At 39.1% G+C, this 72089-nt stretch overlaps 3 protein-coding genes and 1 pseudogene across 3 annotated transcripts; 3 read left to right on the forward strand and 1 right to left on the reverse strand.

Moving 5' to 3' along the window:
- The first annotated feature begins 6603 nt into the window (after positions 1-6603).
- On the forward strand, positions 6604-10464 carry LOC110737889 (annotated as a pseudogene).
- Positions 10465-26072: 15608 nt separating this feature from the next.
- On the forward strand, positions 26073-41655 carry LOC110737891 (fatty-acid-binding protein 3, chloroplastic-like). Its single transcript, XM_021918241.1, has 6 exons — positions 26073-26304; positions 38318-38450; positions 39313-39414; positions 40648-40803; positions 40897-41111; positions 41205-41655. Exons 1-6 carry the CDS (start codon positions 26218-26220, stop codon positions 41358-41360), a joined length of 849 nt encoding a protein of 282 aa, XP_021773933.1. The 5' UTR covers positions 26073-26217; the 3' UTR covers positions 41361-41655.
- A 383-nt stretch (positions 41656-42038) lies between these two features.
- LOC110737890 (receptor-like serine/threonine-protein kinase At1g78530) lies at positions 42039-44864 on the reverse strand. Its single transcript, XM_021918240.1, has 6 exons — positions 44271-44864; positions 43743-43886; positions 43330-43668; positions 42844-43098; positions 42626-42759; positions 42039-42343 (listed from the first exon to the last, which is right to left on the reverse strand). The coding sequence occupies exons 2-6, from the start codon at positions 43876-43878 to the stop codon at positions 42125-42127; spliced, it is 1083 nt and encodes a 360-aa protein (XP_021773932.1). The 5' UTR covers positions 43879-43886; positions 44271-44864; the 3' UTR covers positions 42039-42124.
- A 23556-nt stretch (positions 44865-68420) lies between these two features.
- Positions 68421-69782, forward strand: LOC110737603 (protein FAR1-RELATED SEQUENCE 5-like). The gene is made up of 3 exons (XM_021917937.1): positions 68421-69486; positions 69606-69618; positions 69719-69782. The coding sequence occupies exons 1-3, from the start codon at positions 68421-68423 to the stop codon at positions 69780-69782; spliced, it is 1143 nt and encodes a 380-aa protein (XP_021773629.1).
- Positions 69783-72089: the final 2307 nt, after the last annotated feature.

Here is a 72089-nt window from a genome sequence, read left to right on the forward strand (position 1 = left end):
ATACACTATGATCTTTCCCTATCTATGCATGTTGAATTAAGTTCGAGTCATGTAATTGACAAGAAGTGTCCCTAGCCAAGTGATGATAAGCACAAAGCATAAGGCAGGCTTCAACGACAAGATTTCATGATTGTTTTCTTATTTATTTATTTCCCTTTCTCTTAATTAGTCTAGCATGGGCACCCTCTATCATTTTCCTTAGATTTAATTCATGAGTTTGTTTTTACCTTTTCCATTTCAATAAAATGAACATTTATTTCCTTGCATATGATCATTGCATTACATAAAAAATATAATAAAAAAAAATCCATGCCAAGCTAAGCACAAGGTATACCAATGATTTGAGGCACCCCTTGTAAACACATCTTATCATCGCCTTTACCCTTTCAATTACATGATCCTGTCTTGATAAACCATTTTGAGCTTTGTCTAACGATTAACCTTTCTTTTTTCAAACCCACATCACCAAACCTTGGGATGGAATGGTGTGCAACTTATGCAATTTTCAAAGCCAAGTATAAAAGCTTGAGTGGTTGTTACCAAAGTTGAAAAAGCAATAAAAGTGTGCAAAGGGGCAAGTGTTACAATGTCTTTGATATGAACATGTCTTATATTGCGTCTCTTATCGAAGGCTAGGCACCGTGCCTAAGAAATATGAATGACAAGTGAGTGATAGACCGCATAATCGGGATTGCCCACACTTATCCAAAGAAGATTTAAAAACAAATGTCAAATGCAAAAACAGAAAAACAAGTTCAAAATTGAGAAACCTCTACCATACAAATATCAAGTTCAAATGCAAGGTTGCACACCTTGAGGGCTTATTTTGGGTCTTGAGCCTTTATCCCTTCTTCTTCAACCTTTAGCCTAACCCCGTTACAACCCTTGAAAGACCTCTTTGAGGTATACACACACTTGTGCGAGGTTCGGTTAGAGCTACGTTTGGCCTGATTCCTAACGTATACGTAGGCAACCTCACATTGGGGTGCGGCTTTAATAAAAATAAATTCTCTCATATTCACGCATGATCATATCAAGGGATCTCCAATGCTCATCCCTATCCATTTAGAGCTAGACTTGGGGGCTTGATCCCTACTTCATTAACCTACCCTGCATAAGAGTCACCATCATTTGGCTCTTCTTAAAATATATTTTTCCTCACCCTTAGCCTTTGCAGCCTAACCTTAGTGTCACTCTCACATACGTCACACATACATAGCCAAATAATCCTTCCCTTAGGAACCCTTTGTCATGAAATCTTGACACAACTCTAAGCACGACTTGTCATCTTCAAATCACTCATTATCATGATCATCATTGCATCACAAAGTTTACGGCACTTAGCCTCCGCGCCTAAGTTACCCATAATACTTTCTTCATCAATGGAAACAGTCCTGGATACTAGAATCCATGCATAATAAGAATTCTTTGACCAACACATACACTTGATTAAGCTCATTCAAATGCATCATTACTTGATCTCTTTTCCTTTTGGGGAAATTCAAAAACTTCATTTTCACCAACACTTTACCTTCATTCATTTTTCACATCTTTCTTTACGGGAGAAAGTCAGAACCCTCCACAAAAATGACGAATTTTTTTTGCTTTTTTGCATTTTCGAGTTGCACAAGCACAATCACCACACAATGCACACACGAGTCATGCACATTGAGTCATGTCGTGTCACCACATCGAATTGAGTTTATACACGAGTTGTACGCACGAATACACATCAAGTCATATCACATTGAGTAGAGTTTGCACATATTGAGTCGATTTGAGTACATCGAGTTACACCAAGCCTTGAGTCAACCTCAAGCCAACCAAATGTCAAGGTCCTTTGGCAATATTTGACTTTTTTGCAGGGTTTAGGAACATTGCCCCCGCTGACAATTTTTCCAAGATTGGATTGTCATCTCCTCTGGCAATATCTCCAAGAATCAATTGTCGTGCATCTTCCTCAATTGGCATTTTTTCCAAGATTGGATTGTCATCTCAACTGGCAATGCTTCCAAGAGTGGATTATTGCGCACTTTTTCAATTGGCAATTTTCTAAGATTGGATTGTCATTTCCATTGGAAATTTTTCCAAGATTGGATCGTCATACGTTCACCAATTTTTCCAACGATATGAACGAAATACTAAACCAAGCCCAAACCGAGTCTAGGTCCACCTTACCTACAACCCAATGATCATGTGAGGGTCCAAATACCATACTCCTAATCCTAAATTAATTAGGACTCTTTTAGAAGTTTCTAGAAAGTTCTAGTTTATCCTTTCCGGAAATATAAAGATGAAAGAATTTGAGATTGAATAAAACTTCTCTTTTTGGTAATCCTTGTTCCATTCGAATTCAAATACGTTCAGAAATGATTTACATAAAAAACCCATTAGAAACCAAACTCCAAATAAAATAGATTATCCTTTTGAAATCATAGCACCACGTCAGGAATGTCGCATCGCGATGGAACCAACGTGTCGCGATACAACTGTCACGCCGGGTCAAAAAGAGTTTTATTTCGATTAGAATTATGATCTTTTATGATCGCTTTGACTCTCTTTTTTCCTTATAAATAGAGGTTGTTTCCCCATTTTCAAATCAGCTAGAACCATCAATCCCAAGCTATAACCACTTAGCTCCAATCATCAACAATCCTCATCAATAATCATCATAATTCTACTTATCATAACCCATATTTCTTAATTCCAATGTTATTAGCTTTAGCCTAAACACATCCTTGATACATCTAAATCATTCACAATACCTCCTTTGTGATATTTGAACACTCCAAACCATACTCGACGTTTCCTTCGACCTCAACGTGAATGGTTGATAGTTCTGAGGGTTTGGTCCCAAATCTATATTTCAATTCATATTTTATTTATTTACTTTATTGATTTAACTTTCTTAAAGTTTCCTAGTGTGTGTATTGTTTTAATAGAAAGAAAGTTGAGGAATCAAAGTAAGTAATTCGTCCTAATTATTCTTTTGATTTTGGAGTAGAAATCATGCTTAGGATGTTATTATAATTTCTAGTATCATGTTTAGGATAATACTTTGATTTGATTATTAGTGACATGCTAGGATTTGTTATTAATCCGTTTAGTATAATGCCTAGGATCTTACTATTGACGATGTTTTGATGATGATATTATGATGATGATTGTTGCGCTAATTTTATATTGTTTGATTATTCAGGATTTATTGTTATTGCCTGATCACACCCCTTTTTGCAGGTTTAAAGGGAATTTGTACTTGAAATCACGCCTAATAAGATAATTAATTATTTGAAATTTCGGCTAATATGAATTTAATTCAAGTGATCACCAATAATAGATTTGATTGTGCATTAATAATTAACCAACATAGATTAAATATGCTCAAGATTAATTTGATGTATGTATGTTGATCCAAAAGCGTACATGAATAACATAAGAATTGAGTAGAGGCCTATTTAGGGCGGGTTCAATCTCATTTAGGTTAGATTCGTACCATCATCCCCGAACATCCAGTCATGGTTCTATACCACTATGGAGTTAGTGATCTCCGTGATCGTGAATGGGGTGTAACCTTCACACCCGTGAATGATTTACAAGTTCCTAAAACTTGTTGGCGACTCTTTTATCTCTAGCTTCTTTTCCTTGGGATGCCTCCATGCTTAAAAGCATGAATCATAGTAGGGCTCTATGAGAGTTGAAAATCTCCCTACAGTCCTCTTGTTCCTTTGGTTTTTGCTTTGGTTTTAGATTTCTTGGTGTGTTAAAAATTAGAGACTCTTTTTATGTACGTCTTTAGGCATGGTATTTGGATGATGGCACTATTATTGGTGATACCTTGCTGATAGGGAAGGTTATGGAGTTGATTATTGAAGATGAGCCTCATCTCGGACTTCACCTCAACATGGAAAAATCAGAAGTTATCTGGCTAACAGAAGACCCTCGTAGCAGGCTTGTAGGTTTCTTTCCCCTTGATATTGCTCGGCCTCTGCATAGAGTTAAATTGCTTGGTGGTCCTGCCAGTTCCGACTCCACATTTAGTGGTGAGCTTGTGATCATGCAGAGGGACCAAGACCATTGCGCTTATGGTTTAGGTTGCTAAGCTTGATGATCCTTAGTGTGAGTTGTTGTTACTTAGAGCATGTAATGGCATTTCAAAGTTCTACTTTTCCTTGCGTATTTGTATTCCAGGTGTTTTTGAGGCGCCTCAACGCTCTTTTGATGCAGCTCTTCAGTTTTCCTTGGAGCGTATTGTTACTGCTTCAGGCCAGGATTCGGCAGTAGCGGCTTGCCACCTTACCTTTTGCTTTTGAAGGGCTTGGTGCTTATTTTGCGATTGTTGTTCAACATTATGCTTTTCTCGCTTCGCGTTTGCAGTCTGTTGGCTTGTAGACTTAGCTTATGTGGCATGCTGGTATTGTTGGTTATGGTCGTGCCTTTGACGATGCTTTGAGTCTATTTAATAGAGTTATAGAGTCTGACATTGAAGTAGAGTTAATTTATGGCCAAACCCTCAAACAGTTCTACCTTTCACGCCTTGGTATAAGTACGGAACTTCGAATAAAGTACGGACTTCTTGGAATGCTTAAGGGATGTGTGATGAAATTAGGATGGTTGAATTATATGTGTAATGTAAGAGGAGGAAGAGAGAATTAATGTTGCTTCCCCAAAACTCGTAAATTAGCCTCGTATTTATAGAGAAAAATGACGAGGCATTGTGAAAGAAAAAGGTACCGCGATGCATAAACTAAACCAATAATTAGGATAAGCACGAAAAATTAAAGCTTCTATAAATACGGATACACCCAATATGTCGAGACTCATTGGCATGGATAAATTGACCAAGGTGCCATGGAACGGTACCAAATGTTATCTTTTTACAAAGAGAAAACGCGTAAAAAGAGAAATTCAGTACCATTGCACGGCACTTAGGACCGTGTGATGGTACTCTTGCTGTGACGCGGTACATTTGACAATTTTTACGTGTTTTAAAAACTTTCATAACTTTTGAAACGTAACTCCGAATAAGGCGTATAATATATCGTTGGAAAAATCTTTAAGTCTACTTTCTAACACAATTAAAATCAGGTCAATTTTTTAAAAAAATTTTAATATATGGCCGTTTTAGTGCAAGGGTGTCGATTTTGAGCCGAGTTTTAGTGTTTTGCTCATATCTTCTTCGTTTTAAATCGGAATTGGGTTTATGATATATCGTTGAAAATATTATTTCAAAACCTATCAAATCAAATAGTATTTGAATCAAAGTTATGGGGCCATAAAATCAGTTTTGCTCGGTTTTTGGATTGTGGTCACGAAAAGAGAAAAACAAGTCATGGTTTGGGAAAATGGGCTAGGAATTGGATTGGTTTAGGTAAATTAAATGGAAATGTGTTGGGATAAGGGTATGGTTTTAGATTAAATACTCAACCCGACCAATAATGGCGGTGAAAGGTTGTTCATCATCGGGTTTGGTTTTAGGGAGACATTTTTATTTGTCTACATGTGGCGCTCCGAATCTTCTAAAAAATGCCTCCTTTATTTGTATATACTAGAATGTACCCATGCCAATGCATGAGATATATATATGTTAAGGAAAAAAATTAGTATAACTGGAAGTAATAGATTTTTTTATTTTTTGAAAGGAAGTTATGGTTTTTTTTTTAAGTTAATTATTTGGAGTAGGGGAGTTATTTGGAAGTTGTTTTCCACAAAGAAAAAAAAATATATAGTGCAAGAGAATTAAGAGTTAGGGTTTTGGAGTGTTGTAGTTAAGTGTGCAAAATAACTCTTAAATTATATATAAGATTAGATTGTTCATTAAATTTTAATTTTAATCTGTATTGTAATTTTATTAATAGGCATTAATGAGGCAATTGAATTCATCAAACTACTTCTTGCAAAAGGTCAAATGAAATCACGAGAAAAATACTAAAATACCAATCTCACTTAAAGTCGGCAAGGATTTTTCGTGGCAAACCAAATTATACGTTATATTTTCCTATTGTGGATATAAATGAAGAAGCAGAAGAAGTACGATATCCAAGCTAAAGAACTACTCCCTCCGATTTTTTAGTACAATTTTGTAAATACCTTAACAATTTTAAATTAAAAGTAGGCCCACAATTGATGACAATTAGATAAAGTTGTTGATTTATTTTCCAATATTTCATGTGATAAACAAAAATTGTTTATCACATAGATAAACTTGGGCATCCTCATAAACTATTCACCCACTATTACTTTTTATTATAATTTTTAATTCCCAATGAACCCACACGTATACAAATTTTAACAAATTTAACTCAACAACATAAAACACGGTATTAGACAAAGTGTTCGTTGCATTAAATATTTGAGGAAAAAATGGGAGTAACTTGTAATCAAACTAAGTGTATGGCGTGAAGAGTATGTAGACTCATCAACTCATTGATTAAACAAGACAATCTAACTAATTGTTGATAGCTCTAAGCAAGAAACTTTTTTTTATTGGTTTATTTGCTTGATATTTTGTCACTTAATAAAGATATGGCATCATGCCGACATCTTATGCACTAGTTTAGTTGTCTAGTATTTATTTCCAATTAATGAGGTGTACATGGACAAGCAAGTCGGTTATCCCTTGATTTCCTCATACATCTAATCTATCAATGTTATATAATGTATGATTCTTCTCATAGTTTTCATCAACTCTAAATTAATCTTAGCCAAAAACAAAAATCATTACAAGTTATTTCATCCAAGAAAGATTTTAAGATCTAATGAACACCCAAATTGCCCTCAATGAAACACAAATTCGCTATGATCGAAATGATGAACTCAAAGCGTTCGATGAAGGAAAACTTGGGGTTAAAGGGCTTATAGATGCTGGAATCAAAAAAATTCCTAGCATGTTTCTTAGACCGCTAGAGGATCGTTTAAAAGATTTTGGTATAAGTTGCGAAAATATAAGTGTGCCAATAATAGACTTTTCTTATCTTAGTGAAAATAAAGATCAAACTGCTAAGATTACTAAGAAAATTATTATGGCATCAAAAAAATGGGGATTTTTTCAAGTTATAAACCATGGGATTCCAAAGAAATTGTTAGAAAAGATGATAAACTGGAGTCGAATGTTTCATGAACAAGATGATGAAATTAAGAAAAAAATTTATAGCCGCGATTTTCAATCAAAGCATGTGTACTTTTTTAGCAACCATGACTTGTACCAGTCAAAGGCTGCAAATTGGAGGGACACTTTGTATGTCAACGCTCGAAATACTGGCGGTGAAGTTGATGCTCAAAAGTTGCCTCTTATATGTAGGTATGTTTTTTATGTCTTTCTCACACGAGGTACACTTATTTATCTTCCAAAATTGATTTACAAAATTGGGGTTTTTATGCATAATATATATACTTTGATTCCTCCTTACCCTTATAAATTCTCAATTCACCCATAAGCTTTGTCTCTTATTACAAATCTCTTATTGAAAAAAAAATTATAATTCTCATTTTACCTTAACTTAATTTTAATTTTCTTTTAAACACCAGAACCTGACTACCAAATAATAATATAGAATCAAGTAATAATGAGAACCAAGGCTAAAATAAGAACTAGGAACTAATCTAGGCACTTAGATCTTGTTAATCGCACAATCCATATGCCTCCGTGTCATTAATGGCATTTTCATAATATTTTAACTTTACAAAGTAGTTTACAATTTTTCTTCCCTAAAAAGTAAATGAAAAATTAGTAAAAGTAAATGAAATCAGTCATAAAGTAAATGAAATTGTCTTAAATAAAAAAATAAATAAATAAAAAAAAAATTGGGAATTAGTTTAAAAGGTATGGAATTATTAAAAATGGAATTAATGAGCATGGGGAACACCTTATCCGTCCGATTATAATGATCTAAGACCCTACACGATCTCGTGTGTGTGTTTGTGTGTGTGTGTGTGTGTGTGTATGTGTGTATGCTTATGTATATGTATACCTTTAAACAACCAACCTCCACCCTAATTTTTTATCCTGCTTCTAAACACCTACACCAATGACTTTTAATTGGGGGCAAAGGGAATATAAATTTCCCTAAAATCTAAGCCTATATACATAAGCTATCTACCAATTAATATAAAAAGTGCATTAAGCTTTGGTTTGTAAGCAAATTAGTAATATATGTAGAGATGGAAACGGCTCTTGAATCCGATCCTAATCAGGTGAATCTAGTTCCATTTTATAGGATTAAAATCTTATAATTTTAGACCAACGGATCCAAAATAATTTTCGATGGACAAGGCCTACATCTAGATTTTGCTTATGACATCTAGATTCGATCCATAAACCTGTTTCATAATTTATTAAAACAATTTTCACTTATTTATATTTTTCTTTTAGGAAGGTTTTTTGTTTTGTTTTTTTTTTTTTTTTGTTTTTTTATACGAAGTTTTTAAATTAGTACTTCTTATTTCTTTTAATTGTTAATGAGTACTTTTTTTAATTATATCATCTATTTCATACAGTACACTCTTACCAAAATTTAAAAATTACCGTTGATAAATGATTCACTAATTGACTAATTTGAATCACAATTAATATAAAAAATTTAATTAAGAATTTCTTCATTTATAAATTAAAAAAACTTTATTCTGACTTTCATTTGCGTGAGAATTATCTAATCTATTTTATATAATGTTTAATTTGACTTTCCTAAAAAAAATTAAAATATACTACATTTATTTCATATTATTTGCAACTTTTACCAATTATAGATGTTACTCAATACTTTTAATAAATGTTTACCCTTCTTTTTGGATGTCATTTATCCCTATGTGTCTCCTCATCACATGCATCAATATTTTTCTCTCTCTATTTTATACTCTTATGCAAATTTTGCATTGGAGTCCGAGGCACTCCAAAGTTCCAGGTTATATGTAACAGAAATAGTATATACTTTAAGTTTTTCTTGTATTACTGTTTATGTGTAACTTCTTAATTTCTTTAATTTACATCGTTAATTCTTTTTAGTTGATACTTTTAGGCTTTGGGATCTATTCACATAAGTTATTTTGACTTCATTTTATGATTTTATGAAAAAATGTATTCGTCTATCTCAATCTCTATATTTTAAATATCTATATTTATAAATGTTTAAAACTATATGTTCACAAACTTGGCTTCATAAAATGTTTCAACTATAATGACACAAAAGAATTATTTAGATAAAAATTAGGTTTTTTTTTTTTTGGAAAATTGATGGTGCAAGCATGTAAGTTTAATAAATGAACTTAAAAATATTATTTCTCACTTGATTTTATGTAAAAGAAATATCTAAAAATAATAATTGTTTAACAACAAATAAAGTTACATATGGATTTGATGGAACTTGAATTGAATCTGAAAATTTTGTCAAATCTGCGACATCGAGGGTATATGTAGATCAGAAGAATTCGTTCTAGATACAGACCGGTGACATCCTTCAATATAACAACCTAAGCAACTGATTATTAAGCTAATATAATATGTTAGCAATTGAATTTATTTATTTTTACAATATGTGTAAATAAAGTCACCTATGGATTTTTTCTTATTAAATGCAAAACTTTAATGCAAGTTTACTTGATTTATAAGAGGATACACATAAAGTGTGTACCCTACGAGTCAATTGGTTTTGAATGTATAAATATTTATATAATAATTATTTTTTTGCAGAGATGTGACATTGGAGTACATTAATCACATTCATAAGCTTGGTGATCGCATACTTATGTTAATATCAGTAGGTCTTGGACTTGAACCTGAGTGTCTTGGAAATATGGCAAAATGTACAAAAAGTTGGGCTTTAGCTAACAATTATTACCCACCATGTCCAGAACCAAAATTAACCATGGGAACCGATGCTCATGTTGATACTTCATTTATTACAATACTCTTACAAGACAATATTGGTGGACTCTAGGTTCTTCATGAAAACAAATGGGTTAATATTGAGCCTGTTACCGATGGTTTGATTATTAACTTTGGAAATATACTTCAGGTTTTGTTTTTATACCTTGTAAAATAAATCATCAAACTTTATAGTTCCTAGATTTCTTTGAAAATGTCAAGTATTATATTGTTGTGATACACTATTTATAACTCTTATCTTATATCTTATAGATGATAACAAATGATATGATAAAAGGTGCTTATCATAGAGTGATTACAAATAGTGCTAGACCAAGGCTTTCAATTGCAATATTTTATAATGGTGTTATCTCATTCGAGAAGATACATGGTCCAATAAAGGAGCTAACATCTGAAGAAAACCCACCTATTTATAGGAAATTCTCAACTGAGGAGCTTGTCAAAAACTTTTTCTCTAAATCACTTGAAGAGGTTGGATCCAATCTAGATTACTTCAAATTTCAATATCACGATTGTGGCAACTAATTGAAATAGCAGATGTGTTATTAAATTGTGTTTATAGTTACATAATAAATAATCTTATATGATACCTGTGTAGCAATATATGTTTTCTTTACAATTTCATGAGACACCATTTGTTAATATGTATTTTTTTTTTGTAAGATCATATTTATAGCATGTATATTTTTTTTAATGGAATAAAGAGGGTGATTTCATTAATAGTAATAGTCATTTGGCACTTACAATCATCCCTTAAAAGATCTAAATTCTCAATACAAGTATTAAACACACTAAACTAATGGCATCGCTTTTGAACCAATTAATATTCATATTTCCAACAAAAATGGATTGTAATTGTTATCCATATTTAATACGCTCATAGTAATTTTAATGTTCGTTATCCTCATATAGCTACACTTAACACATACATAAGTATAGGTTTTTGATAACCTAATGATGAGTGACGACCTTTCACCGCCATTTGGTCGAGTTGCGTATCCTAGCCTTTTTCCTTTTAATCCCTAAACCATTTTATTTAAACCCATTTAAGCCCATACCATATTATCAAGCAAAAATTATTTTTGAGCCTCATAATTTTTTTTTTCAAACCTTATATGGTTTAATAGCCCTTGAAATAAGCTTTCCAATGATGGATAAGTCATAAGCCCAGCTATGATTTAAACCGAATGAGATACGAGCAAAATACTAGACTCAGGCCAAAACCGACACCCTTGCACAATTTTGTTTGTATTTTAAAATCTAAAATTGATTTTGACTTAATTCTAATTGGTATAGAAAGCAGAATTCAAGAGCTTCCCAACGATACCTTATTTGACTTATTCTGAGTTTGGATTCAAAAGTTATGGAAATTTTAACAAATTGCGTACAACCTATTTTAACATGCCGCATTCATGCCATGTCAATTTCTGACGCGTCATGTCCATTGAAATGTGAAGTGCCGCTTTACGTCCGTGTAAATTTTTTTTTTCCATTTTTCTCGATTTACTGTGAAAAATCATGAACTTTCGCCTTACCACGCCATTTTTGCCATGTAACGTCAAATACTAATGTGTAACGTTAATTTTCGATGTGACATGTTAATCCTTTGCCTTCTTTTTATCTTTCTCCTGCATCCTTGCCTATAAGGGTTCTAGGCACCGATTAATACGCATAATCAGCCCTATTTTACACTTTTAATTTTCTTCATCATTATTCCTTCAAGAAATTCAAAGAGATATTAGGCGTGAAAGGTTGAAATCTTTGAGGGTTTGACAAATCTAAACTCTATTTAAATTTAATTCTTTAATTTAAATTTATTAAAGTTTTGAAGTTACTAACATTATTTTATTCAAGATTTGTAGACACCTAATTGTGTCTCCTCGACTCAAACTCGATGATGAGGGACCTTTCACCGCCATTTGATTGAGTTGCGTATCAAATCCGTGAATTGCATGAACTCCTACCCCATAATTTATTGTAATCCACCTAATTCAATCCATTTCTCCCAAACATCTATGTAAACCCTTTTCTTAGCCCAAAATAATCCATAAGTCTTAGCCTAATTTTCTCTTTTCTTAACTGTAGTCCAAAACAGAGAATAGCCCTTAACATAAGCTTTTCAACGATATTTCATAAGCCCATTTTGATTTAAAACGAATGAGATATGAGCCAAATACTACACTCGACCCAAAATTGACATCCTTATACTCAAATGTCCATATCTTAAAACATACTAATGATTTTGACCTAATTCAAATTTGGTTAGAAAGTAGACTTCTAGAATCTTTCCAATGATATATTATTTTCCTTACTCCAAGTTTGGGATCAAAATTTATGCCCAAAATAAAAAATGTGTAAACCAATTTTTCCCGGACACGTCATCTCTACTACAAACGGCAAAAGCTGACATAGTAGGGCATTTTCCTTTTTGGGACGCCAGTTTTCCTTCCATTTCTAATCCCTTCCACATTTTGACCTATAATACAAAACAGTTTTAGGTCTTTGATTAGCAACGTTCAAGATCAAAAAATCTTATTCTGGCACTTACACTTTTAATACTCCCAATCATCATTAATCCTTGAAGCAATTCAAGAGACAAACCTTTGCAATACTCGCAGTTATTCTCTTAAACAAAGACATAAAAGTGAAAATTCTGATGAGGGTTTGAGAAATCTTATCTTAGATGTCAATTAGTAGTGCATACAGGTCAGGTTAGCTGTTAATGTAGCAGTTAATAGTATGAGTATTTGGCAAAATTAAAATAGTGATTGAAATGTTAAATTACAATAGAAATCCATACGTAATAAGGCTTGTAAGCTATATAATAATACTAGATCTTCGAATTTTAGTAAAAACTAAAGAATTAACACGAAAATTAAGGGGAAGTACTCTAATCCTTGAAAGAATAATAGAGAGTCACTTTCTAATCGCAACTATGATCACATATCAAACAAGTAACGCTCAGAGGATTAACTCCTACTAATAAAACAAAATACAGACTCTTGAAAAAAAACTTTATTTATATGCACGTACATTTATAGGGTGAAAAACTTACTAAGATAAGATAGGAAACTAATAATTAGGGATGTCAACGCGGCAGGGTGGGGCGGGGCGGGTTTTGGCATTCCCATCCCCATCCCCACCTCACATTTTCATCCCCATCCCCACCCCCATCCCCATGACAGGTTTGAAAATTATCCCCCATCCCCGCCCCGGTGGGTCCAACTCTAAAACCACCTCCACCCCATTCCCACGTGGATATCCATCCCCATCTCAGCCCCACATAATCCCCGCCCCATCCCCGCTAAATTCCCACTTTAAATCCACCACAAATAATATATTTAAATCTATTCCCAAAAAAAAAAAAAAAAAAAAACAACATTTAAACTATAAATCTATACTACAGGCCTATAGCTCACATAAAACAAAATTAGTATTACATACTTAACATAATGAAGTTAAAAAAAAAAGAAAACAGTAACTAATTTTATACACTCCAAACTAATAAATGTAACTCCAAATTGTCCAAAGTCCAAATATTAAAAATACTACAAGTCTACTAATATTAAAATACATAATAAAAAATCCATTAGGCCTTGAATTATTCGGTGCAAACTCCACTTATTCCGAAATCGATATCCCATGTTTCAAATTCTTCCTCTAATTCTCCCACTAATTTAGCAATTCATCTTAGTTAATTAGTCAAATTATTTTTCATCGAAAAAATGGTAAGGGAAGGAATAATTCGGGAAAATAAAAAAAATAAAAAATGAGTTAGAGAGAGTGTCGATAGGAAGAAGTACAGATCGAAGTTTTGATCGGAGCTTTAACCGACGCACAACTCAGCGGCGGAGATTCAGAGGTGGTGATTGATAAGAGCCTGAGAGGAGAGAGGAGAGAGGAGAAAGTGTCGGCTAGGGTTATTTTAACATAAGAATGAGTGTGGGTTTTTTTTTTCTCTAGAAGTCTAGAAACTTCATTAGTTAGTAACTTTTTTTTTTATTTTTTATTTTTTTTTTACTGTTGTAGGGAATTTTTCAAATTCAACCTTGAGCCCCACAGTGATCATGCTTTTAAGCAAGGTGGCGTCCAAAGGAAAGGAAGCTAGAGATAAAAGAGTCACCAACAAGTTTTAGGAATTTGTAAACCGTTCACGGGTGTGAAGGTTACACCCCATTCACGATTACAGAGATCGCTAACTCCACAGTGGTCTGTAACCATGACTGGATATTCGGGGATGATGGTACGAATCCAACCTAAAAGAGATTGAACCCCCTAAATCGGCCTCTAATTATTCTTATGATATTCATGTGCGCTTTCCGATCAGCATACATACATCAAATTAATCCTAAACCTGTTTAATCTACGTTGGTTGATTATTAATGCACAAATAAATCTATCATTGGTGATCACTTGATTAAAATCATATTAAGCCTAAAATCAAAATATTAATTTTCTTATAAGGCGTGATTTCAAGTACAATTTCCCTTTAAACCTGCAAGAAAGGGCGTGATCAAGCAGTAACAATAAATTATGAATAATCAAGCAATGTTTTAATTGACACAACAATCATCATCATAATAAAAATCATCAAATTAGTAAGATCCTAGGCATGATACTAAACGGATTAATAATAAACCCTAGCATGTCACTAATTAAAACCATAATCAAAGCATTAGTCTAAACATGATACTAGGAAGCATGATATTAGAAATATTAATTAACACCCTATCATGATACTAGGAATTAAAATAAACATCCTAACATGATACTAGGAATCAAAATTAACATCCTAACATGATACTAGGAATTAAAATAATAATTAAGTAATCGAACTACTTACTTTGATGCCTCGATCTCTTTCTATCAAAACAATACACACGTTAGTAAACTTCAAAAATATTAAAACAAATAAACCAAATAGATTAAACAAGAATTGAAATATAGATTTGGGACCAAACCCTCAGAACTATCAACCTTTCACGTCGACGTCGAAGTTAACTTCGAGATTGGCTAAGAGTATTCAAAGCTCATGAAGAAGGTATGGTGTTTGATTAGGAAAAGTATAAAGGATGTGTGTTAGGACGTGTTTAGGCTAAAGCTAAGAAAAGAAAGAGAGAGAAAAGCATTAGCTTAGAGAAACGAATAGATGATGATTGTTGGTGATCGATCAAGCTTGTTGATGATTGAAAATGGGGTGAAACAACCTCTATTTATAAGAAAAAAAGAGGGTTGAAACGATCGGGAAATAGTCAGAATCCGATTCGGAGTAAAACAGATTCCATCGCGGCACGATAGCTTTGTCGCGACGCGAAAGTCTTGTCGCGGCGCGATGGTGCTGTCGCTCAGCGATGGTTTTTGAAAGATTGAATCCATACGGAATTCTAATCCCAATCGGATTGGGATAACTGAATATCCGTACGTATTCTATTTTGACCGGGATTAGGATCATTAAAAAAAAATGTTTTATCTGATGTAAAATTCTTAAATCCTTATCTATTAAAAAATAAGATAAATTAGAACCTTTTAGAGGATTCTAGAAGCTAACAATATATCCTAAGGGATTTAGGATCGAAAACAACCTTCCAGAGGATTCTAGAAGCTTGTAAAAAATCCTAATTGGTTTAGAAATGAGGTTAAGGTTAATGGACCCTCCACATAGTCATTGGGTCGCAGGTAAGACTTGGTTCGGGTTCGGTTAAGTATTTTGGCTATAACTTATTCGTTATAAGTCGGATTTGGGCTTATAATATATCGTTGTAAAGCTCTTTTCAAACCCCAACCAAATACACAATAATTGGACCAGAATCATGGACCAAAATAGACTGGTTTGGACGTTTTATAAAGAGGACCCGAAATGAATGATTTTAGTCTAAAACATTTAAGGAAAGGCTAGAAATGGTCAAGCTAAAGGGAATTCACGAGACTTTTCAACTCTTTCACCTTACTCGAGAATCAAAGATGTGAATGGTACTCATCACTGGGTTTGGTTTTTGGGGAGACACAACAGGTGTCTAGAGCTATATAAATTTTTATGTACATATGGGTTGGGTATAATGCGGGTATGGGTCGGGTATGGGGTGGTTCAGGCGGGGCGGGGCGGATATAGCTTAAAATCCACCCACGCCCCATCACCCATGGCGGGTATGGATTTTAGCCCCATCCAACTACACAATAATTGGACCAGAATCATGGATCAAAATAAACTGGTTTGGACGTTTTATAAAGAGTACACGAAATGAATGATTTTGGTCTAAAACATTTAAGGAAAGGCTAGAAATGGTCAAGATAAAGGGAATTCACGAGACTCTTCAACTCTTTCACCTAACTCGATAATTAAAGACGTGAAAGGTGCTCATCACTAGGTTTGGTTTTTGGGGAGACACAATCAAGTGTCTACAGCTATATAAATTTTTATGTACACATGGGTTGGGTATAATGTGAGTATTGGTCGGGTATAGGGTGGGTTAGGCGGGGCGGGGCGGGTATAGCTTAAAATCCACCCCCGCCCCATCACCAATGGCGAGTATGGATTTTAGACCCATCCCCGCCCCGCGACCCGCCAAAGCGAAACCCATCCACACCCCATCGGGGCAAGGATAAGGCGGGTCTCCTACTAGAGCCGCCCCACTAACATCCCTACTAATAATCATAACACTAAGATAAGATAGAAAACTAAGAATCCTAATCTTAATTTATCCACTAATCATATTTGTAACCAACTACTAATTTCATCCTAACATAACTAAATAAAAAAAATAACTATCCTAATAATCTAAACCCTTAAAGCCTGAAATAAAAAAAAATGAAAAAAAAACACCCATGAAAGGTAAAAATCCATAGGCAAAAATCACAATAATTAATAATAATTGTAGGATAGTGTAGTTTCTAAGAAACTCCATGCATCTTCAAGATTTTTAAGAAAATCATAACATTCTTCACAAATTAAACAATTATATATTCCATGAATCTTTGGACGATTTCTTTTCAATCAACTAACACGATTAACGTTTGAGAAAAGCTACAAATTAAAAACGCTACCTCTACCACTAACCACTACATAAAATGTTATTATACTAAACACTCTTATTTCTTTCCTACCTATTAGTGTTTTGATTTGGTTCTAACGCTAATCGCTACCTAAAACACTGCCTGTGAAATAGATCCTGAGCTTAGGTGGCAAAGAAAAGAGGCAATTAGGAAAAGAAATGCAAAATCATAGCAGCTGACAACGAAAAAGGGTAATTTCGTAAATTTACTATGAGAAGAGCAAATTCGTAAATGTACCTTTTTATTACTATAGTAAATTCCCCTTCCACTTGGTTTCAAAAAAAAATAAAAATCCATTTCCACTTTTTATGACTCAATAGATTTTATTTTGTTATTCATTTTCCCTATTTATTTTCATTCTATAGCTATTTCTTTGTTTTATTTTCTCTTGTTATTCTTTATTTTTATCAGCTTGTATTATAAATACCTTCTATGAGTTTTGTTTCGGGGATTTTTGGAACCCGAATGGGGATTATGGATTTCCTCGGGAGACAGATTCGATATGCAGCAATCGTACAGCCTGAACACCAACAAAACAACGAATCCATGCCCGCCATGGGTAATACTCAGTTGTCTAATCGATTCTTTTGTTATATTTCATATTTTATTTCATTATATATGCAAAATAAGAAGATAATAAATATGTTGTAGTTGTATTTTATCTATGTTATTTTTAATACATTTTTTTTTCTTTTATTGATTAAATGTAGTGAAATTACCGTGTATGGCACGGGAGCTAATCTAGTTGATTATTAGTTCTAAGTTCTAACCAAAGTGTACGTATGCATTGATGAATGTTGTTAAGAAAATTAGATTTGACAACAACTTTAGATGTTGTCATAAAAGGACAACAAGTTTAGGAGAGAACTGACCCGATCTTAAATTGATTTGAACAAATCACGTTTAGATTTCGATTTGTGTGGATATAGTATAATAATTTAGCATCAGTTATATTAAAAATAAACTCAACCTGACCCGATCGAGCTCACCAAACTCGTCCTAGTTACCTGAATTGACATCTTTAGGCAAAACAATATAAGTTCACTTAGGAACTTCTTCTATGTAAAATGTCGGAATTGAAATTAATACTATGTATCCGTAGGTTTGGAAACAAATTTCTCATATGCGCTTCACATGGTATCTAATTCTAATTGTGAGTTATTAAGTGTTGGTCCTAAAATTAAACTTGTTTCGGGGTATTTTAAACCTCTATTATAGACAAATGAAAGGCCAATAAGCGGCCCAACTATAAGCCGCCACGTGGCATCCAACTCAGCTATAACAGGCCAATACGAGCATGACAGGTGTCTTAAGAGAGACATCAAATAATGAAGGGCTCAAAGCCTATTAAAGGAAGAATACCAAGTATAAAGCATACCCTAAGACACGTGTCTATCACGTATAGGGCAGCCAATCGTCCTAGGTTATGAAATGATATGTCCATTTTATATAGTGATTTTCCCATGTCCCTTGGTCATATTTAGGAGTATTTTTGGCTCTATGGAGCTATTTTTATTACTAATATGCGTTTTCTAGTGTTTTCATTGCTTTGGTATTGTTTTAAAGGAAATTATAGATTTGGAGCATTTTCCCGAACTTATTTGAGCCACTATGAGCATTGGATTAGGATCGCGCACATATGACCACATTCCGTATCCCAAGACCGCGTTAGAGAAATCAAACCGGTGATTAAAGGGCTCGGCGAAGAAGAAGAGACCGAGGTAACGGACCGAGTCACAAAGACCCAAAGAGGAATCCCGATTGGGCCAAGGAGCCCAATCGAAAAGTTCTTGTTGCCTGGATGCTCGCCCGACCGGGGGCAGCCCTCGCCCTGAGGCGCGCCCGGCCGGGCGAGGAAGGAAGAATAGTAGCAGCCCTCGCCTTGAAGCGCGCCAGACCGAGCGAGCGAGCTAGAGTTTCTCAGCCGAAGCCGGACCTGGCCGGGCGAGATAGCGCCCGACCGAGCGCGTGTTTGTGAGGAGTTTTAATGATGATTTTCTACTTTGTTTTAATTTAGGATTTCTTAGCTTAGTATAAATACGCTATTGTTAAGCGAGACAATTACGTCATTCATTAGTTAATTTCCATATTTTAATTTTAAGCTTTTGATTAATACTCTTGTTCTCTCAACTCCTTTGGTTTATGCAATTCAATATTTCCGTTTATTTTGGTAACGATTTCTTTCCCTTTTATTTTCAGTAATTTAATTGTTTGATTTATCATGTCTAGTTTTATTGCTTTGTTAGTTTAAATTTCAATATGTGTGAGTAGTTTAATTTTAAAGTTCGTGGGGATCCATAAATAATATGAAGGGGTAATCTATTATTGTTGATTGGTATGCCTTGAGTGCTACGAGCCGATACCAATCAGACCCAGGAGAGGCGCATTGGACTACGGCCAAGAATATCCTAAAGTACCTAAAAAGGAACAAGGATAAATTTCTAGTCTATGGTGGGAGTAAGGATTTGGTTATTAAAGGTTATATCGACGCAAGCTTTTAGACTGACAGAGACGACTTCAAGTCACAATCAGGGTACGTCTTCTGTCTAAATGGAGGAGCGTTCATTTGGAAGAGTGCTAAGCAAAGCACGATTGCAGATTCTACAACCGATGCCGAATACTTGGCAGCTTCAGAAGTAGCTAAGGATCGGAAGCGGCCTCTAGCTAGGCATTCCGATCACATGACCTCACTGAATAATTAGCTTTCCTAATTAATTCCGAACCCTCTATCGGAATAATACACTTGTTCGAAGGACACCAATCCTTTCAATCTCCCACTTGTCCTTCCGGAGAAGTGTGCTGATTGTGTCTACCCTGTTTCCTATGTCACTGAATGTCTCTTCATGAACTATAAGGTAAGATTCATTGTCATCCTTATTATTTCCAGAAGTGTTTCTTGATTTCAGAGTTCGACTTTTAATAAGTAGATGATTTCTAAATTCATCTGAGCACGACCATGCATTTCAACAGCCTCGCTCTTTGAGAGGCCTTGTAAACAACAAAGACATGTTCCCTACTGTTAATAAGGGGACATTCCCAGTCTTTCATTGTTAGCTTCCCTTACTAAGAGGCCCTAGCCGCCCAAGTGTTGCTTTTATAATTCCCTTGTACGGTAGACGTTTGACAGCATCAAAACGGACTAGTACTCAAACAAGAGAACTAACAATACTCATGGTTGAGGAAAGAGATTCTGATAGCCATAATGAGTAAAATACTTATGATGATTGTTACATCTCTTAAACTATTCTCATAGGTCAATCCGGTATTAGTTCCAAACCAATACTTGTGCAAATGATTTATGACATTCTTGTCCTTGTAGCATAAGAAACGGTGCTATAAATCATACTACACACTAATCTCGCGTGGTCATTAGTCGTCCAACTTTCAAATGACCTCGATTAGAGACAATTTCGATATGATATTCAACGTTCATTTAATAGGTGTTTCTTTATCCAAGACATTGTCTTGATACCCTATTTGAATATTCTCAAATTGAATGGACTAAACCATGACTAAATAGAAATGGAATACTAATTTGCGAAAAATTAAAATTACTCTATAAATGAATGGTTTAACTTAGTGTTTTACATTAAGATCTCCACAACTTAATTAAAAAACACAAACAGGGAAATTAATGCCGATCTCCGACACTCTTAATTCCCATAGCCTCAACGTGCTTGTTGTGTTTCACTTGAGGCAAAGGTTTAGTGAGTGGATCGGCTACATTGTCGTCCGTTCCAATCTTGCAAATTCCAATTTCACCCTCGGATTTTCATTCCCTTATCATGTGAAATCGGCTCATGACATGTTTGACTTTCTGATGCTCCCTTGGCTCTCTAGCCTGAGCAGTAACCCCACAATTATCACAATAGAGGTCTATTGGTCCCTATATTGCGGGGGAAACACCAAGTTCACCAACAAACTTACGAATCCAAATTGCCTTCTTAGCTGCTTCTAAAGCTACCAAGTATTCGACATCAGTTGTAGAATCTGCAGTCGTGCTTTGCTTAGCACTCTTCCAACTGAACGCTCCACCATTTAGACAGAAGACGTACCCTGATTGTGACTTGAAGTCGTCTCTGTCAGTCTGGAAGCTTGCATCGGTATAACCATTAATAACAAATTCCTTACTCCCACCATAGACCAGAAATTTTTCCTTGTTCCTTTTCAGGTACTTTAAGATATTCTTGGCCGCAGTCAAATGCGCCTCTCTTGGGTCTAATTGGTATCCATGGCTCTTATTGGGTCTGATTGCTAAAATATGAAATATGAATCTCCGATTTACTAGATATCTACCTCCGACGATCAAGTTGGTGACCAACAACGGAACTTTATAGGGAGAAAGTAGAGAGAAGTGAGAACAATGGGGTATCTATTGGGATATGGGATATCATGCTTCTAGGGTTTCATGACAAGATCTAGTCGTATCACCTAATCAAAAGAATTACCTAAGTCCTCTAACTAAAGTAGATAGGGAAGTAGGGTCGAATCCACAGGGAAACAATGTCTTTCTATTCCTAAATAATTAATATAATCTAAATTATTAAGTAACCAAGTTGTTTTTATGAGAATTAAACTAAGGAGAATAAAATAAACTAAAGCAAATAAAATTAAGGGAAAATCAATAAATCAAAGCCTAGGGTGTAGGTTCACCAATAAATAATAATCCAGGGTAAAACACAATAATCACCCATGGCGGGTATGGATTTTAGACCCATCCCCGCCCCGCGACACGCTAAAGCTAGATCCATCCCCGCCCCACCAGGGCGGGGATGGGGCGGCTCTCCTACTAGACACGCCCCATTGACATCCCTACTAATAATCATAACACTAAGATAAGATAGAAAACTAAGAATCTTAATTTATCCTCTAATCATATTTGTAACCAACTACTAATTCCATCTTAACATAACTAAATCAAACAAATAACTATCCTAATAATCTAAACCCTTAAAGCCTGAAATAAATAAATAAATAAATAAATATATATATATATATATATATATATATATATATATATAAAATAAAAAAAATAAAAAAAAACCACACACACACCCATGAAAGGTAAAAATCCATAGGCAAAAATCACAATAATTAATAATAATTGTAGGATAGTGTAGGTTTCTAAGAAACTCCATGCATCTTTAAGATTTGCAAGAAAATCACAACATTCTTCACAAATTAAACAATTATATATTCCATGAATCTTTTGGACGATTGCTTTTGCATTAACTAACACGATTAACGTTTTAGAAAAGCTACAAATTAAAAACGCTACCGCTACCTCTACCACTAACCACTACATAAAATGCTATTCTACCAAACACTCTTATTTCTTTCCTACCTACTAGTGTTTTGATTTGATTTTAACGCTAATCGCTACCTAAAACACTGCCTGTGAAATAGGTCCTAAGCTTAGGTGGCAAAGAAAAGAGGCAATTAGGAAAAGAAGTGCAAAATCATAGCAGCTGACAAAGAAAAAGAGCAATTTTGTAAATTTACTATGAGAAGAGCAAATTCGTAAATGTACCTTTCTATTTCTATAGTAAAATCCCTTTCCACTTGGTTTCAAAAAAAAAAAAATCCATTTCCACTTTTTTATGACTTAATAGATTTTATTTTTTTTATTCATTTTCCCTGTTTATTTTCATTCTATATCTATTTCTTTGTTTTATTTTCTCTTGTTATACTTTATTTTTATCAGCTTATATTATAAATACTTTCTATGAGTTTTGTTTCGGGGATTTTTGGAACCCGGTTGAGGAGTATGGATTTCCTCGGGAGACAGATCCGGAATGCAGCAATCGTACAGCCTGAACACCTACAAAACAACGAATCTCTAGCTTATTGGGGATCAGCCTCCGACAATCAAGTTGGTGATCGACAACGGAATTTTAGAGGGAGAAAGTAGAGAGAAGTGAGAATAATGGGGTATCTATTGGGATATGGGAGATCATGCTTCTAGGGTTTCATGACAAGATCTAGTCGTATCACCTAATCAAAAGAATTACCTAAGTCCTCTAACTAAAGTAGATAGGGAAGTAGGGTCGAATCCACAGGGAAACAATGTCTTTCTATTCCTAAATAATTAATATAATCTAAATTATTAAGTAACCATGTTGTTTTTATGAGAATTAAACTAAGGAGAATAAAATAAACTAAAGCAAATAAAATTAAGGGGAAATCAATAAATCGAAGCCTAGGGTGTAGGTTCACCAATAAATAATATTCTAGGGTAAAACACAATAATCAATCACCAATGCATCAATCAATTAGATCATAAAGGGCTTTCGCTACGTATTACAATTACAGAATTAATTTAGCGGTATCAAATCGCATCTCTCGAATCTTGACTTAACCATTTATAAATTAACCTGCCTATTGAAATTAAGCCTATACATCAATTCTCATCTGTCGAATCTCAAATCAATATTGCATAACTCATACAATTAAATCAGGTCTAATCTAATTGCATAGTAGTAAATCAATCAATAGGAAATAAAATATGAAATATAACGAATGAATCGATTAGACAACTGAGTATATTACAATTACATGTTAGACCATATGAGTGTTTAGAAATTTAATGCTAAATTAGTATCAATTTTCTTTTTATTAACTAAATAAGTATTTAAAATTATGCATTACACTTAATGGGCAGGAATATTAGTGGATTGCTAAACATCGCCCGCAAATCTCCACATAAAGCCCACAAATTTATATTGAATTTACCTTATTGCCCTAGACCTAAAAAAAATCTAACCCATACCCACACTCTAATCACCCAAAAATACGGCAATGTCGAGGCAGCAAGGCAAGGAATTGGCGGCCACAGCGGCGAGGGAAGGACGGCTCACGGTGGCAAGGTTTTGTTTTTTAAAAAAAAAAAAAAAATTTAAAAAAAAAAACCAGAAGTGGTGGGGCGCCTAGCCAGGACATCCAGCCCCTGGTGGTGGCGTCTGCTCCGGCCGCCAAAACCAGGGGGCTGGCGTCTGACCTGGACGCCTAGCCACGGTTGTGGCGTTTTCCAGAGGCGCCACCGCCATGGCTGGGCGTCCAGGCCAGACGCCAGCCCCTTGGTTCAGGCGGCCGGAGCAGACGCCACCACCAGGGGCTGGGCGTCTTGGCCAGGCGCCCCACCACTTCCGATTTTTTTTTTTGTCTAATATTTTTTTTTTTTTTTGGAAAATCAGAATTCTTTTGTTAATGTTTAATATTTTTGTTTTATGTGTTAATTTGTTTAATGTGTTAATTAATTTTATGTGTTAATGTTTTTATTTCTAATATATATATATATATTTTTTGAAAATCAGAATTTGTTGTGTTAATGTTTAATTTTTTGTGTTAATGTTTAATTTTTTTGTTTTATGTGTTAATTTTTCATATGTATTAATTTTTTTGTATGTGGTAATTTTTTGTGTTAATAAATAGTGTTTAAATTTTTTACATTATGTGTAATATATTTATTTGTTGAATAACATAATTTTTTTGTGTTAATGTTTAAATTTTTTGTTTTATGTGTTACTTTGTTGTGTTAATTTTTTTTATGTGTTAAGTTTTTATGTGTAATATATTTTGTTTTTGAAAACCGCCTCTTCATATAAATTCAAAATATTTAAAACATAATTTCAGAATAAAACGATTATTTTTTTTTGAACTTATTAACGCATATTTAATTTCAAATTTATCAAAGTTAAAAAACCACAAAAAAAAAAACTTGAAATAAAATTAAAAAAAAATTACAAAAAGTTTAAATAAAATTAAAAATAAAAAATTTAAATAAAATTTAAAAAAAAAGTTTAAATAAAATTACAAAAAAAACAGAAAAAAAATAAAAAAATAAAAAATTACAAAAAGTTAAAATAAAATTACAAAAATAAATAAATAAATAAATAAATTAAAAAAAAATTACAAAAAGTAGGAGTGGCGTCTGGCCAGGAAGCCGCCGCCATGGTGGCGGCGTCCTGACCATGCGCCACAGCCACGGTGGCGGCGTCTTGGCCAGGCGCCACTGCCACAGTTGCGGCGTCCTGGCCAGGCGCCACTGCCACGGTTGCGGCGTCCTGGCCAGGCGCCACTGCCACGGTTGCGGCGTCCTGGCCAGGCGCCACTGCCACGGTTGCGGCGTCCCGGCTAGACGCCACCGCCACGGTAGTGGCGTTCCGGCCAGACGCCACCCCTACGTTTCGTAATTTTTCCCCGGATTATCTCGCTTTCCGGCGACGATGACGGCTCTCCGGTGTCCCTCGGCGATCCACTCCAGCTCCACATTCTTCGTGAGAGTGAATTACGGTTTCGGCAAAAATTAGAAAAAGGGTAAAAGAGTCAAAGTAAAAATAATTGTGGGCTTTATGTAGAGATTTGTGGGCGATGTTTAACAAATCCCGAATATTAACCCCAATCTAATGATATTTAAACAATTTTATTAAAATATGACAACATATGAAAGATACAAATTAAAAAGAATGAAATTATAATTAACCAATTTTTTTACATGATTACATGCAGATAAAGTGTTTATATTATTACGCTATGTTGTTAAACTTCCTTCATTATGTTATGTTATTCGTATTAGAATTAGGCAAGAAAACAATTAAAGTATTAAAATAATAATAATAATAACAATAACCATAACAATAACGACAACGACAGTAACAACGGCGACAACAACAACAGTCGCCGCCGCAGCCACAGTCGCCGGAGCCGCCGCTAACAACAACAACAAATAATAATAATAATAATAATAATAATAATAATAATAATAATAATAATAATAATAATAATAATAATAATAATAATAATAATAATAATTTGTGTGGTACGAATCTACTATTTAATAGATTCATCATATTAAATATTGTTACAAAATTGCCTTATTTAAAATATATTAAACATTTGAATGAATGAAATATGATGTATTAAAGAAATGTTAGTACAAAGTAATATTTATTATGATGTATTATCCTATTATTAAAAGATATGAGAAACGGAGTAATAGCTATATAGGAATATATTTATCATAAAAGATAAGTATAAAAGATTTAGAATAGTATTATGATAGTTATATTATACTAAAATTGTGAAAGAAGTTTTTCCCGGCTTCTTTAGGATAGTTATGTTAAATGATTATGTTAAATAATTTTCGCATAAAAAAGAAGAGGTGTTTTTAGAGGAAAATAAACTACACCATGAATTGACACATGTCAATTCATGGTGTATGTTTTAATATTATGTTATATTGATTGATCGTATTAACAACTAAACAAAATCGGCGAATTGGGATCGGCGAAATGGCGGTGTCAATTGCTTACTCTTCTTCAACCACACTCGTTATCTCTCCTTTACAATTCAAATCCAAAACCTTTCTTTCACAAATTAATTATTGTTTGGGTCCAATTTAGTCCAATTGGGCCTAGGCATTAAATGATCCAATTAAAAGCCCAAGGTCAAGGTTCAACTCTCCAATTGTGCTAAAGTCAAAGGTCAGCCCACAAAGCAAGCCAATTGGGCTAAGGCCCAACCTCCCCATTTATGAAGAGGTATAAAAGCCGTCAATATTCATACATTCATGGAGATTCATTCATTCACAAATTTACATATTCTGAGATATTCAAGCAAAGCCTCAAGCAATTAATTCTCTTGCATAGTGTTCTCTTTTCACACATTGTACTGACTTTAGCATCGGAGGGGCCTTCCTCGGCAACAACCCCGAGGCTAGTTTACGTGTGTTTATTGTGCAGGAAACCTTCGGCCCAACATAACTTGGACCGAATCCAGTCTTCTCCGTTTCAGCGGACCTTCGGCAAGGTCCCATTGTTTTCACCCGAAACAATTTGGCGCCGTCTGTGGGGAAGACTTTCAAAAATCTTTAAGCCAAATTTCTAATCAAGATCATCTTGCAATTATCTTAGTAGCAATGGCTAAGAGCCGCAAGAACAAAGGCCTCCGTCAAGGAACAGGCGAAAAGCCTAAGACTCCTACACCATCACCCTCGCCGGACCGGAACTCTCCCATGGGTGCCAGCTCGGGGGGAGGATTATACAGGGAGGATTCCCTTTCTCCCGTAATTCATAACTCTCATCATAGGCCGAGTCACTCTCGGTCTAGCAGGGGTGAGTCCGATCATAGGACACATTCAGTGCCCCAAAGCCAACCATCGACTGTGCGCTCTCATTCCCATACTCGGCCGAGGACCCCTTTGACGGGGCCCAGCTCGGAGGAGGTGGCAAGAGCGCTGGCAGTGCTCATGGAGGCAATGAGGGCACAAAATATGCCACCACCTCGTGGTCGAACTACTCCGCATACCCGGCATCAACGGAGGAAGCTAGACCATGATGGTGGGAAGCTTCCTTCCTTCCGGGAACTGGAAGAGTGGGAAGAGGATACCTGGAAAACCGAAAAAGAGAGGAAAAAGAACCCTCAATTTTTCAAAGGATCCTCAACCTCCCCACCAGAAACGCATAAGAGCAGCAGCTCAGCTTCTCGGCCAGAATCTACTCACCGAGAACCTGAGACTGTTCGCCGAAGCGTCCTCGACCGACTCGGCGGCAAGGAACCGAGCGTGCGCAGTCGCCTCTCGTTCCCTGCAGCCGAGGCCCAGACTTCCCAGCCAGGGACGAAAACCACTCCTACCTCTCTAAGAGGGCGGAGCGCGGTCCCTTCGGCCAGGAACAAGGGCAAGGCCGTTATGCTTCCCGCCAGTTCACCATTCGAGCAATGGATACTGGAAGAGCGCGTGCCCACGGTTAAAATACCGTCGCACATCACATATGACGGGACCTCGGATCCGAAGGATCACGTGGCCTCGTATGAGACCCATATGCATCTTTGCCCCAGATCCGAAGCGACTTGGTGCAAATATTTCCCAACCACTCTCAAGGGGGTCGCGCAAGCGTGGATCTCCAAGGGAGTAAAGCAGGGCTCCATAACAGGGTGGGATGATCTGTCCTCCAAATTTAGGAGCAAGTTTTCCACGGCAAACCGCCGAGAGAAGACTACTGCAGAACTCATGAGTCTGCAACAGGGGGAAACCGAAAGCCTCCGAGACTATCTGACCCGTTTCAGTAACGAGTCATCCAGCGTCTCTCAGCTGGACCAGGGTCTAGCCGTTTTTGCGATGCAGAATGGCCTTCAGCCCGGAAAGTTCCTAGACTTCATGGTCATGCATACCCCGCAGACCTTGGAGGAGGCTCTGAATGCCTCGGATAAGTTCATCCGAGCCGAAGAATGGAACAAAGCGAAAACCCAACCTCAATTTAGGGGAGGGAAACAAAGACAAATACCCTTGTCTGAAGGCCAAGGCCATAAGGCAAAGGGAAAGTCAAAGGCCTTGGAGCAATCTTCGGCCAGCGACCCAAAGAAGGAAAGATCTGCCTCATACACAGGCAGATACGAGTCCTACACTCCGCTCTCTCTTCCACGCGCCAAAATTTACAGCGTGACGAAGGAGGAGCAGAGTTACCAAAAGCCGAGACCACTCCCAGAGTGGTATCAGCGAAAAAATAAAAATCAGTGGTGCGAGTTCCACGAGTCTTCGGGACACAACACTGAGGAGTGTATCCAACTGAAGGACCAGATAGAGGACATGGTCCGGAAGGGATACTTGAAAAAATACATCGCGGATCACCGCGAGAAAAAAGAATCCGAGAAGTCAGCAAAGGACTCTCGGCAAGACCTCGACTTCCCCCGGAAGAACAGTAAAAAGCCGGAGGGGAAATTCCCTCCGATCAATGTTATCTCGGGAGGAATATATTCTCGGAGGGAACACAAGCGACACCTTAGAGCTTTGACTCACCAGGTGAACAACGCTGACATTCAATCTCCCCAGTCGCCGGTGCCGAACATGACGTTCACAACCGCCGACTGCCGGGGGATAGCGTTCCCTCACGAGGATCCGTTGGTGATCATCGCCACGGTGGCCAACCACGACGTCAGTAAGGTCCTTGTTGACGGTGGCAGCGGAGCAAACATTCTGTTCCGAAGGGCCTACAATCAAATCAAGCTGAAGCCCAAGCACCTTACGCCGGTACCCTACCCGGTATCCGGGTTCAACGGGGCTTCAACTTATCCAGATGGGAAGGTGACACTTCCTGTCACCATTGGCTGCGATGAGGCAGCCAGAAACGTCATGATTGAATTTTTGGTCATTGACGCTCCTTCAGTGTACAACGTGATTTTGGGGAGACCCATAATTCATGAGATCCAAGGGGTCGTCTCAACTTATCATCAGCTGATGATTTATGTCTCAGACGCCGGCTTCCCCGAAAGGATACATGGCAACCAGAAGGACGCCCGAAGGTGCAACTACCTCAAGCCATCCAGTAGTCGCCCAGATGACGACAAGGATGAGGAGAAAGAAAAAGAAAGAGAGCCAAGCACAAAAAAACCGAAAGGCCTAAGTGCTTCGGCCCAAGGATCTGTACCCAGAGGTAAAGGGCCCGAAAGGGAAAAGGCTAGCTCTTCAGCTGAGCCGCAAGACTCAAAGAGCCAGCCGAAGAACAAAAAGACTGGGACACCTGCTGACATTGGCAGCAGGCCAGATTATGAAGAGTCCAGTCCATCAGCAATGGACATGGACCAGCAGACTGAAACAGTTGAGTTGGCCGAAGGAGACATTGAGAAATGTGTAACAATCGGGATGGACCTTGATCCAAACACCCGTTGTGAACTTATTCAGCTCCTTCGGGACAACAGAGATGTGTTTGCTTTCTCGGCAGCTGATATGCCCGGGATAAGTTCAGACCTCATCTCCCATAAGCTTAATGTTGACCCAACGTGTCGACCAGTTAAGCAAAAGAAGCGGAATTATTCCGCTAATAAGAACCGAGACATCGCAGCCGAGGTCAAAAAATTGCTGGAGGCAGGGTTCATCGAACCTTGCCAATATCCAGAATGGCTGGCAAATGTGGTGATGGTTCAGAAGCCCAATGGTACCTAGAGGATGTGCGTTGACTTCACGGACCTAAATAAGGCTTGTCCGAAGGATTTCTATCCCTTGCCGAGGATCGATCAGCTAGTCGATTCGACAAGTGGCCATGCCTTGCTTAGTTTCATGGACGCATTCTCAGGGTATCATCAGATCTTCATGCACCCCGACGATCGAGCAAAGACAGCATTCGTCACGAACGCTGGGGTGTACAATTACAAAATGATGCCCTTCGGATTGAAAAATGCGGGGGCAACCTATCAAAGGCTGGTGGATCAAGTTTTTTCCGATCAAAAGGGCCGAAACATGGAAGTCTATGTCGACGATTCGATCGTCAAGAGCAAAAAACTTGAGGACCATGTAAAGGACCTGGCTGAAACTTTCGCCACCTTGAGAAAGCATCAAATGAAGCTGAATCCGAAGAAGTGTGTCTTCGGCGTGAAGTCAGGGAAATTCCTTGGGTTCATGGTCAGCAAAAGGGGGATTGATGCCAATCCCTCCAAAGTCAAAGCGGCGCTCGACCTTCCTGAGCCGAAAACGAAGCGGGATGTTCAGCGGCTCACCGGAAGAATGGCAGCCCTCTCGAGGTTCATTTCCAGAGCTTCGGATAAGGGGTTACCTTTCTTCAAAGCCCTGAAACTCCCGAAAACAAAAGAGCTTGTTTGGGAGGAAGAGCAAAAAGACGCCTTTAAACAGCTTCGGGAGCATCTGGCTCAACTCCCAACGCTGGCTAGCCCAGCTGAAGGAGAAACTTTGTACCTGTATGTGGCCGTTAGCCCAGCCACCATCAGCGCAGTATTGCTGAAGGAAGAAAGTAAAAGTCGACAACCGATCTACTTCGTCAGTCATACACTGACGGATGCCGAGACTCGCTACCCTCTACTCGAGAAAGTCGCTTTCGCGGTAGTAGTAGCTGCTCGGAAGCTGAGACCCTATTTTGATTGCCATCAGATAGTGGTCTTAACTGATCAGCCGTTGGAAAAAGTTCTCGGCAAGGTTGAAAAATCTGGTAGGCTAGCCAAGTGGGCTTTTGAGCTTACCGAATTCAGCATCAGCTACCGTCCGAGGGCTGCCATTAAGGCTCAAGCTCTAGCGGATTTCTTGGCCGAATGCTCATACCAAGAAGCGCTAGACAATGAAAAGAAAGTCTGGACCGTGTTTACGGATGGATCTTCCACCGAAAACGGTTCGGGGGCAGGAGTAGTGATAACTTCTCCCGAAGGCAAATCCTTTGAGTATGCACTAAAATTTTCTTTTAAGGCCTCGTATAACGAAGCCGAATATGAGGCAGCAATCGTTGGCCTAGAATTGTGCATCTCCCTGGAAGCTGATCATGTCTGCCTGAAACAGACTCTCAGCTAGTTGCATATCAGATCAGTGGCAGCTACGAGGCCAAAGAGCCCTCCATGATAGCTTATCTCGCCAAGATCAAGTCAGTCATTGCAGAGCTGAAAACTTTTGAGGTTCAGCTGATCCCAAGGGGTCAGAATACTCAAGCCGATGCACTCTCCAAACTTGCCAGTTCATCTCTTACCGAGCTGAACAGATCTGTATATGTAGAAGTGCGTCGAGAGAGAAGTGTCGACGAAGCACCTGAAGTGTGCTGCGCTGACCCAGAGCCTAGTTGGATGGACCTCATCCTAGCTTTCAAACTTCGGGGAGAAACTCCCGAAGATAAAGCTTTGGCCTCCAAGATAAAGAGAACCAGCTCTAGGTTCATTGTCTTCAGGGGGGAACTTCTGAAAAAGTCCTTCTCAGCCCCATTGCTGAAATGCGTGGGACCAACAGATGCAGATTATATCCTACGGGAGATTCATCTCGGCATCTGTGGGAACCACATTGGGGGAAGGACCTTAGCCCACAAGGCATTAAGGGCTGGATATTACTGGCCCACCATGATCGCAGATGCTAAGGAGCTGGTTCGGAAATGCGAAAAATGTCAAAAGTACGCTCCAGTTATCCATCAGCCAGCAAGGGATCTTCAGCCGATCCTTAATCCACTCCCGTTTGCCCAATGGGGACTGGATATACTAGGACCATTTCCAGAGGCTGTATACCAGAAAAAATGGCTGATAGTTGGTGTTGACTACTTCAGTAAATGGATCGAGGCCGAAGCAGCCTCGAACATTACAGAGCAAACTGTCAGAAAATTTATCTGGCAGAATATCATCACTCGATTTGGCATCCCGAGGGTATTTGTCTTCGATCATGGGAGGCAATTTGATAACTTACCGCTGAAGCGGTATACAGATCAGTTCGGCATCAAACTGGCATATTCAGCGGTATGCCACCCGCAAAGTAACGGACAAGCCGAAGCTGCAAATAAACAGATCCTAAATGCCCTCAAGAAGAGGGTGGAAGATCAAAAGTCCAAGAGGCTGGAGGAGCTCCCTGGAACCCTTTGGTCCCTTCGGACAACTGAAAAAGAGGCAACGGGCTATTCACCTTTTGAATTGGTGTATGGTGCCGAAGCCGTCCTTCCGGTGGAAATTGGCTCTGAGAGCCTACGAGTGCACCACTTCTCGGCTGAGAATGAGCGACTGATGAGGGAATCTCTCGATTTCCTCGACGAAGTAAGAGACTCAGCCCGAGACAGGATGGCCGCTTATAAGCAGAGAATCAGCAAATTTTATAACCGAAGGGTCCATGCAAGGCCTCTCAAAATTGGAGACCTTGTCCTTCGGAATGCTGCTGCAGTTCAGAAGGGCCGAATCCATGGGAAACTCTCAGCTGCATGGGAAGGACCTTATGAAATCTATGATGAGCTTCAGCCAGGGACATACCGACTTCGGCAGTTGGATGGAACTGAGTTGAAAAATCACTGGAACGCTGATGTACTGAAAAAATATCATGTGTAAACCCATCGGGGCAGAACAATCTTTGTAAGTACATTTTGAACTAATGAAAGGCCTTGGAGCCGCCATTTATATAAATGTTTACAACTTTTTATCCTTTCAAAGTTTTCTTCGTTCTATCTACTCTTTAAGGGTTTTTTATTCAGCCTCGTCTGAAACCTTCGCCTTCGGGTAACTGGGTTTCAGATTGCTGACAAAACTCGTCTTTTTAAAGAACACTGGTCTTTCAGCTGAAGTCAAACTTCAGTAAGACTTGTTCTCCAAAGACATGAGTCCATGGACAATTCTGGGATATTGCCTTAACTGAGCCTTGTATCCCAGAGAGCCATTATCCGAAACATTGCCTTAAGTTGGCCCTGTGTTCCGGGTATCCATTTTTCAAAGATAGACAGAAAATCAAGGATAACAGCCTCGTCTGAAACCTTCGCCTTCGGGTAACTGGGTTTCAGATTGCTGACAAAACTCGTCTTTTTTAAGAACACTGGTCTTTCAGCTGAAGTCAAACTTCAGTAAGACTTGTTCTCCAAAGACATGAGTCCATGGACAATTCTGGGATATTGCCTTAGCTGAGCCTTGTATCCCAGAGAGCCATTATCCGAAACATTGCCTTAAGTTGGCCCTGTGTTTCGGGTATCCATTTTTCAAAGATAGACAGAAAATCAAGGATAACAGCCTCGTCTGAAACCTTCGCCTTCGGGTAACTGGGTTTCAGATTGCTGACAAAACTCGTCTTTTTAAAGAACTATAGTCTTTCAGCTGAAGTCAAGCTTCAGTAAGATTTGTTCTCCAAAGGCGTTATCCGAAGCACTGCCTTCAGTTGGCCCCGTGTTTCGGATACCCATTTTAAAGAAGTGAAGAAATTGTTTATTCAGCTGAAGCCATACTTCAATTTCTGGGGGGCAAGAAGCACTATCACTGCAAGTTCATGTTCGGCAGAATGAAAATGTTTGGCAGAATGAAAGAAACAGTAAAGCATTCAAAAACAAAGCAGTTGAAGAAAAGAGCATCAAATTAATAATTCATACTCAGAAATTGAGCATCAAGTTCAATTAAACTGAATCGGCAGCCGCCCACAAGCGGAAAATAACAGCTGCCGAAATACGTACATAAGCAAAGTTGTAAATAAACAGTTGTACGACAAGGCAAGCTGAAGCAAAAAACGAGGCAAAAAATTCAGAAAGCGGCAAGTCTAAAGTTAAGCGCATGATGAACCGCAAGATTCTGAAGACGACTGCCCGAGTTCCTATGCTTCAGCCCGAGGATCAGACTGATCAGCATTGTTGAGCCCCATGGTGGCCTCAACCCCAGCAGCAGAAGAAGCAGGCTTTGCACTCTGCCGAGCCTCCCTTTCCCTCTGTTCAGCCTCCAACTCCATTCTCTCAGCTTCTTCTTCGGCTTCCTCAGCCTTAAGAATTTCAGCTTCGACTGGAGTTGCATACTTCATATGCGGGTCTTCGGGATTCTGGACCCATTCAGCACATTTGGACCAGTCCAGCTTCGGCTCAGCATGAAGGCAGACTCTTCGGCATACTCTGAACCCGTTTCTGAAACCCATTTCATATTCCTCCTGGGTATAGACACGGACTTTGAGTAGGGCCTCAGCATCAGCCAACTTCTTCTAGGTCTCCTCCAAGTCTTCCTTGGATTTCTTCAGCTCATCGGCGAGCTTGGAGGAGGAACCTTTCAGCTCATTCAGCTCCTGCTGAACTTGGGAAGCCTTCGTCTAAGCCTGGGCCACTTCAACTTTTTTGGCCATCAGTTGATCCTCAGCCTCATGGAGTTTAGCTCTCTGAGCTTCAGCAGCAGCAGCAGCCTCTGAGAGTTGGACATCTTTGGCCTGGAGCAGCTCTTCAGCAGCCATTCGGCTGGCTTCAAGAGCTTCTAGTCGTTGCTGCACTTCAGCTTGTGCAGCAGCTCCTTCCTGAATACGGCTCTCAACGGCAGCCTTGAATTTGGAGACGTCCACTCCCATGTGCTCCCGGAGGAATTTTTCCCCTTCCATCAGTGGGGGAAAAATTTCCTTCTCCATAGCGTCGCAGAAGGTTTTGAGGGCTTCAGCAGCTTTTTTCTCGTACTCCTCACCCTTCTGCTGCTTCTCTTCAGCTTCTGCTTGCTTCAGCTTAGCAAGCTTTAATTCCTCTTCAGCTACCTTCTTGTCGTGCTCAGCAGCGTCTACCCTATCTTGTAGGGTATCTATCAGCTCTACAGTGAGAGTCTGATTGTGGACGAACTGAAAACAGGAAGACAAGTTAAAAAATAAAAAAAAATATAATAAAAATAGAGCTGAATTTTAGAGGAAATAAAGGCAAGGAAAATCACCTGCATCATCAGCAGTTGGTTAGCCCTGGCTGGGTCAGGAACTGATCTGCTGGATTCGCCCATCCCAGCAGTGGCCTTCAGCGACCATATTCTTGCCCTATCTACTTCGGACATGCCAGCAAAATCGCCGAAGTAGGCTGCAGCTCCTTCTCGGTTCTGACCCCATATGAGGTCCCAGATGTGATCTGGGATTGGAATTCGGGGGGCCGAGAAACCCATTTCTCCAGATTGCAGAGTCTGGAAGGAGGGAAAGGATGACGATGGAGCTTGTTTAGCTTTGGATGGCTCAGCATCATCCTTCTCAGAGGAGTCAATTACTATGACCTCCTCTTCTTCAGTGGTGAGGACGAAAGCCTCAACCTCTCTTGCGATGTCTGCCGTGAAACCCTCAGCACTGGGCATCACGGCATCCCTATTTTTGTGCTCAGCAGCACTCTCCTTAATTTCTTCTTGGACCCCTCCCTTAGATTCGGGAGTTCTCTGATCCACCTCCATCTCAGGAGGTGGCGGAGGGGTCTTTGGAGGTGATTGGGGTGGTGGCCGGGGAACCCTCGGCGATCCATTGCCTTCCTCGGGTTCCCTTATTGCAACGCCGATGGTCATCGGCCTTCGCTGAAAGTCATGCGGCCCGATGATGGCCATCCTTCGGCGCCTTTTCTGAAGGGGCTGCTCGTCCATATCTGAGTCTGAAGACTCTTCTTGTATTTGGTCTTCGGGACGAACAGGGGCTTTCCCTTCTCTGTGTCTGTTACTCTCTTCAGACTGTAACAGACAGGGGGGAGGAAGAATGTGAGTAAAAAAAAAAAAAAAAAAAAAAAAAAAAAAGAAAAACAGTTAAGTCCGAAAGCTCACCGAGGTCTTCAGCAAAGCCTCGTCTTCTTCAGCTGCCCTAGCTGCAGCTTCTTCTTCAGCTGCCCTAGCTGCAGCTTCTTCTTCAGCAGCTCTGGAGGACCCTTCTCCTCCTTCGCAAGCTTCGAGAACCCGTGCAACCTCTTCGGCTGTACGGGCAGCTTCAGCTTCTTCGTCCAGCAGCTGAAACCAGGGGTCTCTCTTCTTCCACCAAGGCTTCTGCCTCTGATACAGAGCAACAGCCTCAATTTGGAAGTGGGAAGAGTCTAGATGAACTTCCCTATGCCTCGGTTCAGTGATAGACGGGGCCCGTTCAGTTACAACTCGTTCTCGGTTGACACCAAGACGAGCGTAGTTAATGCCAACGTTGGTCTCGTCCCGCTCTGAAAAAGAAAAGGGGAAAGGTCAGTTCAGATAGGTTGGCACAGCATAAAAAAGCGAAGCGAGAGAAAGATAATTAAAAAGCCTCGGCCCCAGCCGAAGAAGCTTACCATCCTTAAACTTTCGGCTGAGGCCAACAGCTGCTAGCATGTTCTCTTGGAAAACATAATGCGTATCGGGGAGCCAAGTCTCCGGGATATGCTGCATTCGGCCGCTGCCCCCCCGGTTCGGCAGCTTGCCGAAGATATGTTGTTGATCAAGGTTCGGATCCGCCCCGTTATCTGCGGGGGGACCTAGACTTCCCATCTCGGGATCAGGCTCAGCAAGGTACCGGGGAGCGCTGAAGACGCAAGGGTGGCCCGGATCTGTGGGTGCCCTAACCCAAATCCATTGACCTCTCCAGTCCTTGTCTGAAGAGTCGTTCGGCCACCCAGAACCATGGCTTCCGTGCCCACTTTGAATATTTGGCACTAGCCGATGAAGCTTTTTGAAGCAGTGCAGGTTCGGCACATACTTGAAGAACTTGCAGACCCATAAGTATGTCATCACCCTTCGGATGCTGGTGGGAGTTAACTGACATAGGGAGATATTGTAATGGATCAGCAAGTCTCGGACGAATACGTCCAAAGGGAACCTCAGCCCATACTGAAGCTGTCTTGTATACACCCCCACATACCCCGGGGGTGGACGATGGATTCTATCGGATGCCGCGGGCATTCGGCACCAATACCCATCAGCTTCAAAAATGTCGTAATGCAACTCAATTTGCTCGGCAAACCGATATTGTTCGGCATTCTCTACCCACCATGAGTAGGGGCGGTTCTTTATCATGGCCGAAGCTACTTCGGCATTCTCCCACTCTGAAAACCCGGGGAGGATATCCCAAAGGACAGCGGGAACTTCATCGTCCCGTCCAGAAGCGCTCGGCCCCTCCGTTCTCTGAGGAGGAGCCGAAGAAATTGGAGTCGCCCTAATCCCATCAGCAGGGTCAGACTCTGGCCTTTGTCCATTCCAGGTCCCAATCCTGTTCCTAGGATCGGGAATCGGCCTTGCTCTTCTTGGAGCACGGGCCCTACCTCTAACTCCTCTTGCCATTGATTATTTCGAAGAAAAAAGTCGAAAAAAAAAGGGGAAGGAGTTCGAATTCGAAGAAAAATAAACTGAAATCAAAGGAATTTACCTTAATCTGAAGCGAAAGTTGCCGATTTACGAGTTCGTAGTGGCAAGTCTCAGCTTCTAAGCTTAATGCTCGGGGAATTTGCGAAGTTTTGATGCGGGTTCTTGGTTTCTCTCTCGAGAATTCTGGGTTTGTGTTGGTGAATAAGTGAGAAGAGATGACGCGCCTCTGTTTATATCTCCAGGAATGGGATTCGAGGAGTCTGCGTTTCAATTTCTCTTAAATACTCCACTAAGTAACCGTTAAACACATGATCTTGTGATTAAACTGCCCATTATCCGTCCAACTTCCACAATCATCCACCTTAACCGTTGTTATCTCATTAATTACGGTTTAAATTCAAATTTTTGGATTAATTAAATCATTTACTTCCCTCCTTTTCTGAATTAAATCAAACCCGACCCGTCATCCTTCCAAATCGGGTCTGGGGGGCAAGTTGTTTGGGTCCAATTTAGTCCAATTGGGCCTAGGCATTAAATGATCCAATTAAAAGCCCAAGGTCAAGGTTCAACTCTCCAATTGTGCTAAAGTCAAAGGTCAGCCCACAAAGCAAGCCAATTGGGCTAAGGCCCAACCTCCCCATTTATGAAGAGGTATAAAAGCCGTCAATATTCATACATTCATGGAGATTCATTCATTCACAAATTTACATATTCTGAGATATTCAAGCAAAGCCTCAAGCAATTAATTCTCTTGCATAGTGTTCTCTTTTCACACATTGTACTGACTTTAGCATCGGAGGGGTCTTCCTCGGCAACACCCCCGAGGCTAGTTTACGTGTGTTTATTGTGCAGGAAACCTTCGGCCCAACATAACTTGGACCGAATCCAGTCTTCTCCGTTTCAGCGGACCTTCGGCAAGGTCCCATTGTTTTCACCCGAAACAATTATAATTTCATTTCCCCCAAAAAATCCTGCATTTTCTCTAAATTATCAACAAAAGCCCTCCATTTTTCTCTCCGAAATGGCAAGAAATTCAGCACCCATTTCGTTCCCAAGGCTTCTGCTTCATCTTCTGGTATAATTTTTATGCTTAATTGGCTATTTTTTAGCTTAATATTTACTTGAATTTCTTCATAGAAATTAAATAGTACTGATTTTATGCTGTTAGTTGAGTTATGAACAAATGCAGTGTTTCAATTTTAGTGGGTATATATTATATTGTTAATCTAGTTGGTTTATTTTGAAATTCCTTAAATTTTATTTATTGATTAAAAGAGTGATGCTAAAAGAAATATTGCTGAATTGTGAAATTTTTGGTATTTGAAATGTTGTTATTGTTGTGCCAAATTTATTAATTAGTCTTACATAGTAGGTTGTTGATAAAATTATAAACTAATCCTTGGTGAATTTTCATGAACTTCCCTTGTCCTTCCAATTTTTTTTTTTTTTTTTTTTTTTTTTTTTTTTTTTTTTTTTTTTTTTTTTAAGCACTACTCGTTACTCTCTCCCTTTCTTTTTGTTTGTCCAATTTAGAATATTCCATTTGAAGAGAGACAAACTTTGATGATAAGTATTCATCGATATATAAAGAAAGAATAACATATTCACGTGTGATCTTGTTTGATTCGTTTAGATGTGTAATTTCAACATATTAATTAAAAAAAAAAAGAAAAAAAATCAAGTTAGAATGCATGAAGTATGTGCATAAAGTAAAATGAGACAAACAAAAGGGAAGGGAGGGAGTTTATTCTAATCATGAACCTTGATTAATATCTTTGTCAACACAAAGGTGGATGTGGATGGAGAATTTTTAATATGGAAACAAGCAAAGGAAGTAGAGAAAACTACTCCGTATCGTGTTATACAGCTTCTATTGCTCTTCTCACCAAATTGAATTAAGATGCTGACTTGCTCTTATGTTTGAAACCACCATGCAGTTGCGAATGCAGAGTATGCAGAGGAACCTGCAACCCGTGTGAAATTCCCTAAGTCTTTAAATATCCCTGGTTGTTCGACTTCATTGTCTTTGGTTGGAACTGGTATGCTGAGTTTTTAATATTTCATTTGCTATATCAAAATGAACATTACATGATAAATGCTAATTCTTGGAACATCTATTCTTCTCAATTCTCAATCTCTGATTGATTCTGCATTTCAGAGACAAACATGAAGCAATGATGTTAAGGCTGCCTCCTACAAGTACATTGTGAATCTGACATTAACATAACTCATAAGGGTAGTGCGTAGTTTATATCTTATTTTGAAGATGAGCAATGGAAGACCTAGCACCTGTTATAACTTCCTACCAGTAACAATGTGGGTCTGACAAAACATTATGTACATGGCGCGGTGCTTTATCTTTATTCTGATTTAAAAGAAGATCCATAGAAGACCTAGCAGCTCTGTATAATTTCCAACCATATGTTAAATAACTTATTAAGCGAAGTTTAATTTTATAGTTTCTGTAGTAGGTAGATTACATGTTGGATTGCTTGAAGCCTTTAATAATTTCTTATAATCGAAAATCAAATTTTTATTCTTCTAAATTACAAATGTAGTACAAGTATGTCAGCAGACTAAGCTTTAGTTGACCTACTGTAAAACCTGAATCCAACCAGCCCTTGAATCAAGATGCTCATTTGAAAAGGACTATGAATTTAACACATAACTGTTCAATGTTTAATCCCAAATTTCAGAATTTGAAACTGGCCTGATACATTCATCTGCCAGATCCTGGACTTTTGAAGACTGCTGATGCACAACATTGTAGTTGCTAACCCTAACATATACAGGTTGATGTCATCGAGATAATGGTAGAGATCACTAAAAAATCCAGTAACTCACTACTGAAAAATTGGCAACTGAATTCGCAGAACAATAAAGACTAGTAGGCAGCTAAAAGGCAAATCTATTATATCTTTTTAAGCTACTAGCCCTTTGTTCATCACTTGACTTTGCTTAAAATGATTGTGTAGAATATAATGTCATCCTCTCTTGTAGAAATTTTGTTACTCTGTATCAGACATAGCATTTCTCTAGTACAGAGGACTACGGAGTGTGTTTTTTTTCCAGTTCTTTTTCAATGCAAGTTGAGGTTCATCTTTATCTAAAATCAGTTGTCAAGATAATAGAATGAGATCTGTCTGTGCACTTCGGCAGGTTATGAGTTTTATCAACTTTATTAAGTAGCCAATGTAATTAAATACTTTCCTGTTTTTCTTCTAGGTGAGATGATCAACATTGTCAATTCTTTTGTTTGCAATGAAATTCAGGCTACAGGGAAAAAGTTTTTGCAATTATTGGAGTCAAAGTGTATGCAGCAGGACTTTATATAAATCCCTCTATGCCGAATGAATTTAGTCCTTGGAAAGGAAAGTCAAAATCTGAAGTTGAACAGGATCCGGCCTTGTTCCAATCTGTATACCAATGTAATGAAATCAATAAAATGGGTTTGTAGATTGTACACTAATGAGAGGGGGTTGCACAAGGTCCAATTCTAATTTAAATTATCTCTTGTACAGCATCTTTGGAGAAGTCATTGCAAATTGCTTTAGTAAGAGATGTTGATGGAAAAACATTTTGGGATGCTTTGGATGAAGCTGTTTCTCCAAGAATAAAGAAACCGACTCCTGTTGATGAATCAGCTCTTTCAACTTTCCGTAGTATCTTCCAAGCGCTATCTCTTAAAAAAGGCACTTTGATTCTTCTAACTTGGCTTGAGCCATCCAAGATGCTGGTAAGTACATCTGTTGTACTTTGAGAACAGAAGTTTCTCCTCATTTTTTCTGTTGGGGGTTGCTGAAAAGGTTGGGTTTTATTTGTTTAACAGGTGTCTGTGTCACTGAATGGGGTACCTACAAAAGTAGATGCCACAATTGAGTCGATGAATGTCACAAAAGCCCTTTTTGATGTGTTCTTTGGAGAATCTCCAGTTTCTCCTACCTTAAAGTCTTCTGTTGCCGATGGTTTGGCAACCACCTTGTAGTAACTGCACTGTGAAAGGTCTAGCACTCTAGCCAAAATTGTGATTTTAAAATTTCCGAGCAAGGGTTTGCCTCAAGTGAACACCGCATGCTGTTGTGTAAAATCATTATTTTAATATTTGTTCATTAACAGGTTAGTCCAAATTCAGCAATCATCACTGTGCTTTGATAATCTTGTGCTCCTGAAACCCTTGATTTAGAGATTATTAGCTCTCTTGATGTTGGTTATTTTTTGTTTATTGTCTTTATTCAATAGATTTCCAAGCGGATAATTGGTTTATCTTGAATTCCATATCCATTTTCTGTTTATCTCCTTCATTGTAAACATTGGTCTATGGTATAGAAAATAAATAAGCGTGCTTTGATATTAAATGAATTTGATCTTTGTTTACTAATTGATTTCAATTGAGTTCGAGAAGTTATTCACAATATGTGTTTGATCTTATTACCACCTGCTGCTTGGTCTTGTTTCAACTACAATGTGCCGTTTTTACATAATTGTAACCTTGTGGTGGCTACACATTTCTCTGTGACTGGCTACACTTAATGTTTCTTAAAAATCCTTGTATCATTTTTGTCGTGCCTGTTGCTCAAAAACTGTGCTCTGTGGCCATAAAATCCAACTTCTATCCTACTTCATATTATTTATCTTTTTTATGACGAGTTTGAACCTGTACCAAGTGATGATTGGACGTTTATTGTCTACTTCTGCAATTAATTGATACTGGAGACTACAAATGCTCAACACTGATTTCTATTACTTTTATTATACATGAGTATCTGATGAAACATCTGAAACTTTTCTGTCTGGTTTTGCTTTTTCTAGCATTTTGACAACTTCAGCCATATTCGGTCTCTTAAATGGCTCCGACTCTAAGCACATTAATGCAATGCTGAAAACGGAATTTACTTCTTGGATGGAGCAGGACTCCAAGCTACTGTCTAGCACTTGCTCTTCTCTCTTTTCCTGGACAACTGCCTTTACCTGCTCATCAGTTAACAAATTATCGATCAGCTGCTTTTAGCATCAGAAGACTAAAACTTAGCTTTTGTCATGTATATAATCTTCGTTTTTAGCTCTTTATGTTATCTTATCAAGCTTATCACTGTGCGGAGCATTATCACTTAGCACAAATACTGACATGTGTGTGCTATGGAGTTTTTTGTGGCTGTAAAATATGCTTTAGAGTTTTGATGTTATTTTAGCTTTGATTACTTCATATTGGAGTGAATTAAAACCAAAGCAAACTTAGAATTGAAGGCTTACCCAGGTGACCAGCTTTGTTCCCTCCTCAACAAACGCTTCATCCATGGGCTTTTTTCCTGTCAAAAGCTCCAACAACACAACACCGAAGCTATAAACATCTCCTTTTGCTGTTGCTTTCCCTGTATCAAAGTATTCTGTGGAAATGTTTCAATATTTTGATCAACATATGACTCTTTCCAAAATTTAGCAAAAGGAAGTACCCCAAAAGGTTTCAGTACCTGGGGCCAAATAGCCAAAAGTTCCAGCAACAATGGTGGATACATGAGTCTTGTCGGGTTCCATGAAAGTAGCTAGCCCAAAGTCAGAAACCTGAGCCTCGAAATTTTCGTTCAACAAGATGTTGCTCGATTTTATATCTCTGTGGATGATGTGAGGTATACAGTCATGGTGAAGGTATGCTATTCCTCTTGCTGCTCCTAATGCTATTTTGTATCTTGAAGACCAGTCTAAAAGCTTCTTATTTTTGAATCTACCTATATAATAAATATTATAACATAAACAGTTATTCTTCAATTTTGAAATGTTTGCTATCAACTTGAGTTTGTATGTTCTAATTTGGAAGTGATGTTTTAAAATTTTATTTTAAAAATCACTGTCAAGTAAAAAATGTTTCTAAAGTCTACCTCGCATATTCCAAAAAATTCAAACGTACTGATAAATAAGATTGAAGCAAAGCACGTAATTTAAGTTGGTTATAAACATACCATGTAGATATGCATCCAGACTTCCATTGGGCATTAACTCATATATGAGAAGATTATATTGAGGTGAAGTGTAATATCCATAGAGAGTAACAATGTTTCTGTGCTTTATATCACCCATTGCCTCTAATTCTCTCTCGAAACCACGGTCTCGGTCTACACTTCCCCTGTTAAGCCTCTTAACTGCAAATAATCTTTCTTCATTCATGCTTAGTTTATACACAGTCCCGTAGCCTCCAGAGCCAATAATATCCTTGTTGCTTAACTTGAGTGCCTTCTTTAACAATGCATCTGCCTTCAGTGTTTTTGTACTTGAAGGCCTGAACATCACCATTTTTCCACCTGTTTTTTGACTGCCTTGTAAGATGTTTATCAGGAAAAATCAAGAACATTTGCTTTCAAAGTTCAGATCGTACCTGAGTAGCTGTCTTGAACTGATATATGCTTTCGCTTCCATTTCTTGTAAAGAAGAATTGATATAATGATCTTCGAAGTTACAAATGCAAGACAACTTATTGTAATGTACAGGGTTATGATTTTTGCATTGCTCATTTGAAAACCTATAAACAGTGCAAGTTTGAGAAGTCAAAAAAGTAATATTCTGATGAGAATTTGCTACAGCCAGATCTGAAGATTATTTCAGAAAGTTTCTAATGAAGTGTTAGACTGCAATTCAAATATGAGCACACAATTGAATCACTGAATATGTAAAATTTGATATCATGGGAAAGCCTAAGTTTATTCTAAGATATGTGAACATCAGTTTATATCATCAGCCGAAAAGTCTCCCTAGTTTTCATTAAAAACAGAGAAACCCATTCATCAAGTCGGGTTACTACGTGACATGCCATACAGTTTTAATATCTCAAGATTAACCATGAAGAGCTCGAATGTTTTGCCTAAAAGAGGGAGCCGGGGTAAGGATGTAAGTAGAAAAATGTTACCTGGTCCGTCAGCTTGTATAAACCTGCGATGAAACTGTTTGAACACCAAAATTATCAGGAAGGCTCTGTGCGTACCGCTTTGGGCTAGATTGTTACTTATGCTGAATATCGATGAGTAGGGAAGATAAAGTGGAAGAATGGCACCTGATTTCTTCCATAATATGTATCTTTTTGAAAAAGAAAAAGTGGTGGATAAAACAAAAAAGAATGTGATTGGGTTTGATTTGTCATGAGTTTGATTAATTTTGGTACATCACATGAAGTGTAACTGTACGTAGGGAATATAACAGAAGGGTGCAGTACCTTGTGTTTGTCCTTTCGGCTTTTGTTGACATTATAAAGTCTTTTTCACCTTGTTGATTCATCACCTGTATTTCATGATAGCACTCAATATTTCAGATTTTCTGGGTTTAATGCGGAGTACATTCACTGATTCACTGTATAATCGGTTGTACTTATACTGTAATTGACTTTGCTAATGAGCAAATTAATTCAGTTCGACTATATCAATTTGCTGGAAATTCTTGTAGTGCATCTGGATATATTGGTTAATGTCTGATGGGGTGAATAGGCTCGATAGTCCGGATATAGCCATGTTTCTTTTGGAGAATGCTTTATATGTAACCCTTTTGGTTTTGTAATATTTGATCAATTTTTTTTGGAGACATCTTGAGCAAGGAACACAAAAGCAAATCCTAATATCTTCATGAGAGATCTGTATAGTTCTTAAGCGACTCCGTCCTTTGAATTTAGGTTAGGAATGTTAGTGGGCAGGTCTCATACCCAAGTGGAACGGAGATAGGTCTTGTTTTGCGGGTGGTGAAGCGGGGATGAGGATAAAAATCATACGCACCATGGATGATGGGCAGGTAGATTTTAGGTAGTCCATGCTATTGGAGTATAGAGAGGCCCAATCAGGCGCGAGTACAAGTGTTTTTTTAATACGTTTGCTTGCCCGATCGGTCAGAGCCCGCATGGTCGGGCGCGAGTGACAAGTTAATTTTCGTCTTTTTTTCGCCTAGTCAGGCGGACCTCGCTTGCCCGATCAGACGCGCATGCAAGTTGAGATTACATATCACTCTCGCCTAATCGCGCAAACCTCGCCCGATCGGGTGCGAATGCACGTTAGCATACCAACGACTCTTTCTCTTCCTCTTCCTTTGTAACTTCCATTTAACACCCACAGTTAATGTGGTGTTTAAGACGTTAACTCACCTTAATTTCTGATTGAGGCTTTATCTCTTTGGATTTTTCAACTCTTGATTATCCTATCTTTCATTATATATTTTAGTAAATGAAAAAATTCAGATAACAAGAATCATCAAACACACTAAGCTAAACATAATTCTCTCTTTGGGCATAAGTTTACTACTCTCCCATCTCATACCCAAAAGTGCCTTTGTGTGGAAGTGGTGTGTGTTACCTTAGGGAACGTACTGGCGATTAAAATTATGCACCTCGATTACGCCGAATTTCGTTTTCAAGTTAGTGATTATTATCTGTAGGCATCATTCGAAGCGCGCCTACTTAAGCATGTTGTGAATATGCTTGGCAATCATCGGAAGTGGGAATTGACATTATACGGTAAGGGCAAGGAAAGTAGGGAGCCGCCAACAAGTTTTTAAGGAACTTGTAAATCATTTACGGATCATTAAAAGGCAACCATGATAAGGGACAACGAAAGGCAACAACGATTGACCCGTAAAGGTTACACCCCATTCATAATCCATGAGATTACTAACTCCATATGGTTCAGAACCATGAAAGGAGGATCGGGGATGATGGTACGAAGTGAGTCATTGAGTCACATTCGCCCGTATTGGCCTCTACTCGATTCTTATAGTGAAAATTATTTCTTGCGATCTCAAAGGCATACAAACAAAGATTCAATTTGCTCCAAACTAAATTAGGCTAAATTGGCTGAATATTAATTCAACACATGATTCTAAATATTAGTGAACATTGATTAAATAACAAGATTAAAAGAAACCTAAGCCGGTTGTCCAAATTAATTATCTTATTAGTCGTGATTTTCAATTACATATTCCCTATACATGCAATATGGTGATCAACAATATATAAAAAATAAGCAATAACATTTGAAGCAATTTAACCATAATATCGTTAATCAAATCATCAAAAGTATAATAATAAACCTAAACATGATACTAGCAATATAAACAAAATAAGTAATTAAATTAATTAATCACTTACATTACGTGCGCTCCTTTAAATTGCTACATCATAAATAAATTGTTAGTAACTTCAATAGAAATATAAATTGAAAAGAATTAAATTAAAAAGTTAGAAAAATTGATTTCATCCTTGGAATTATACTTTCACGCCTTAGTAAAAAAGGTAGAACTTTCAGATCTTGTTTTGGACTTTGAATTACTTGAATAGGATTAGAAATAAAGCTAAGAACAATAGAAATTGTAAGTCAAAGCTTTACATCTAAGCCTTTTAGAAAATATGGGATGAAATATAGTTGTTGGGATATCGAAATCACCTCCCCAAAAATCAGAAATAAGGGAGGAATTTATAGGCTTAAAATCGAGTGAAGATTGAATTTCAAAAAAAGATTGATAATAACACAATGCTGCAACAAATTCTCAAAGCAATGTACTTTAAATATTCTGATTTATGTGGTTCTTCAAGAGGTTTTGATCCTAGTTATACGTGGAGAAGTATTTGGGGGGCAAAATCCTTGCTCCTTGAGGGTTTAAAGTGGAGAGTGGGAAACAACTCTTCAATTAAGGTGTGGGAGGACGATTGGCTGATTGGTGATGGTTCTCGTTCTACCCCAACCCCTAAATTGCACTGTGATATTGATTTGCGGGTCAATGAGCTTATTGATTTTGAGAATATGTGCTAGAATTCTGAGATGGTGGCAGCCACTTTTGAGGAAGAAGAAGGATTGGCTGTCCTTGATATCCCACTGCCGAGTATGTGGGTGGAAAATAGGAGGTTCTGGTGGCCTACTAAGACAGGTTTGTTTATGTAAAATAAGCTTATTGGCTTGGTAGATTGGGCAAGATACGATCTTGGAAATTGCTCTATCGAGATAGGGAGAGTGAGCTCTGGTGAGAGGTATGGGACTTAAAAGGACCTCCAAAGTTGTGTCACTTTGTTTGGAGGGCCGGTAAAGGGTCACTTAGGGTGATGGAGATGCTGCATTTTTTGTCATATACAACCCTCCAATAGATGCTCGATCTGTAGTGTTGCAAGTGAGTCAATAATCCATGCCTTGTTCTTCTGCAAGCATGCTTTGAGTATATGGTAGCAAAGAAACTTTTTTGATTTATTAAATGATGCTTCGATGTCCTCTTTTCAAGAATTGTTTTGTTGGGTTTCGAGTAAATTAGACAAAGCACAGCTACGTTTTTTTTTTTTTTTTTTTTTTTTCTTTTTTTTTTTTTTTGTGTCTTGCGTGGGCAGGGTGGTGCTGTAGAAACAAGGCGATATTTGACAAAGCAAATGAGATTAAACGCGTGATGGTGGTTGCAAGCTTTGTCAGATTATGCGAGGATTATTGTGACTACAATGCTAGAGTTGGAGGGGGTGTTTCTACTCCTATCACATTCTCTAGAGCGAGCTGGGTTCCGCCTCATCGCAAATTTGTCATGGTAAATGTCGATGCATATGTGTCTAGACTTGGAGGAGTTTGTCTGGGGGCGGTTTTCAAAGATGAATGGGGCAAGTTGATGTTGGCTGTGACGAGGAAGATCACTTGCAGATAGGCCTTCGAGATAGCTAAAGATGCTGCTGTGTCCTATGGTGCTCATCTTGCGTGCAGATTTGGGTATGAAAATGTTGTTCTTGAAGGTGACTCTATGAATGTAGTATGTGTTGTTAGAGACAAGTAAGAGGGTGCGGCTCCAATTTTCCACTTCTATGAGGATATCGATCAGTGGAATGAGTAACGAGTTCGTTAATTTTAGTTGTATTCATGTTCGACGGGCGGGGAAAACCGTAGCTCACTTAGCGGCTAGATGAGATACGAGATCTAGAAATGAATGTATTTGTATGGATTCTATTTGGGGTAAAAAATACCCCAGCCACTTGGCCCTATGGCTAAGCGACACGTGGCACCCAGCCATTGGTCAGCAGGGCTCCAATCCCCTGCTGACACGTGTCCCATGATCCCTAAATGGGGAGCCAAGGCTCCCCACTATAAATAGTGGGGGGATCCTCATTAATGGGCATTCATTCAATTCCATTGAAGTCAATACAAGGTATTCAATACACTCTTACACCAAAATCGAGCAATATTAATTGCGGAATTCTCCCATTACGTGAGAAGTAATTTCATTATTTTACGCACTATCTTCCTCCTGTACGTAACTGACTTGATCGTCGGAGGCGGAGCTCCAACCAACCGGAGTCTTCGTGGTTTTGCAGGTATAGGCGGCGAAGGGCATTCTCGGAATTGTAACTCTCCCGCAGGACACATCAAAAAATCCCGAAACATTTGGCGCCGTCTGTGGGGAGAGTACTTCTGAGATGACTTCTAATCCTGTACCACCGGATCAGGAAAAGCAGCTGTCGGCCGAGCTTGAGGTCCAGACGGACCATGAAAGTGGTGATGACTATGAAGTCAACACCTATGTGGCCCCAGACGGGTCCTTCAGAACAAAGCACACCCGTTCCAGGGATAAAAAGGAACGGGATAATAACCAAGTTGCTCCAAGCAACCCAGCCGGCAACCCGGTTGGAGCTGCTCAGGCGGCAGAAGGCTCTGCTCCCGTCACTAGAAACGAACTCATGACCTTCATAAATAGTTTCAAGGGTGAGATTCAGAACCTCATTCGGTCAGCTACTCCCAAGAAGAGTCAGCCGGCCAAGAAGCCTTCCTCCGGGAAGAAGACGATCAAAGACCGGGTCCCTACCCCTCACCCAAAGCCGAAGGAGGGGGAGGGCCTCAGGTTCGATCAAAACAAGCTCCGCTTCCCTCAAGCGGAACTCAGAAAACCCATCCGACACTTACAGCCGGATGGTACCAAGAAGACTTTCTCTAATGCCCGGACGTTCCTCCAGGAAAAGAGAAGTCAGGCATCCGCGTCGGCTTCAACGTCGACCTTCCCGGACAGTTTCCGTGACACCTCTAACAGGCGCACGGGAACAAGCCTAGGGAGTCAGACGGGCGAACCATCCTCCCGGTCCGGACCCCAAGTGATCCAACCTGGTCTATTTGGTTCGCCAAATGGGCTGGGTGGATCCCCTTTGACCCAAACGGGTCCCTTTGGCAGGCATGTGCAGCAGCCGTACCAGCTCACGGACTGGCAGCAACGCCTGCTAAATTTGGGAGAACAGCCCAAAGCGTTCTCCCCTGAGATAACCCAGGCGGCACAGCCGGCTAAGGTTAAAAACGTGTTGGTAGGGGCTATGATGGTACCTCCAACCCAGAAGACCACCTAATGGCCTACTCAAACCTCATGTACCTACAGGGGTTGGACGATGTCGTCTGGTGCCTATGCTTCCCGGCTACCCTGAAGGGCATTGCCCAATGATGGTTTGGTAATCTACCAACCAGCTGTATCAACAGCTTTAAGACTTTGGCGTACTTATTTACGTCAAATTTTTCAATGAATATCCCTGCCAAAAAAACTAGCCTCGATCTAGGGGCAATATAGTAGGGTGACAGAGAAGGGCTCCGGTCCTATGTCAGACGGTTCAATCTGATGAGAATTCAGATCCAAGGACTATCTGAAGAAGTTGCATACACAGACTTCTTTAAAGGTCTGAAGGATGGGTCGACCTTTAAGTTTGACCTCGTCCGGAAAAGGGTAGGCACTCTTCAAGAAGCGTTAATGGAAGCTGAAGCCTATATACAGGCGACGGAGCTTTGTGCTGTAAGGCAGCCGTCGGATTCCAAAAAATCCGACAGAAGAGATAGCCGGCAACAGCAGCAGCCGACTAAGAAGGAAGAAAAGAAGAGAAAAGAGGTCTGGGCGGCAGACCGATCTGGTCAGCCGGCTCAGAAGCTTAGACGGAAATCAGAACCGTACGTTCCCAAGTACGAGTTCACAAAGGACTGCTCCTCCATCCTCATGGAGATTAAGGACCGGATGTCTCTCGACAAACCGGCTGTGATGAAAAGTCCCGTAAGCAACCGGGACAAAAGCAAATACTGTCAGTACCATGAGGACGTTGGCCACGACACTAATGGTTGTTATAGCCTCAGGCGGCTATTAGACCGTCTGGCTGACGAGGGGGCTTTGAAGTCCTATCTGCCCGAAGCTAAGAGTAACACCCTGGCCAAGAAGGGGCAGACGACAAAAGCTGTGCTCGTAAACTCTGAAACGGATGAAGAGACAATCTTCACCATAGCAGGCGGCTTTGTCGGAGGGGGTCCCACTATTAAGGGCACCAAAGATAACATCAGGAAGCTGGTCAACTCAGTTGATGAGAGCCAGGCGTCGAAAGACACCTTTCCTGAGGTCCTTATTTCTGAAAAGGACCGAGGCAAGGTCAGGCGGCCTCATGACGACCTCATAGTCATTGAGTGTAAGGTTGCCAATCAGAGAGTTGGCCGGATCCTAATAGATACCTAGAGCTCGTCTGACCTGATTAGTTACCAGTGCTTGACCAAGCTCAACTACAAGTCCAGTAACATGCACCAGGCGCCTCACCCACTAGTTGGTTTTGGGGGAGGAGTAGTGCATCCGGTAGGAAGCATAGATCTTCCCATCCGGCTGGGTGAGAAGGGGGAAGGACGCCACATGGTGGTAAAATTTTTAGTTGTAGAAGAGCTTGCCGCCTACAACATGATTTTTGGCCGTCCGACCCTCAACGAATCCAAGGCTGTCATCGTCCCCTCACTCATGCTCATTAAATTTGAAAAGGATGACGGTACAGTCGGTTCCCTGAAAGGGGACCAGAGGACGGCTAGGGAGTGCTATCTCTCTGACGTCAAACCAACTATGGGGGCAGCCGATGACGGTAAGCCCATAGACCTTGATAACTACGATACAACAAGCCCCGGCTCCAAGGGCAGCCGGTAAGAAAAGAAAGGCGGACCAAACGGAACCCGTCAAGCAAGAAAAATAGCAATCACTAGCCGGGGAAAGGTCAGATAACCAACGACCTCAGTCAGCTGGTGACTGCCTTGATGTTGTCCTAGACGATAGCCGTCCTGACAGAACCGTCAAGGTTGGGACGATTGCTTTTGAGCGGTTGGGGGCAGACCTGCTCCAACTTCTAAAAGAATTCAAAGTCATCTTTGCCTTTGAAGTGGAAGAGATGCCAGGCGTCAGCCCGGATCTAGCTGTCCACAAGCTCGCCGTGGACCCCAAAAAGAAGCCGGTCAGGCAGAAAAAGAGGGATCACGGTGAAGAAAGATCTCAGGCGACAGCGGCTGAGGTCAAAAAACTGTTAGATGCTGGGTTCATCCGGCAATGCTACTACCCGGATTGGGTAGCAAACGTTGACCTCGTGAAAAAGCCGAATGGTACCTGGCTGATGTGTGTTTGACTACAAAGATCTGAACAGAGCATGTCCCAAGGACAGTTACCCGCTTCCAAAGATCGACAGCCTGGTCGACTCCACAGCCGGTCATGCTCTGATGAGTTTCATGGATGCCTATTCAGGCTTTCATCAAATACCCTTATGGAAAAAAGATTAAGAAAAGACGGCCTTCGTCACTGATCAGGGGTTATTTTGTTATAAGGTGATGCCATTTGGGTTAAAGAATGCACCGGCTACATTCCAGCGCATGATAAACACAGTTTTCATCAACCAGATTGGCAGGAATGTAGAGACGTACATTGATGACATGATAGTCAAATCCAAGCTACAGACAGATCATCTACTGGACCTCCGAGAAACATTCACCACACTCAGGCGGCACCGGGTCATGCTTAACCCAAAGAAGTGTGTATTTGGTGTTGAGTCTGGGAAGTTCCTCGGATTTTTGATCGACCAAAGGGGCATAGAGGCTAATCCGAAAAAAGTACAGGACATGCGGTCTCCTCGCAATGTAAAAGAAGTCCAGAAGCTGGCCGGTTGCCTGGCGGCGTTGGAAAGATTTCTCAGCCGATCAGGCGACAAGTGCCTCTATTTCTTCCAGGCCATCCGGAAGAGGTCCAGATTTGAGTGGGGAGAAGAGGCGGAAATGGCATTCCAGAAGCTAAAGCAACACTTGCATTCCTTGCCAAGGCTAGTGAGTCCCCTACCCCGAGAGGTTCTCTATATGTATCTAGCCGTCTCTGATCATGCCCTTAGTGCCGTTCTCCTTGCTGAGAGAGACGGTAACCAGCTCCCGGTGTATTTCATCAGCCACGTACTTAAAAATGCCGAGCTCCGGTACCCTATGATCGAAAAATTTGGGTTGGCCCTGTTCGTAGCAGTCAAGCGGTTGAAGTCCTACTTTTTGGCTCACCTGGTGATTGTATATACAGACCAGCCGCTCAAACGCCTAATGACCACCATCGAGTCATCCGGCAGAATGATCAAGTGGGCTGTTGAAATACAAAGCCTTGAAATAACTTTTGAACCCAGGCGGGCAGTGAAAGGTCAGGCGTTTGCCGACTTCATTGTCGAGATGACTAGACCGGTGCAACCGGAAAATCCTGATCAGGTTTGGAAGTTATTTGTAGACGGTAGTTCTACAGCGAACGGCTGTGGTGCAGACGTTATATGCCATTCTCCGGAAAGGGGACAAGTTTGAATATGCACTATGGTTCCAGTTCCAAGCCTCAAATAATGAGGCAGAGTATGAAGCCCTACTAGCCGGTATACGCATGTGTAAGGCAGCAGGGGCAAGAAAAGTTACCGCCTGCTCAGACTCTCAGTTGATCGTTAGCCAGTACAATGGTGATTATGAGGCCACCCATCCGGCTATGATCAAATATCTGCAGGCGGTGAGAGAGGAGGCCGTGTCACTTGACGAATTTCATTTAAGTCAGGTGCCCCGGTCCAAGAATAATCAGGCGGATGCCCTTTCCAAATTGGCGTCATTAGCCTCCTGTGATGCTCCTAGGACAGTCTTTTGGGAAGTCATTGAGAAAAGAAGCATCGATCATGACCCCATTGGAATCCTAGACCGAAGTGCCACCTGGATGGACCCCATCCGGGCTTACTTAGCAGACGGTACTCTACTGGATGACCCTTCTGAAGCAGTAGCACTCAAGAAGCGTGCTCTGAGCTTTGTTATGCATCATGGAGAGCTCCTCCGGAGGGGATACCTACAGGCGTTTCTAAAGTGTGTAACCCCTGAAAGGGGAAGGGAAGTCCTAGAGGATCTGCACGCGGGTTTTTTTGCCTCACACACAGGCGGCAGGTCCTTGGCTAGAAGAACTAGACGGCAGGGGTACTTTTGGCCCACTCTTGAGGCAAATGCCATGGATTTGGTAAAACGGTGTGACAAATGCCAAAAGTTTGCCCGGTTGATACATCGACCGGCAACTGACCTGACAGCCATTCATAGTCCGGTCCCCTTCGCAAAGTGGGGCATGGACATTCTGGGTCCTTATGCGCCTGCAATAGGCGGTCTCCGCTATATTTTGGTGGCAGTGGATTACTTCACCAAATGGGTTGAAGCAGAGGCAGTCAAAGGCATAAAAACAAAGGACGTGATCTCTTTCATTTGGAGAAACATCATCACCCGGTTTGGGGTTCCAATGTCTATGGTTTTTGACAACGGACCACAATTTGAAACGCCTGTCCTCAAGAGCTGGTTGGGGGACCAAGGAATCTCCCATTGCTTTGCATCCGTTGGCCGTCCTCAGGCAAACGGGCAAGTTGAGGCTTTCAATAAGCTGATCTCAGACGGTATAAAGAAGAAGGTGGAAAGAGCCGGTGGACTATGGGCAGAGGAATTACCTCATGCCCTTTAGGCCATCAGGACCACTGAAAAAGGGGCAACCGGTGAGACCCCATTCCTTATGACATACGGCACTGAGGCGGTACTCCCCATTGAACATTATGAGCCAACCCTTCGCGTCATGCTATATGATGAGGAGGCCAACTAGGAAGCCATGCGGCTTGCACTGGATGCTCTCCCAGAGCGAAGGGGCAACGCAGCCTTGCGTCATGAGATCTACCGTCTGAGAATGACAAGAGCCTACAACAAGCGGGTTCATAAACGACCCTTGAAATAGGAGATTTTGTGCTTCGCAAAATGGAAGCAACCGGTAGGGTCAATGAACAAGGAAAATTAACCCCAAATTGGGAGGGACCCTACCGGATCTTTGAAGAAGTACGAGACGGCACATACCGCTTGGAAACCCCAGACGGTAGAAAGCTGCCTAGAACCTGGAATGTAGACAATCTTAAAAGTACTACTTCTAGAAATTGTATAGCTTTTATAAACTTCTGCATAATTAATGAGAGAGATTTACTACATATTATGCTTACATGCGCCATGTCTTGTGCTTATCACAAGCGGCCCTTCTTACAGAATTTCCATGCGCTATGTCTTGTGCTCAACACAAGCGGCCCTGAGAGCTAACGAATCATCCGGTGACACCCATTCGGGTGAATTCATCGAAGAGAACATCTCCCATTTGGGTGGAAAATTGTTCTAGTGATCAAACGTCAGGCGGCCCTATTCGCCTAAATGATCCATTGCACCAAAGAAACGTAGGCTAGCATTCCCAAACATGCATCCGCCCCGCTCTTTGGGTTAAGTACCACCAAGGGCTGGTCCCAAAACAGACAACCGATACCTAATGTCGCCGCCTGATTCACTAAGAGAAGGCAGACCCCAAACTTGTGGTTTAGGCCATAATCTATGTAGGGGTGTTCTTGCAACAACCCAACCGGCAAATGGACACCCTAAAACCTACGAAAAGGCCTATTCAAAAGCTCCATCCGGCAAGTCAGTAAAAACAAGCTGCCTTTCATTCTAACGATTAGCACTAAGCTAAATTGTTAACATTCGTACTATGGCATATGGATAGCCGCCTGGCACGTCTCACCTCTGCCAGCCTCCTATCTAGGGGCAATTACCCTAACCCCAACCAATCATGCGAAAACACACTTGCAAAAAGTAAGCAGCAAGAAGAAAATTCAAAATTCATTCAAAACTGGCTCAGCCGGCGGAAATGTTAAACAGAATAAACCGGCACAGTCGGTGAAATATGAAATGTTTACAGAAGAAACCGGCACAGCCGGCGAAAATGTATATCAATACTCAAAATAAAAAATAACAGCTGAGTAAGTCGACCCTTCCGGCGCTATTACAAAATAATGCACGGCACGCAGGCCGGGAGGTCGTTGCTACTCTAGCTGCACTATCACCCGGTCAGCCTCAGCCTGGTTCCCCTCCGAATGAGTTTGGTCGATGGTGGGGACGGAGCCGGGAGCAACCTCATCCTCGACTAACTCGTCATTGCCAGCCGTCTCCGCCTGCATTCGCTGGAACTCGGCATTAACCCATTGCTCATAGGGTCCAGGCCCCGGCTTGCCCTCCTCCTCCTCAGCTAGAATTGCTCATAGGCGAGCTCCCAGACGTTGTAGTCTGTACCCGGGTGGATAATGGAGAACGCCCTCTTCATCCGGTTCTCGCAGTCCTACTCATTCTCCTCAATGAGCCGGCTCTATTCAGCTTCGAGGGTGGCCTGGAAGTTGCCCTGTGCAGCAGCCGCCTCCTTGACCAGGCGGTCATTCTCTTGTTGCAGCCATTTGCTGCTCTTCTCCGCCTGGTCAAGCCGCTTGAGGGGCTCCTCATGCTTCTTGAGCTCATCCTCAGCATTGTCCAAGGCCGCCTGGAGATTGTCCACTTTGAGCTTGGACTCTTTGAGGGCTTTTTGGAGGGTATTGACCTAATCCGCCTATCGCATGATTATAGATTTAGTTTCTAAGTCATACACAATCATTGAATAGTGGGCAACGCTATGTGCATCATCCGCAGAAAGTTTGGCTCTTCTTACCTCCTCTTGTTTGCGGATGTAGGCCTTCTTGAGCCCCTCCACGCGGAGCAGTGCCTGCAACAACACAACCGGTATTAGTAGGAAAGCCGGATGAGCATACTACAAATAAAATACCGGGTGGGTACTCATCGACTTACATCGGCCAGGTCGACCATTACACAGTCGGCATTGAAGGTATTGATTCCAGGTATCGCCTCCTTCTCGTCCCGGGGGACGGCTTTCAGCATGGCCCGGGCGTATTGAGCAGAATCCGGCCAGCGTGGAGAATCATCTGCACCAGAAACAGACGGTGAGAAAGCTGCATATGCTCCGCCTACGGACAGCCGGCTGATCGGAGAATCTCCCAGTTGAGACTGAGAATATGACTTAACCCGCATGGGTAGGTCAAGCAGCGTGAGGTTGAAGGGGTTGGTACCTTGTTGGGAAGTCCTTTGGCCCCTGGCAGAATATGGACCGGTTGTGGTCCTTATTGGGGTGGCCTCTTTAGAGGTCGTTTCAGCATTAGACCCGCCTGGGGTCTTTATTGTTTTACCGCCGGTAGTAGTCCGAGCGGTGGAAGCAGTTCTCTGCACCTTAAGTGCAGGCTCCTCAACAGACGGCCGCTGCCGGATCTGTTTTTGCAGAGAGCGGGGGATAACGCCCCCATCCTGAAACAAAGTCACAAACGGTCAGATGAAGAAGTGGCCAAAATAGCACCAAGACAAACAAATATAAAGGGTCAGGCGGGCTAACCTTTTTAGCCGCCTAAGCGGCAAGCTTCTTCTCCATATTCTCCTTTCGGATATTTGAAGCTTTCTTGGCGGGTGTCTTGGCGGTGGGCAACATGTTTTTTGCTTCTTCTGCAAAACGCAAATACATCCGGTCAGGATCATAATAATATCGCACATTGCTATCAGAAGAAAAGGGTTAGCTGGCATAAAATTAACTGGCTAGGGTTCGTAACCTACGTCTTTCAAACATGCTGCTAAGCCCGCAGGCGGACAAGAAGCACTCGTCCTTAAAGAATTCGTGTTTGGGCACCCAGTTTTTGGGCACCTTTATTATCTCTCCGGTTGAGAGAGTGGAAGAGGTTAGTTCAAAAAATTCGGAGTCCAATATGGCCTCCCTGTCATTATCCGGCACTGGGGGCAGCCGGCACTTCTGCCCCAAAACCTTTGGTTTCCGGTTGTAGGTCCGGAACTCCCTATTCTCCTCTTCAGTAGGAGCTTTGACCAGGTAAAACCGGCTATTCCAATCCGACCATTTAGACGGCTTATCCAGCGTCATCATGTATTTGGGATAAGTCGTCAAGGTGTACCAGGCTCTCCAGCCGCCTGGGCTCCTACTTAAATAATGCATTTGGGCAAACGCCTCCCAGCCGGGGTTGAGATCCTGCATCTCGCAGGCGGCGATGTGCCCTAGAATGTTCACCCAAGAATTAGGGGTGAGTTTCCAGACGCCTAGGCCATATCCCCTAAGTATGGCCTTTATCGTGTTGTGAAGGGGGAAGCGGACCCCGGCTAGGAAAGCCGCTTCATAGCACCCAAACCAGCTGTTCGCGTTGGGTTGGTCATCTTCCCATACAACCGTCCCGTACTCCCCCGGTACTGACAACTTGTACCCTCCTCCAAGCGGTCGCTTGGTGATGAAGTCTGTTAGAGAAGACCGCATGAGGGCCCGGTCCTTGAGAGAGACGACAATCATGCGAGGGTCGTGTTTACTTTGCCAAGTAGGCCTCTCCGCCTCCTCGCTATCTTCTGACTCGGTCAAGTAGCTAGAGCTGCTACTTTCGATGCTACCGACATCTTTGTCGGATGGGGAGTTGGGATCCTCGTTGATGGATCCTGGCAGCTCAGCCTCCTGAGCAGGGGAAGACTCCTCGTTGTAGGAGCCTAAGATGCTATCACTTGGGGTGGCGGGAATGCCATCGGATGGTTCTCTTGCCGCCTCGTCCGGGGCTTGTCTCTCAAGCGACAACTCATTTGAGTCCCCGCCTCTGTAATTGGGGTCCATAGTTGTTCCCCTAATTCGGGCCATCGTGTCCTGCACAGACACAGAGTCGGTCGATACAGGTGTTGAAAAGGGGAAATTTCAAAGATCAGAGGCGGCATATCCAGTTCTAGACTCAGTTGTACTAATTGACCGGCTGAGTTCACAATTATGTTCCGGGTATGGGTATAAAGGGGCCATCTACCTATGGGACTAATAAACAAAAACACAACTAAAAGACGCAAACGGAAATACATGGAAAAGCGAGAAGGAATAGAGACGGTACCTAGAGTAACAAAGAATTTGCCGAAACGTCAAGAAATTTCTTAAGGATGCTTGCAAAGACGCAGACGGTTTGAAGACCGGCTGGGTTCTCTTGGGTACCCTCATGAAAATCCTTTGCTTTCTCGCTACCTTACAGGCGGTCTGGAAACCGGCTGCTATCAATTATCAGATTTCCGTCTGCTCTCAACTCTCAAAAACCGGATGCTCTTAAAATTCAAGAAAATTCACGAAGTTTGTAAATGAGCTCTCGTGGGCGTCTCCTCCTATTTATAGGGGTTGCCTTAGAAGGCGAAGGGTCGCGACCTTTCCCCTTCTGCTTTTCCCTCTTCTATCAGTTAGAATCTGAAGAGGTTCAAAAAAAAAAAAAAAACATCAGCGTTCTTCTCAGGCGCCACGTGGCACCCTGCCACGTCAGCACCTGAGAGGGGCAAATGTTTGGGGTAAAAAAATACCCCAGCCACTTGGCCCTATGGCTAAGCGACACGTGGCACCCAGCCATTGTTCAGCAGGGCTCCAATCCCCTGCTGACACGTGTCCCATGAACCCTAAATGGGGAGCCAAGGCTCCCCACTATAAATAGTGGGGGGATCCTCATTAATGGGCATTCATTCAATTCCATTGAATTCAATACAAGGTATTCAATACACTCTTACACTAAAATCGAGCAATATTAATTGTGGAATTCTCCCATTACGTGAGAAGTAATTTCATTATTTTACGCACTATCTTTCTCCTGTACGTAACTGACTTGATCGTTGGAGGCGGAGCTCAAACCAACCGGAGTCTTCGTGGTTTTGCAGGTACAGGCGGCGAAGGGCATTCTCGGAATTGTAACTCTCCCGCAGGACACATCAAAAAACCCCAAAACAGATCTATTCCCCAAATTTTTCAAACTTTGGCGGATCTTGATTTAATTAATTAATTGCATGTGTTTGTCTTTAAAAAAGAAAACACGTTGCACGGGTCAGTGGTTTTACGGTTTTTGTTTTTATCATAAATTTTGATCCAAAAATTAGAATAAGATAAATAATATATCATTGGAAAGATATAGAAGTCTAATTTCCAACCCAATTGAAATTAGATTGATATCTTTTGCAGAATTGAAAATATGGGAAAAATAGTGGGACAATGTCAGTTTTGGATAGAATATGGTATTTCATTCATATCTTTTTCGTTATAACTCGAAATTAGGATTATGATATATCATTGGAAAGCTTATTTCAAGGACTATCCATAAATTCTAGATTTGGATAAAAATTATGAGGCAAAAAAATCAAACTTGCTCAGTTTTGGACTGCAATTATGAAAAGAGGAAATTGGGCTAAGGTTTATGGATTTTAGGCTACAAAAAATGGGTTTGGATTATTGAAATGATTAAAATGTCTTATAAAATAATAATGGGCTAGAAAAAAAGGTCTATTAATGTAATTCTTAGATCCATCACGCGAACTGGAACAAATAAGGCAATGAAGTATGTTTCGTCATCAGGCTTTGGTCGGGAAGACAAATCTTAGGTGTCTACAGAAGCCCCCACTTTGACTGAGTATGTAGAAAATTAAGTTTTGAAAATGATAGTCAAAGTAGTCAATAGGGACGGAGAATGATAAAAGCATTTTATTCCACAGATAAAAGAGTAAAGGGATAGAATGCTTATCTGACACCAATGCGTCAGCAGCAAATACGTTTGGTAGCTTTCTACGCCTCGAGAAATCTATCGGATGTTAAATGATAGTCTTTCACGCCTCGGGAATCCTATCGTGAACCACTGTGCCTCAAGCGATTCACTAAATGAAAGAGATGACAAGTCTTCGCGCCTCGGATTACATGCCGCAGACTCCTGCGCCTCGAGTAGTCTACTGAATGAATGATAATCTTCCGAGCCTTGGGAAGAGTATCAGATGATGACTGATAGTATTCCATGCCTTGGGAATCCTATCGTGAAATCCTACGCCTCGAGTAGCTCACAACATCATAAGTGTAATTCCATGCCTCGGAAATCACACCAAGAAAAGGTGTCCGCGTCTCATGACAAAATTGCAAACCTCTGCACTTCGAGAAGTGTGCAACGGTTGACCATTTTTCGCGCCTTGAGAAAACATGCCTGATGATGAAAGATTACAAGCCTTTTTGCCTCGAGAAACTTGTAATGTGAGTATGAATAGTAACCATCCGCGCCTCGGGATGATCACTGAGTGTTGATAAATGTGCCTTCGATTGCCTCTGAAGAAAAGGAATGTTCGATTGTCTCTGAACATAAGTTGTGGATGATGATTATAGCGCCTTTAAGTCATGTGCATCTAATTGTATAGGCATTGGTGATGATGATGAAATGTCGATGGTTGCAGCTTCAAGTCATGTGTATCTAACTGTAAGGTGTTGCTCAATAACTTCAAGCCATGTGCATTTGACTATATAGGTATTGGTGGAGAAGAGGGTACGACATTATTCGATTGTCCCCGAATAGAGGCTGTAGATATGATTGCTCTATTGTCCCCGAACAGAGGTTGAAAATATGATTGCTCCATTGTCCTCAAACAGAGGATGTTTGCTCGATTGTCCCCGAACAGAGGCAGATAATATGATTTCTCGATTGTCTCCGAACATAGGCTGATGATATGTTTGCTCAATTGTCCACAAACAGAGGTTGTTTACTCGATTTCCCCTGAATATAGGCATATAATAAGATTGCTTTATTGTCCCCGAACATAGGCTAACGATATGTTTGCTCGATTGACCCTGAAAAGAGGCCCTTTGCTCGATTGTCCCCGAACAGAGGATGTACCTGAGACTTGCAAAATGGAATTTGCCAAAGGACCCAAACAGACAGTGATTAACTCAAGACTAAACCAACTAACTTGACCAAGATTGACTTGACACGACATGACATGTGTATGACTTGTGATTATATGTGTATGTGCAAAAATTGAGTGTGTGCTTGCAGACACATGCAAAAAACTTCCGTCATTTTTTGTCATGAGTGGAGGGTACCGACTTTCTCCCGAACAAGAAAGACGTGAAAAATGAAGTTTTGGAAAAAAATGTAGAACTTCCCCCAATAAAAATGATTTTGAAAAAGTTTTTGAAGTTCCCCAAAAGAAAAATTTTAGAAAAGTTTTTGAACTTCCCCAAAAGAAAAAAAATGATGAAAAATTGGAAGAAGTTTTGAGCTTCCTCATCGAGTATGATAATGAAGCGGAGTGAATCGCATGGACATTCTGCTTGTCAAATTGAATCGCTCAATCTAGAACAATGTATGCATGACGAATGTTCTAAGGCCAAGAGATTTAGGACAATTACATCATGTGAAACGATCATATGAAATGTACTTAGGCTAGGAGGCTAAGCACAATATGCTTTGTATGATTAAAGTTTCTTGTCGATAAATGTTGCTTAGGTCTGGAAGCTAAGAACAATATGCAATATATAAGGAGGCGAATCATGATGGGTGTTTCTTAGGTCAGGAAGCTAAGCACAATATGAAACAATGAATATTACTTAGGTCGGGGGAAGCTAAACAAGTATACAATGATGCTATATAACCATGATGATGTTTGCTGAATGTTGCTGTGAAGTATGATGAAGCAATCATGGTGATGAAACAAGATTTCATGATAAAGGGATCCTAAGGGAAGGATGATATGGCCATGTATGTGTGAATGAAGTGTGTGAAAGTGATACTAAAGTTAGGTTGCAAAGGCTATGGCTATGGAAAGATGTGAGTAGAGTCAAAATGGTGACCCTTTAGGCTAGGTAGGTCAAATAACATGGGTTCAAGCCCCTAAGTCTAGCTCTAGATGGATATGGATGAGCAATAGAAATCCTTTGACACAATCATGCATGAATATGAATATGAATATGAATGTGAATGTGGTTGCACCTCAATGCGAGGTTGCCTACGTATTCGGTAGGAATCAGGCCGAATTTAGCTGTGGCTGAACTTCGCTCAATTATGTGTACACCTCAAAGATGTCTTTTGAGGGTTGTAACATGGTTAAGCTGATGGTTAAAGAAGAAAGGGTAAAAGGCTCAAGACCTTAGAGAAGCCCCCCAAGATGTGTAATTGTGTATTTGAAATTTGAACTTTGCAAGTTTTATTTTTTTCACATCTTTTTATCAGCTTTGAAATTTTCTTCGTTTTTTTTTCTTTTCACTGTTTTGAGTCAATGTGGGCAATCTCGGATCATGTGGTCCATCACTCACTTAGCATTCATGTTTCTCAGGCACAATACCAAGCACTCGATGAGAGACGTGTTCATATCAAAGACATTGGAACACGTGCCCTTAGACATTGTTTTATTATTTGCTTTTTTTTTTAACTTGCTTTTGAATGTTACACAAATTATGCACCTTCCCATCCCAAAGCTAGGTAAATGTGGGTTGAATAAATGAAGGCCAATCGTTGGGCGAGGCTCAAAGTGGTTGATGAAGAAATGGAATGTGTGTTTGAATGGTTCAAAGGAAATAATGGGTTGCAAAGGTACCTCAAATTATTGGTATACCTTGTGCTTGGTCCGGCAATTTTTTTTTTTGAATGACACGATTGAATGCAAAGGAAAGAAATGGTTGTTGATGGAAAAGGTAAGAAACATGACACATGGATAAGGAGAACCTATGCTAGACTTAGTAGGGAAAAAAGGTTTGAAGCAACAGAAGAAAAAGGCATGAATTCTTGGTGAGAAGCTTGCATCGTGCTTCGTCTTCGTGGCTGTTTATAAGTTACTTCTTGCCGCCTAGAAGGACAAGGAATTTTTGTTGTCGTTGATGCTTTGATTGGAAGGAAAGAAGGAAGGGGTGTCGTTCCCTTTATCTTCCAACTATTGCCTAGTGATTCTTGGACTCAAGTATTGTGGAACAATGAGCTCACTTAGTGCATTGACTCAGTACTCGCATTGGAAAGGAAGAGTGTGAGAAAGAATTTTATAAACAGATGATAAATACTTCACTCATTCCTATTATGACGGAAAATGACGCCTGCATGGTCCTAGTATACGATCATAAACAATATAGTGCATGAATTGATGACAAAGTGGGTGCAACGACCCAAAAAGTGTGTGATTAGGTGAGTTTATTAAGACTCGTGATGTGATCGTATAGCTAGACATGAAGACGGTATGAAAAAACGAAGGACGCAAGGACTAAATAGCACGGAAGACTAAAAGACAAACTAACTTGATTAATTTCGTCCAATTTCAATGTTTGTGCTATTTACTAGGTGAAACGGTCCATTGGCAAGAGTTAGTCATACAAAAATATAATCAACTACAACCACGTACAAAGAACACATGTTAAGGTTAGCATAATAATCACAAAAAACTAGGAAGAAGGAGTAGAATTCTACAGGAGTTAGGACTCATGGGGAAAAACAAAAATAAAAATCTAAATCCTATGTTATACAAGTTGACATGGATTAGAGGACTAAGAGAAGTAGAAGATTGGATAAGACTAGCTTGACAAGAAAAGATAAAAAAAAGTATTAAGAAAAAAGATTGAATTGGACGCTAAAACGAACTCCCAAACTGGAAAGGTTGTAGTATTTCGGTTATAAATTTTGATCTGTGACTCCGGTTGGGACGAAACTAACATCAAATGAAAGATAAAATCCGGGGCTACAGATCCAAAGGTGGCACGACACGTAAATCTTTCTACAGTATACGAGAAAAAAAATCCAGGTTAACTGAAAAAAAAAAATAAAAAAAGCTATGACTCGACTCTAACAAAAAAGAGCCGCCCGTTAGCATACACCCTCAAGCTATTTGGGTGTCAAAAGGGTACCTTGGTTAAGAGTTTGGACACGTTAGCAAGGTTGTCTCCTTTGAGGGTGTATGCTTACGGGCGGCTCCGCGAGTTTGTGATGAAATCGAACTTGACTCCATGGTTTGGGTGGATTTAAAGACTCAGATGAACCCTTATTTCCATGAGCGTTTATTGGGTTGGTAGAGCTTAAATCCCCCGAGCTAGCCACATACGTAGAACACGTATTATTGTGGCAAAAAAGGTAAGATAAAATGCATATGCATATATGACAATGCCAATTAAATTGCAGGAGTACAATTAAAGAATCTTTCAAGTCTCATCCACTCATCTCAATTAAATACCGATCACTCAAATTGATAAAAAACCAAGAATCCTCCCCAGTGGAGTCGCCAAAGTGTAGGCGTCATTCCAAGCGCGTCTACTTAAGCATGTTGTGAATATGCTTGGCAATCATAGGAAGTGTGAATTGACATTATACAGATAGGAACAAGGAAAGTAGGGAGCCGCCAAAAAGTTTTTAAGGAACTTGTAAACCGTTCACGGATCATTAAAAGGCAACTATAGGGACAACGAAAGGCCACAACGATTGACCTGTAAAGGTTACACCCAATTCTTAATCCATGAGATTACTAACTCCATATGGTTTAAAACCACGAAAGGAGGATCAGAAATGATGGTCGAAGTGAGTCATGGAGTCACATTCGCCCGTATTGGCCTCTACTCGATTCTTATAGTGAAAAGTATTTCCTGTGATCTCAAAGGCGTACAAACAAAGATTCAATTTCCATCAAACTATATTAGGCTAAATTGGTTGAATATTAATGCAACACATAATTCTAAATATTAGTGACCACTTGATTAAATAACAAGATTAAAAGGAACCTAAACCGGTTGTCCAAATTATCTTATTAGTCGTGATTTTCAACTACATATTCCCTTTACATGCAATATGGTGATAGCAATATATATAAAAAAAAATAAGCAATAACATCGGAACCAATTTAACCATAATATCATTAGTCAAATCATCAAAAATATAATAATAAACCTAATCATCATACTAGCAATATAAACAAAATAAGTAATTAAATTAATTAATCACTCACATTACGCGCGCTCCATGGATTTGCTACATCATGAATAAATTGTTAGTAACTTCAATAAAAATATAAATTCAAAAAAATTAAATTAAAAAGTTAGAAAAATTGATTTCACCCTCGGGATTATACTTTCACGCCTTAGTCAAAAAGGTAGAACCTTCGGATCTTTATTAGGACTTTGAATTACTTGAATAGGATTAGAAATAAAGCTAAGAACAATAGTAATTATTCGTTGAAGGTTTACATCTAAGCCTTTTGGAAAACGTGGGATGAAATATATTTGTCGGGATATCAAAATCACCTCCCCAAAAATCAGAAATAAGGGAGGAATTTATAGGCTTAAAATCAAGTGAAGATAGAATTTCAAAAGAAAATAGATTTTAGAAAACGCGTAGCGCGGGTTAGCAATTTACGGTTTTTGTTTTTATTATAACTTTTTATCCAGAAATCGGAATAAGATAAAAAAATTTATCGTTGAAAAGATTTAGAAGTCTACTTTCCAATCCAATTGAAATCATATTGATATCGTTTGTAGAATAAAAAATATGGGTGAAATAGTGGGACGGTGTTAGTTGTGGATACAGTTTAATATTTCGTTCATATCTTTTTCGTTATAGCTCGAAAGTAAGCTTATGATATATCATTGGAAAGCTTATTTAAAGGGCTATCCAGCCATTCTATATTTGGATAAAAATTATGAGGCACAAAAATCAGATTTGCTTGGTTTTGGATTGCAATTATGAAAAGAGGAAATTGGGCTAAAGTTTATGGATTTTGGGTTACAAAAAAGGGTTTGGTTTATTGAAATGATTAAAATGACTAAGAAAATAATAATGGGCTAGAACAAAAGGTCTATACAAGTAATTTTAAGATCCATCACGCGAATCGGACCAAATAAGGCAATGAAGGTTGTTTCGTCATCAGGCTTTGGTCGAGGAGACATTTTTAGGTGCTTACATTATCATGCCACACCGAAAATGTTTGAGTTTATTTCTCTTCCCTTGTTCATTTTTCCGTTGCCAATTTTTTAGACACCGTTATATTACGACACATGCCCCACCCACCCCACTTCGTACGACCCTATACCCGCATTCATATATTTTTAAAAATAAAGTATACAATTATATTAATTTTAAAAAATATTAAGTAATATATATATATATATATATATATATATATATATATATATATATATATATATATATATATCATGTGAGAACCAAGTCCTATAATAGGAACTAGGAACTCATCGCGATCGTTGATCGCTCTCAATCCAACAGCTCATGCTTCACCCGCCTTTTTCAATTTCATTAAGGGTATTTTCGTAATTTCGACAGTTAAATGACCTCCCTTGTTTTTCCAGGCGCCGCTTCATTTTCTCTCTCTCTTCTTCCACATTTTTTCTTTCTACCTTGGAATTCTCTCAAAGGCGATTTTTCGCGATCTGCACTCTTCGCTTGCGCTCATTAAATTGTCAAATTCTTCGATTTCGATCTTCAATTACTTCATATTCTTTGATTTTTGTCATTCATTGAGGTAATTTTCTTGTGTTTCTGATTTTATTTTAATTTTCGTTGTTTATTTTGATTTTAATGTTTATTTCATTACAATTTTCGCGATTTAGGGTTTTCTATTGTAATTTTTATCAATTAATTTATTTTTACTTATTAATTGTTCTCTAATTTATTTTCTACGATTTAGTGTTTGATTTAGGGCTTTATTTTTACGATGTAGGGTTTTTTTTTTCGATTTAGGGCTTTTACACTTACTTACCCAATTCATGGTAGTGGTTATGTATAAAGTTGCTATATGGCTGGCTAGTCTTAATAAAGTAGTAGAACTTTTTGTGGTTTTAGATTTACTTTTTGCATTGAGTCATTTACTTTTCATTATTAATTTTTCTTAATTCTTATAACTTCATTTTTTTAGTTTGTTTAACTTTTTGAGCTTTTTTATTTACTTTTTGCTTTGAGTCATTTACTTTTTAGTATACGTCTAATAGTTTTTATTAGTATACTTTTTTAAATGGTTTACTTTTTGTTATTGTTTATTACTTTTTTTTTTTTGGTTCATTTGCTTTTCAGAGAGATGACTGAAAGTGTAGAGCATTGTTCTGCTGTTGTCACTGATGAAGATATGAATGTAAGAATTTTCAAATCACCCACTCAGCTTGTGCTTCCTAAGATATATTGTAATTCTAGTGGTGATAAAGAGTATATCCCAAGTTGTTCTTTAGAAAACAAACCTATTCTTGGAATGAAATTTGATAGTCTTGGAGATAGTATTGCCTTTTATTACAAATATGCTAATGACTGTGGATTTAAAGTCCGTTCTAGTAGTACTAAAGTAGATAAGAATAAGGTTGGTTCTAGTAATGGTAAAGGAGTTACTGTAATTAAATATTTATTATGTAGAAAAGAAGGGTATGTGACAAATAACAAGAAAGCTGGTAAACAAGTTGAAGGTGCATGTTTAAGGAAAAAGACTGTGAAGAGAGTTGGATGTCCTGCTAATATTAAATTTAGGTTTTGTAATGGTGGGCAGTATATGGTTTACTCTTTTTATGAGTCTCATTCTTACCCTTTTTCTACACCTATTACTAGGCAAATTACTAAATATGAAGTTAGTTTAAATTTTGCTCATAAGAAGTTTATTTTTGACAACTCAAAGTTAAATATAGGGGTTGTTATGTCTTATAGGATCATGAAAGAACTTTGTGGTGGGTTTAAAAATGTCATGGGCAATAAAAATGACTTCAAATATTTTTCTAGGGACTTGAAAGTTTATATCTCTAATGCTGATGGTGCAATGTTTGTTCAAAACCTTGAACAAAAAGTGAAAAGCAGTAAAGGGGGTTATTATTTTGATTACTGCGTTGATTATCAATTGTTTGGGGACTCTTTATCTTTTGATTCTACCTATGATACAAATAAATACTCATTGGTTTTCTGCCCTTTACTGGAGTTGATAATCATAAGAGATGTGTTATATTTTGTGCTACTTTATTATCTAAAGAAGATGTAGAATATTTTGTGTGGCTATTTCAAACTTATTTGAAGTGTATGGGAAGAGAACCCTCTTACATAATCACTTATCAAGACCCTGCAATGGGTATTGCCATACAAAAGGTTTTTACCAAGACTAAACACAGGTTATGTGTGTGGCACATAATGAGGAAGGTACCTGTAAAGGTTGGAACTCAGTTTTGTTATGAAACTGAGTTCTTGAAAAAGCTAAGTGCAGTAGTTTGGGATAGAGAAATTGATCCCCATGTATTTGTTGATGGCTGGAACAATGTTATGGAGGAATTTGACCTTGTAGATCATGAGTGGTTTACATACATGTTCAAGATTAGGCATCTTTGGATCCCTGCATATTTCAGGGACTTGTTTATGGGTGGGTTACTGAGTTCTACTTCTAGGTCTGAAGGTGAAAATAGTTTCTTTTGTAATTTTATAAACCCTCATGTGACTTGTGTTGAATTCTTTGTCCGTTATGAAACTGCTCTTGATGCTCAAAGGCATGAACAGGACGAGTTGAACAGGCTTAATAAATATGAGCCTCTATTGGTTACTCATTTACACTTGGAAAAGCACGCTGATGTTGTTTACAGTCGTGCCATCTTTTATGATTTTCAAGAAGAATGTCAGGCATCCTGTTTCTCATGTGGTGTTGAAAGTTGTAGTTCTCTATATGTAGATGGTGTGGAGTTTTCTGTAATTGTTGATCATGAGAAAAGGAAAAACTTTTATGTAAATTTTGACTTGGCCACATATGAATGCAAATGTACTTGTAAAATGTTTGAGAGTCAAGGCATCTTATGTAGACACATTCTGTTTATTATGAAAGGCATGTCTATACGTGAAATTCTTGGTCTTTATATCATGAATCGTTGGAGAAAAGACATTCTGAAGAAAGCTTTAGGCATAAATAATGTTGTTCTGGATGATGCTTCTAAGTATGATAAGAAGAAGCAATTGGTGAGTGATGTGTGGTCTAAGATTTTCAGTTGTGTGAGTTTATCTGAGCAATCTGAGGATGATTTATCTGAGCTTATTAGGACATTATCTTCATCTGAGGAGCAGATGCTGACAAAGAATAATCTTAAAAATGCAACTAGTTCAAAAGAGGTGAAATATGCTGATACTCAGGTTTTGGTTGGGTCAAATGAAGTAGATGTGGGCAATCTGGTGTTTCACATGACAGTAGAAACTGTCCAAACAAGTAGTTCTTCGGGTATTTTACTTTTACATGTGTTTAATTTACTTTGATCTGTTATTTATTTACTTTAACATTTAACTCGATTTACATTTTATTTTTGTGCAAGTGTTATTATACTTGTACTTTTGTTTTAGGTATTTTACCTTTGTACTTTTCTCATTTACTTTAAGTTGAAATTAATTTACTTTACATTGTAATTTATTTACTTTAATCTGTCATTGATTTTCTGATGTTTATTTCTGTACAGTTATTATAATACTTGGAAATTTAAAGATGTTTTGGAAGATAAAGATATATTGAAGAAATATTAATGTTTTTATTATTATTATTTTTTTATGTAATATTTTTACATTTACTCTAAGTAATTGTATTGTAGAAATAAAGTTCAGTTTTTTTACTTTTACCTATAATACTTTAATTTTATGAAATATTTCATTTACTTTATGATATTATTTTTTCGTGCCTTTCACAATGAATAATATATCATATGAATTGTATTATCAAGTAATATTTCATCTTCTACCACCGCACAACCATCGTATGGCCACTAACACTATCACATGGCCAATAGTGGAAATAATATGGTCACGACCTTCCAACTAACAATCTTTCAAAAAATTTGTACTTTTTTATAGTGTGAACAAGCATTGAACTACAACCTCACAACCCCTCCACAACCACCTCCACCTCCACAACCACCTCCACCTCCACAACCACCTCACAAAGACTTTATTTTTTGAACTTTTTTCTTTTACTTTTAACTTCATGTCTTTTACTTTAACACTAATTCCCAAATCGAACAACATATTTCTGATTATTTTTTGAACATTATTTATCGCTTAAATTTGTTCCATTTACTTTAATGATAATTTCATACTTTTGGATTAATTTCTTTTACTTTAACATTACTTTTTAATTGATTTCTTCTACTTTTATATCTAGCACCATTTTTCACACGGAATAAATCTACTACTTCAACTCAAAGATATAATATGTATTCTTCATACAAACATACTACTTAAACCTTCAAACTAATGTTTTGGATTAATACTATACAACTTAAAGTACTCTAATGCCTATGATATATTCAAATCTATTAAAAACATTTACAATTCTTCAAATGCTTTTTGCTTTCTTCTCTTCCCAATCCTCAACATTTGTCAGCAATTTCTCTTGCATTTGATTGTTATCATTGAAAAGTAGGTCAAGTACTGTTTTTTTATGATGGTGTGTCAATCTTTGAAATCCCTGTAAAAAATAAAAGATTAACCTTAGTTTTAATAAATTATGCTCTAAGTAATTCATATAACTTAAAGAATTTAATAACTTTAGAAATAAATATGGTAACTTACCTCTTTTATGGTTCCCAATCCTATCTCATTAACACCATCATACACCTTCATGTGCAGCATTAGATAGCTTCCTGAGTAATTTTCTTGTCTTTTTTTTTTGGAATGGAAGTTCAATTATTCTTAGGGTGTAGGACAAAATATCATCTGCCTTTAGATGCTTTCTTTTATTAAACAACTTCTGCATTTGTATGATCTGCAATGGAATGAATATTAATGTAATATGATACATTGAAAAATGAATTTAATGACATTTTGTTAATCTATTTATGCTTTACCGTTTCTGAGATAAAACTCTTTACAGGCACCCATTCATCAGTGTTCTCGTATTCAGTGTTGTCCAAATGATCAATTGTTTCATTTCTGAAGTTTATGGCATCAAGAAAATAATGATCTTCCTGCTTCAAAGGTATAAATACTTGCACATAAAAAATATTTACACATATTTACTTTAAAGCTGTTTTTTTATTACTTTAAACATATATCTTTCTTCTTTAAATATTTATTCTATATCTTACACATTCAGCTGCATCCAAGTCCAATGATTGTGATTTTGTCCAATCAATCCATAGTTTTTGCAGACTTGTTACTCCCTTTTTCCCATGTGCATTCAAACACATAGTTAAAGCATCCCGCAAAAAAAATTCCAAGTTTATTTCACATATTTATACAATGCATAGTATTATATTATATAAGTAAACGTAAAAAAGTTACCATGCATGAAGTCAAGTCCAAAGAAGAATCTAACCATGTCATTTTTAGACCTCTCTTTTTGCCTTTCATTGTTATTGAGGTGGTTTGACCAAGCAGTGATCAGATTAGTTAAAGCTTTCCATTCATTGAAAAAAGTGTTACAATCTTCCCTTATTATTTTGATTCTCCAAACTAACCTACTACTTCGCTGTAATGTTAAATTAAATTTTAAATTATATTTATGCCAAACAATTTAATATATAATGCAACAGGAGTATTAGTTTATTTGCAAGTATAACACATACCTCTTGTTTGGAAAGTTTTCATCATCATTGATTGCTAAGTAGTCAATCACTTGCTTACATTTCAAGCTCATGTTTTCCATTACTTCCTTGTGTGTTTTCAAGAAATCAGAAACATATATTATATCTTTCACCTTTTTCTCCTGCTCAAGTTTTCTAACTACTCTGAACCTTGAAACTTTTTCCACAAGACTTTTTCTTTTAGTGTTTTGCCAAAGCAAGATCAGCACAGATTTCTGCATGATACACCTTTCTCCTATTTGCTAAATCAAGG

The sequence above is a fragment of the Chenopodium quinoa genome, unplaced genomic scaffold (assembly GCF_001683475.1).
Source record: "Chenopodium quinoa cultivar QQ74 unplaced genomic scaffold, ASM168347v1, whole genome shotgun sequence".
Classification (NCBI taxonomy): domain Eukaryota; kingdom Viridiplantae; phylum Streptophyta; class Magnoliopsida; order Caryophyllales; family Amaranthaceae; genus Chenopodium; species Chenopodium quinoa.

Excerpts from the sequence above, each read along its gene's own strand:
- LOC110737891 (XM_021918241.1), top strand. The coding sequence starts at position 26,218 with ATGGCGGTGTCAATTGCTTACTCTTCTTCAACCACACTCGTTATCTCT. Across the intron at positions 40,804-40,896 it reads GTTCCAATCTGTATACCAAT|CATCTTTGGAGAAGTCATTG; the intron begins GTAATGAAATCA and ends TCTCTTGTACAG. Across the intron at positions 41,112-41,204 it reads TTGAGCCATCCAAGATGCTG|GTGTCTGTGTCACTGAATGG; the intron begins GTAAGTACATCT and ends TTTGTTTAACAG.
- LOC110737890 (XM_021918240.1), bottom strand. The coding sequence starts at position 43,878 with ATGAGCAATGCAAAAATCATAACCCTGTACATTACAATAAGTTGTCTT. Across the intron at positions 43,669-43,742 it reads AGTTCAAGACAGCTACTCAG|GTGGAAAAATGGTGATGTTC; the intron begins GTACGATCTGAA and ends GTCAAAAAACAG. Across the intron at positions 42,760-42,843 it reads TTTTGGCTATTTGGCCCCAG|AATACTTTGATACAGGGAAA; the intron begins GTACTGAAACCT and ends ACATTTCCACAG.
- LOC110737603 (XM_021917937.1), top strand. The coding sequence starts at position 68,421 with ATGAGGAAGGTACCTGTAAAGGTTGGAACTCAGTTTTGTTATGAAACT.